Source organism: Peromyscus maniculatus, chromosome 7 (assembly GCF_049852395.1).
Source record: "Peromyscus maniculatus bairdii isolate BWxNUB_F1_BW_parent chromosome 7, HU_Pman_BW_mat_3.1, whole genome shotgun sequence".
NCBI classification, from domain to species: Eukaryota; Metazoa; Chordata; class Mammalia; order Rodentia; family Cricetidae; genus Peromyscus; species Peromyscus maniculatus.
This window is the reverse complement of record NC_134858.1, coordinates 18,732,693-18,804,781: the sequence shown is the minus strand read 5'-3', so window position 1 is coordinate 18,804,781 and position 72,089 is coordinate 18,732,693. Positions and strand designations below refer to the sequence as shown.

The window sequence follows — 72,089 nt, the reverse complement described above, 5'->3', positions numbered from 1 at the left end:
AAGAGTTGGCAAGGTCATCAAAGGTAAGATGAACATCACATTTTCTAAGATAGAAAGGCTACTTTCCTGATTCCTTTGCTTTTTAATAGATACTGTATTTGAATAAAATAAAAGATCATGTACACTACACATTAAGTTGTTTACTTAGGAAGTGAATGAAACACAATGTCACTGTCAGGTGTGTTTTAGGAGGCTTGTTTTTCTTGAACAGCTGTTCCTTTTTATATTTAAAGTTGTGTAATTTACACTCAAAAGGTAATAGATGGGGTTGTAGCAATGTCTCAGTTGTTAAGAGCACTTGCTGCTCTTCCGAAGGACCCAGGTTCGATTCCAAGCACTTACACCACGGTGGTTCACAACCACCTGTAACTCCATTCCCAGAGGATCTGACACCCTATGCCATTTGTCTGGCCTCCCTGGACTCCTGCACACGTGTGATGCACATACATATACTTGAGCACATATACAACAGATCAATGTTTTCAAAGGCAGCTGACTTGTGTTTATGAAGAGTGTGTATATCTGTGTCATCTCCACTTTCTCTTGCAGGGTTCTCTGTTTTAGACAGTGTAAGTAGGTTTTTGGAACTGTTGTGGCAGAAGTTTCTTATATCAATTATAGGAACATTGAAGTCGCCAGACCTGTAAAGCATGAAATTTAATGTATAGCTAATTGGGGCATGGAGGCACTTCTCAAGGGGAACTCTTTTTTTTTTTTTTTTTTAAGATTTATTTATTTATTATGTATACAGTGTTCTGTTTGCATGTATCCCTGAGGGCCAGAAGAGGGAGCCAGATCTCATTACAGATGGTTGTGAGCTACTATATGGGGGCCGGGAATTGAACTCAGGACCTCTGGAAGAACAGTCAGTGTTCTTAACCTCTGAGTCATCTCTCTAGCCCCTCAAAGGGGACTCTTGAGAGCAGGTTTTAAAAAGATTTCTCTGCCATGTGACAGTGTATCCTAAAAACCCTTAATAGAGTGATAGGAAAACCTGATTTGGGTTGAATCAGCAAAAGTGTGAAAGATATTTTTTCCCAAAGTATCCAAGGTCAGGTGTTTTCTGACAGCATCATATGACAGACTAATAATCTTTGTCTTGACTATTCTTCCCCATCCTAATTACAATTACCCTAAGTACTAGGAGAGGAAAGAAACCTGTGGAAATGGAACTCACCTTGTTCTGTACCTGAGTGTTTCTTTTCTCTAAATTGTAGGTGGAGCCAAAGAGGAAGCCATATCGTATGTATCATGGAGCCACTTTCTTAAGACACATTTTAGATAAGAAATTTACAAGTACTGCCTGTCTTTTCTCAGGTGCACTCTACAATTTCTACTACCTGCTCACAGTAACACTTAAGACTTTTAGGTAAAGAAAAAGAAACACACACACACACACACACACACACACACAGTGATAGCCCAAATAACAAATTGTAAGCATGTTTACTATGCATGCATTTAGTTGTGATCATTTTAGTTTGAGATTTTATGCACCAGGATGTGTCTATATTTGTATTTCTCCTAGGTAGAAATCTCAATTATTTAAACCCAATATCAATTTCTCCAATGAGAAAAAAATTAAAGTGCACATTTTCCCTATATTAGTTTAGAACTCATCACAGCCATGCATGCTGGCATTATTTCTTTGTGTTCTCTGTCATAGAAGAATCAACCAAGGCACAGAGGTAAGTGGTTGAGATGTGTGACTACACAGGCCAAGACCATCATTGTGTACATAAACTTAGGGTCCAATATCAGTGCTATGAGATGACACTTCCACTTACTACCCTGTCAAGATGCCATTAGTCACTGTAGAAGGTTTCCAGCCCCTAGCTGGACCTCAAACAAATCAAATCTCCAGAGACAGAAAATAACAGCAACAATCAAAACCCATGTCAGCATCCATGTGCCTGGGTGCAGACTTCCACAAGTGTGAAAGCCAGAGAAAGCCCACATGTTCTGGGAAAATAGCTCCCTTGGTAAAATGTCTACCTATGACATAGGAGGCCCTCAGTTTGATCTTTAGTTCCACATAAACCTGAGTGGTAGCACACAAATCTATAAGGAGCTCGTGATTATTCTCACTCTCTGACAGTTTCTGGTCCTCCTGGGCTGTACACTGAGGCTGTGTCTGACAACAACAACAACAACAACAAAATGGGAACAAAAAATGACAAGTGGGAAAAGAGCTGACCTTCCACCAGTGAGAGCATTGATTTTAACAGTCAAAGTCACAGCAAAGAAAAACAAATTGTATATGTTTGTTCTATTGAAATTCTAGAAATAACAGGTTTCAGTAAGAACTGGTGAAAGGCTTTAGCTCATTCTCAGGAGCTCAAAGCACCACACAATTTAGGGTCTATGTCTACTTAAAAAAAAAGAAGAAGAAGGAAGGAAGGAAGAGAAGCCTCCAATCAATATAGTCTCTTTCTTTTAAGTGACCATATTTAAAGATGAGTTAGACTCTGCTCTAAAAGTATTTGCTCTTACTGATGGTCAGTCTCCATGTTGACTGGTGAGAACATAGGGAGCCTATCCATTCAGTATATGTAAACAGTCAGGACTGAAGAGTGTGATTGTGATGTGTCTGTATGTTCAGGCATTTGCTAAGGAGGGCTTTAGTTCAGAGGAAGCAGGACTGTGTGTCCTGCCCCTGGGTAGCCAGTGAATGGAAACAAAATTTGTTTAGTAAAAATTGGACTTCATTGAGGAAAGAGTGAGTAGGGAAGGCACATACTGATCAGTGATAATGCAGCCCCCACCCTTCTCAGAGGTAGGCCTGGTCTGGCTGCAGAGACTGTTGCCAAGGGTAATTGTCAGGGAGAAAGTAGAATGCACACACTCAGTCCATTAAGTCACAGTGATCTAGGCATCTTGTCCTGTCAGTTTATGGTTTATTCGGGGTTGATCAGTTGAAAGATAGTGTTGTTTTCCTCCCCACCATCACGTGACAACTGTGTTGGCATGATCTGGCCTCTGAGTCATCGTGGTAGACAGAGAGAAGGGGTCCCATGTCCATGGACTTAGCTATTAGAAACTACAGGGAGGAGGCATCGTGAAGGCAGTGGCAGAGACAGGTACACATTTATACCTCTGAGGTCTCTGAATGACTTCTTTTGCAAACTCATGTTCTGTGTCAGGGATTCAAAAGTAGAACATTCATCTCTATTTTTTTTCTGTCGGGCAATTTGGTCACAATGACATAAAATTAAACACTCCAGTAGCCTGAGGTAAAATGTAGACAGTGTAGTTTTCTGTGGCTATGGTTCACTGAAGGTGACACTATATGTGCTCCATGGCCTGAAAAACATCATGCTGTGTAAAGAATGAAAAGTAAACATAACTGTCCATTGCCCCAAGGCCAGGCTAACACCCTCTTTGCAAGTAGCCACTCAATCGAGCTGGGGTATTGTTTGTATTTTACATTTAACAAATGTCGTGACATTTCTGTAGTCCAGCGCTTTTAACTAAGCCTTTATCGTTAATTATTTTCACACTCATGAGGTTTATGAAGGATTCTTAATTTTTGGTGTCCCAGTGCAAAGGGTAGAGAAGCAAGGAATTGTACAAATTTCACACTGCCTTTCTGTTGCTACTGTACCATATCCATAAGAGAACTTACCTCTCTTGACCATGTAATGCCTACATTAAGTGTACACTGACCTCCATGATATGAGGATACCCCCCCCCCGCCCCCCGTATCTGCCCTGAGGAGATTTCTCCCAGAGTCCTGGGGAAGATGCTCACAGAGGCTAGGATTCCAATCTGAGGGATATCAAATGAATCTACACAGATCTCTTTCAGTCCATTCATTTTATTCCTCTAAGTCAATTCTAACTACATAGCTTCTTTTCTGCTCTTATACTTAGCTCCTCTCTTTCTTGGTCCTCTGTACCTTTTTTTCTGCTGTTCTTTGTTCTTAGTTTTCTCTCTCATCCCTCTCTCTTGCCTGACTTCTCACATGTCTAACCGGAGACTCCTTACAATTCTAAGAAAAATTGTACAGCCCTCAAGGTCATAGCACACTCCTAAAATAGACAGTAAGGAGCAGAGCCATTACCATAGTAATGCAAGGTTCCAAGGTCTCAGGACCAGAGGGAAAGGGCGCAGTACCCAGTGCCACAAACTCTGAGACATAGCTGTTTATCAGCAGACTGCTGATGGTACTTTGAAAATTCAATAATTACTTTGTCATCAACAATAGTTGTAGATTATGCTGCCTTTTATTTATGAAAAGAATGAAGATTTCTTGCACTGTTCTTTTGATATGTGAAATATTAACCTCCCTAGTTCATCAGTAGACCCTGATACAAACACAGAATATAAAAACACACTTAAACTTCTACTGTGGTTCTCAGTGAATAATGTGAACAAACAAAAAGCTGAATTTGACCTTGAGTGAGACAGTATGGCTTCACCTACTACAGTCACCTAGGTATGAGTTACTCACTCTCTCTACTTTCTTCCTTCCAGATATGGATGAGGGCAAAGATGCCAATGTCTTGTGTAAAGAGAGCAGCCTTCAAAGTGATGATCTTGGCAGTGGTAGGTCCTATCTGGTCACATCCAATTCTCCACTGGTTTCTTCCAGATACAAACACTATAGGTGGTGACACACTGAAGATGACTTGGGTAGCAAGAACAGCCTTCAAAGCAATGGACTTGGTGGTAGGTCATTCCGGGTCTGACCCATCTCTCCACTGACTTCCTTCCAGATACTGATGAGCCTGACCAAACCGACTCTGAGAACGAGATGAACAGCAAGGAGAGCAGTTTTCTTGGTAGCAGTAGTGGTAGGTACTGGTATTCCTGGTCAGATCCAATGTGAGGTTCTAAGAGCAGTTGGGTTATTGCTTCTCCTTGGATATCTATGAGGGAATGTTAATTTGAAGGGTCTTCCAAGTGGGCTAGAAGCAATGATGAAACTATTATTTAATCATTATATTTAGTTGTTTTTCTCATGTTATGACCAAACACCTGACAAGCACTTTAATTGAGAAAGGGTTTATTATGGCTTATAGTTAAAAAGATGATTCCATTATTGTGGGGAAGCCATGGCAGCTGGCATGGAATGTGTCTTAGCCAGTGCAGGCAGCCAGTTGTTCACACTGCATCCACGTTCAGGAGGCAGCGAGTTAACAGAAGTGTGGCTGGGCTCCAAGGCCTAAAAGTTTTCCCAGAGACTCACTTCCTCCAGGGAATATTCACCTCCTGATGATGGAGCCAATCCCTTTTCAAGCAGCATCACCCACTGGGAACCAAATATTCAAACACATGACATTAAACACGGGGACATTAAACACTCAAATCAAAACACATAGTGTGGTGTAAGGTCATGTATGGACTGACCATCTCATGTCACATAATCTGGACTCTAGGTAGAAAGGCAGGGGCTCAGCTTCTTATTTCACTCTTTGTAACCATTCTTCAAGGAAGATAAGATACTCCAGGGATGAAGAAGTGACCATTTCATCTGGTCCATCATGTAGGTTATCCTCATCTAGGTAGTTAAAGATATTCCTTCCCTGCATTGTTGTCCTACTCCTGCTCTCATTAATTCTTTTCTGTGTTCTGCCCTCTGTCATACTGTTCTGGTTTGTTTTCTGTTGCTCTGATAAACACTTAACTGAGGGTAACTTGGGGAAGGTAGGTCATTCCGGGTCTGATCCATCTCTCTACTGACTTTCTTCCAGATACTGATGATCCTGACGGAACTGACTCTGAGAAAGAGATGAACAGCAAGAAGAGCAGTTTTCTTGGTTGTAGTAGTGGTAGGTACTGGCATTCCTGGTCAGATCCAATGGGAGGGTCTAGGATTAGTCACGTTATTCCTTCTCCTTGGATGACAGAAAATCAATTTAAGGGTCTTCCTAATAGGAAAAAGCAGTGGTAAGAGTCTATTAGTGAATCATCCTTTAGTTGCTCTTCTCAATGTTATGACTCAATATTTTATTTTTGTACTCCTTAGACAAAGAAATGACCATGTCATCTGGTCCAGAGTTTAATGTAGGTTGTTGTCATAATCTAGTGGTTAAACCAAAGATGCTTACTTCTCCGTGTCATTGTCCTACTGGTGCAGTCATTAATAAGTATTTTAATTATATTCTGTTCCTACATTTTGTCAAATGCACATATTATAATCTGTTTCCATTGGTATGACAAACATATTGACCAAAAGCAAGCTAGGGAGGAAAGGCTTGTTGTATCTATCAGATTATAGCCTACCATCAAGGGAAGCAAAGATGGTAACTCAAAGTAGCAACGTGGAGTCAGGAAGCTAATCTGAGACCATGAAGGAATGTTGCTTAATGATTTGCTCTCTCTAGTTTGCTCAGTTATTTTTTTTAGACAGTGCACCCCCACCTGCCTAAGGAGTAACACCACCCATAGTGGTCTGGGCCCTCCTATATCAATTAGAAGTCAAGAATATCCCCACAGTCATTCTTACAAGCCAATCTAATGGAAGCAACTCCCCAATTTCGATTCCCTCCTAGGTGTGTGAAGTTTACAAAGAAGATTAAACAGCACAAGTCACCTCTTGTCAACTTGACACATAAGCAGGCCATTGTTAGATTATAACATTTCCTGTTTTTCTCCAAGGTCTCATGTTTATATAATATAAAATAGTGTACAACGATAGAAGTCCCACAGTCTTCAAATAATGCCCACCATTTAAAAGTCCAAGTACTCTTTTAAAATCCAGTCTTTTAACTATAGGTTCCTGTCAAAAACCAAGTTTTATGTGCTCTTTTATTCAAAGAAGCAAAAAGAAAGCTATAGGGAAAGGAAAGAAAAACGAAACGAAAATAGTGCAAGAAGTGCAATGTCCGACACCCAGGAATCACTCATCATCTTCTGGACTCAAAGGCTTGCAGAGTTGTAGCTCTCAGACAGTCACCCACAGCATACAGGCCTGTCTTGGAGGCTCATGCCAGCTGCACTCCAAAAACACTGCCTTCCACATCCTGCCATCTCTAATATGCTGAGGTCTCCTAGTAACCGAGCGTGGACATCCACCTATGTCCTTGCCTAGCCTCTCTCTAGGGACTCTGGCCCTTCCACATGGTGGCAAGCCTCAGCTGCTTTCCGTGACCCCTCAGTCCTGTGGCTTTTCTGCCACCATAGCAAGTAGCACATAGGAGACTCCGACACATCACTAAGTTTGGGTGCCAGCTTGGGATGCGGCCTGGCCCCGCTCTGAGCCAGAGCTTCTGTGTGCGGATGTGAAGGAAATAGTTCTAAGAAGAGCTTGTGTCTGTGATGCTGGTCCCCTAGTCATCTGATTTCCCAGTCCTGGATACCCAGTAGCCATTGTCCCAGTAAAGGACAGAAGGTTTCACTTCACAGATTCTTAACCCAAACTTCTCACAAGCAGTTCCCAAGAGACGTGGCTGCCCTCTCCCCCTCCACAAGCCAAGACTCGCTTGTCTACCTTCCTTTCACCATTCTTGTTTTCCAAATTTCTACATGCAAGCTTATTCAGTTTTGAGCATTCAGTGGATCTTCTGTGTCAAAACACCACATTTCCATAATCCTCCCCCAAGCAACATGATCAGGTCCGTCACAGCAATAACCCATCTTTCTGGCACTGTTTTCTGTATTAGTTGTTTTATTGTTACTATAATAAAACACCAGAATCACAATGGAAGAAAACAACTTTGGCTTCCGTTGCAGTGATACGGTGGATTTTGGCCAAGGCATGGTGGAGAAGGTGATGTTGTCAGGCATGGAAGTGGTGCACACACATCCATACAGGCACTCATAGATAAACAAACAAACAAACAAACCCAACTTGTTTGATTCCCAGATTACATGAAGAGAGAAGAAATTCCACAAAGCTGTCCTCTGAACCCACACCAATGACGTGGTATACACACACACACACACACACACACACACACACACACACACACAATATTAGTACATAAAATTAATTTTGAAAATCATATGTGGTTAATGCATCTAGATAGATGCTGGCCTATGGGGTTAAAAGAGGTTTGACTGATATCTAGAGAGAAGTGCCAGTTGTCCTGACTTCAAAATGTTCTGAAGAAGTAAGAGAAAGCAGAAATCTATTTTTTTTTCTCTTTTGGTTTTTTTGAGACAGGGTTCTGTGTGGTCCTGACTGTCCTAGAACTGACTCTGTAGACCAGGCTGGTCTTGAACTTGGAGATCCATCTGCCTCTGGTTCCCAGGTGCTGGGATTAAAGGCATGGGCCTCTACACCTGGCTAGAAACTCATCATTTAACATTTATTTCAGTGTTTCCCCAATGAAACATTTTCAGGTTGCTTTAGATTCACATTATATAGAAGGGCAAAACTTACCTTTCTCATTTCTCAAGGTCTTGATTTTTTTCTCCCTAGTCAAGAGGATGTTCTCGCATCAACACAATTATGTTTATTAATTAACTATGTGCATTAAGCCTGAATGTTTAGATTGAATCCATAGAACTCTATCCACATCAATCCAAGATCCCCTGTGATACAGTAAGTGGTACCATGATCTCAGGTTTATTTTGTGTTCTCCTAGTGATGTCTGACAAGGACCAGATGAAGACCCCCCCAAAAGAGAAGATAAATCCATCACTAATTAAGGTAAAATATCTTTTCCCTTTTCTAAAACAAAAAGGTTGGATTTAGGATTCCTTTATATTTTCTTTTATCACATTGGGATGATAAAACTGATTACCTACACTATAGGTATTCAAGTATTTTCTAAGTAAAAGGAGGAAGTAGAACTAGATCAAGCAGTTTTGGTCAAGTTGTAAAAAAATGCCAGTGCCAGTTTCCACATGTATTTTTAGGGGACCTTTCTTCTGGCAAAAGTTTTTCTGTCTAGATTAAAACCTGAGTGATTTTCACTCAAAAGTTGGCACACATTTGTAGAAGTAACCGTCTTATTCAATAAGAAACACAGAACCAATGCAAAGAAGAAAGCCAAAGAGGTCAGAGCTAAGAGCTAAAAACCTTACCCTTTTTCTCGCGGTGGTCCTTCCTCTCCAAAAGAGACCTACTTCCTGTGTGTCTGTCTTTATAAAGACCTTCTGTTCTGCCTTCTCATTGGTTGTAAACCCAACCACATAACCACCTTGTCACTGCCTGTCTGTACAGACCTCCAGGTCTTCTATGGTTGGTACTGAGATTAAAGGCGTGTGTCTCCAATGCTGGATGTGTCCTTGAACACACAGAGATCCTCCTGGCTCTGCCTACTAAGTGCTGGGATTAAAGGCTTGAACTACCACCCGGCTTTTGCTATGGCTTGCTAATAGCTCTGACCCCCAGACAACTTTATTTATTAACATACAAATAAAATCACATTTCAGTACAAATAAAATATCACCACACACATTACCTGTGAAAAGTTTCTTTTCTAAGTGTCCTCTTACCTTTCTTCAGGGGACGTCTAAGGTTAAGGCAATTGGAATGTATTTTCCTAATTATTGATGTGGTAAAAGATTTTTAAGTCCATTATAAGGACATTAGGTGTTGAGATCTTTAAAGTGTGAAGTTAAAGTAAATAATCTGACACAGAGGCACCCTTAGTAGGGATTCATCTCACAGTACCAGATTGTCTTAATAGTTCTCTGCCATTTTTCAGTGTAGCTTCCAGGAAACATTTGTAGGGGACAAAGAGGTATGTTTGCCTGATCTGGGATAAATGATCAAGAGTATGAAAAATACTTATGTTTTTCACACATTACCCAGCCTCGGGTGTTTTGTAGCAGTATCACACAACAAATTAATACAGAATCTTTCACTTGGCCACTCTTCCCCAAGTCACTAGAAGAACCAAAGACAAACAGAACTCAGTATTACCTGAACCTAAGAGTGTTTTCTCTAAATTGCAGGTCGAGTCACGGAAGTGCCGATGCCGTATGTATTCTGGAATGACTTGTTTTAAAAGTCACACTGTAGATAAGAATTGCATATTTACTGCACCGCTATTTTCAGAGAGACCTGGTAGCCATGAGAATGGCAGGTTTAGTTTCAAACAACTACTGATATTCCAAGAGACACATCATGGTTATGTGTCTTTAGTTCTCTCTTATTTACCTTACTAACCTTGGGATTTTGTGTGTCTGACAATATCTTTATGTGTGCTTCCCCCCAAAATATCTTGATTTTCCAACAAATTTTCAATTTAAATGAAAAACTTAAAGAGTTGTTCTCACTTTTGCCACATCAATTAATGTAAAACTCATTACAGATACATATGATGAATTCATTTCTCAGCATAACCTTACTAAAGAGGAATGTACCAGGACAGGGAGGCACATGAGCAAGAGGGCAAGCTAGGGAATACAAGGACAAAATGTGTTCCCAGATATGAAGTATATAGGTCACATTCCCAGCTATAAACTCTGCCTCTGACCCTGTCAAGAAATGGGTAGAAATTATGGAGGAATCCTAGCTTTCCATTTCTAGAATAATTCCAACTGACAGAGAACTCTTAGCTGTCTCACTGGTCAAAACTGAAGACAGCATCTATGCATTGTGCTGGAGATACAAGTTTAAAAAATAAAGCCTAGGTAGGCTCAGATTGTTTAGCTTACAGAAAACTAGGCTATCATACAGAAAGTGTTGGGCTTGATCCTCAGCACTGCAAACCCTGGGAAGTTGGTAATTCTTGTAATTCTAGGACTGTAGAGTAAGGAGTATGGTGATCAATCTGAGGCATTCCCTGGCCAGCCCAGATTGTGACATGAGACCCTGTCTGAAAAATTAAAACAGCTACCACCACAACAAAACTCAAAAAGTTAAAGCTTATCTGCTTGTTGTCAAATTGATTTTGACAATGGGGGACTCTACATTGGAAAACATGGTGGACATGTGTCATAATTGGGTTTTACTTGAACATGGCTGATTCCAGGTGAATGCTTCAGCATTGTAGAAGGCATTAGTATAAGTCCAAAGAGCCACCCATCAGAACTGAAGCCTACTAAGTTATTAATACAGTCTCATTATTTTGACCATACTTCTATTCTGTTTTGTTTTTTGTTTTGTTTTGTTTTGTTTTTTTTCAAGACAGGGTTTCTCTGAGTAGTTTTGCTGCCTGTCCTGGATCTCACTCTGTAGACCAGGCTGGCCTTGAACTCAGAGATAACTGCCTGCTCTGCCTCCAAAGTGCTGGGATTAAAGGCATGCACCACCACCACCACCACCACCACCACCGCCCGGCAACCACACTTCTTTTCAAGATGAGGTACACTTATACTTGAAGGGAACTTCCCCTCACAGATGCTCTGTTTCCATGTTGGCCAAGAAATGTGAGCATAGGGAGCCATTACACTCAATGGATATATACAGTCATTATCGAACAATTTGATTTCATGTCAGGATTTCTAAATGCCTTGTGACTGAGAGTACCTCTCTAGGTTGAAGACATCTGCTACAGATTGTTTTTGTTAGGGGGAGATAGGACTGTGTATCTTGCTCGGGGATGGACTGTGAATAGTAGAGTTTGTAGTTTAGAAACTGGACACGGTTGAGGGAGCGTGAGCAGGGGAGGTGCGCACTTAGAGCTAGTGAAGGTTCTGCCCTTCTCTTCTCTGGACTTTTTCAGGCTCCACAGAGAGTGCCAAGGGCAGTCGTCACCTAGAAAGTGATGTGCGCAGACACATCCATTAAATCACCACGCCACCTAACTTCTTGTCCTGTTCACTGAGTTTGAATCTTATCCAGAGTATGTCAGTTGTAGGGAAGTGTTCCCCATCCCCACCACGACTGTAATGTAACATCAGTGTTAGAATGACTTGGAGTCTGAGTCATTATGTGGTGTCTGGTCAGCATGGTTGTCTCATCATTAGAAAGACAGTGTAGAAGAGATGGACACATTTGAACTAACCAAACTCTCTCATATCACTTCTTTTGGAGAAAAGAACTGAAAAGTAGAACTTCCTTCCCTGTTTTGAGGTTTTTCTGTCAGGGCAATTATGTCACAGTGGCATGAAGATAACCCCTTACCTGCTTCCCTACCTCAATGTGATACACAATCTTCATGGACTGTAAAACACCATGGGTAGGTAAAGAATGAAAAGAAATTGCTGTTGTCCACTGTTCTGGAGCTGTCTCTGGATCCACCCATTGCTGTCTTGGGATTGTTCTAGCATTCAGTAAACCCCACAGACCACTTCTCTAGACCTAGTACTATTCTGTAAGTCTTCATGTTTACTTACTGCTTTAGATTCATCAGGTTTAATGTAAGTGCTTAGGCAGTTGGAGTGTCATAGTGCCAAGAATTGGTGTCATAAGTAGCTGCATAAATTTCACTAGGTTTACATGGATCCTAAAGTGATTTGGATGCTGGCTGTCTCACACACTGAGTCACTTTGCTTCTCTGCTAATACTGGGCCATTCACATGAATTGAGACCTGACTGACCATGCCATTCTTGTGTTAAGTGGACACTTATGTTTGTGATCCTCCATTCAGAGTAACATTCTGAGTCATGCTTGGAAATCACTAATGAGGTCAAATGTTTATACACAGGACAGTTGTTAGTTTTCCCCGGGGGTGGGGGTCATTTGTTTATTTGTTAAATGCAATTGAGCTGACCTCTTTTTGTTGTGAATGCGTTGCAGTGAGATCTATGATGCAAAAGCTGGGGCTTAGGCACAGCAAGTCCTTCAGTGTGAGATCTGAAACAGCAAACGTGCATGTGAAGGAAAAGGCATGCGGCACCAGTGACGGTACTGTGGATATTCAGTAATGTGTTTGAGTTATTAATAGTCATTGGTGATGGTAATTGTACTAGATACTTTTCTGTTGCTACGATAATACACTATGACCAAAAGACACTTACAGAAGAAAGAGTTTATGTTGACTTAGGTTTCCAGAGGGGTAAATATCAATCATGGTGGGTGAAAGTCATGGCAGGCATACTGTCAGGAGCAGTAGGCTGAGAGATCACATTTTCAACAGCAAACAGGAAACAGCAAACTGGAAGTTGGGTGAGGCTAGAGATTCTCAAAGCCTGCCCACGGTGATGCATTTTCTCCAGCAATGCTCCACTTCCTAAACATGCTACAACTTTCCCAAACAGTATCAACCACCAGAGACCAAGGTTTCAATTACAGGAGCCTATGAGAAACATTTCTCAGCATACCACCATATTCCACTTCCTTGCCTCTGTAAGCTAATGACCGTATTATAATGCAAAATGCCTTTAGCTCAACTTGAAAAATCCCCAGAGGGTACAGCCCCAATTGATGATACATCTGCAACACACCTAAAGCTCAGGGGCCATTAAGAAAGAAGGCATAGAAAAGTTGTAAGAGCCAGAAGACCAGGAACTCTGCTTGAGGTTGTCTCCTAGAAATGGCAGGGAAGCTTCATCCATGCTACCTAACAGTATGGCTACCTAAACAAGACTGGAAGTACACCACCTATAGACATGCTAACATGGAAGTGGGGGATCTCATGGAGCCCCACTCACAGAAAAAGAAATATAGACAACTAAGGAATACTGAGAGCAGGAGATATAGTCTTCTTCAGAGACGAAGCCCCAGTTGCTTATTCAATAACAAGTGGTCAACCCTGAAATCATATACATACAAGTAACAACAGATGGATTGAATAAGTTGTATTTATATCTGTAGGCTGAGAAGTCACATGTTCAAAAACCTACAAATAGGAAGGAGAGAGAATGAACTGGAATTAGGATGAGGCTATGAGGCTTCAAACCCTACCTCCAGTAATACAATTCACTCAGCAAGGCTAGCTCCTAAAGGATCCACAATCTTCCCAACTGGTGCCCCAAACTAGGTACCAGATATCCAAATAGCTGAACCTAAACAGGATATTTCTGATTCAAACCACAGTCTACATCTCTTATTAAAAAGGTGGAAAATGCCTCATGTATTTTTAATGAGTGAAGTATTCAAAAGTAGAACTGCAATGATAGAACTTCAAAATGCATTTCAATGACTGTCGTGCTTCTCCCTGAATGATCTGAAGCAAAGGGAAGCAGAGCGGGTTCTCGGGTGAGGCAATGTGGCTTCACCCACTATCGACAGTAGTATGTAAATCACTCTCCACAGACATAGTTCCAAACATTGACATCATGGAGGATGGCAACACTGAAATTGAGTTGTCTCCTGAGAACAACATGTATCTCGAAGACCATGGTAGGTCCTGGCATTCTTGGCCAGATCCAATGAAAGGGTCTATCAACAGTCAGGTTGTTCCTTCTGCTTGGGAGGCAAAAGAGGAAAGTCAATTTAAGGACTTCCAGATGGGCAGAAACAACGATGAGATTCTATTAATGATTAGTGGCTTTTCTTATTTTCTGTGACCAAATAACTGAGAAAAGCATTTTAATGGAGGAAAGGTTTATTTGGGCTATTATGACAAGGTGGTCATTCTGGCAGGGAAAATGTCTCAGCAGGTGTATGGCGCTGGCTGGTCATATTGCATCTGTACATAAGTGCATACACATGTACTCAGGAAGCAGAGACTAAACAGAAGTTAGACAGAGGTCTTTCCCCAGGGGCTTGCTTTCTCCAGGGATGCTCCATCTCCTGAAGCCTCTCTTAGGCAGTACCATAAGGTGAGGATAGAGTGCTCAAACTCATCAGGCTGTGCAGGACATTCCCTAATCAAACCAGAACACACAGTATATGATTTAAGGCTTTATGTAGATTGACCATTTCATGTCACATAATCTGAACTCTAGGCAAAAATACAAGAACCTGCTTTCTTATTTTTTCCACTTTGTCATCTTCTCTCAGAGGACTACAATATGTTTCAGGAACAAAGAAATGACCATGACATCTGATCAAGAGTTTAACATAGTTTGTCATAATCCTGGCAATTGATTTGAAGTCTGCTTGCTTTCCTGTGTCTTTATCCTACCTCTTCTTTCATTAATAAGTATTTTAGTAACTTCCTGTGTACTTCTTTTTGCTGAGACTGCACAGCTGATGTAGGGAATGTGCTTGGATACTGGGGAAGTTAGACAAAATGAAAATATAAAACACAGACATCTGTGTACACTTAAGATTGTTATGCATGTCTAATGGCATAGAAAGCAAATGACCTCATTTGTTACGTAAAAGGACCATCTTTCATTCAGAATCATTAGTTCCTGGGTCTTTGCATTCTTCTAGACCAGTAAATGGCTAGCTTAGCTGACACAGTACTTGCTTTCAAGCACAAAGACTTTCCCATTGTGTGACCACATTTCTGAGGCAGATATAAGATGGTGGATTTCCCAAGTCTAAGAGTACTAGACATTTAAACAAACAATGTTAACCTACTAGTCTTTTCTGGCCAATTCATTGAAGATCTAATAACTGAAGTCATGCAATTGGAACATTTTAAAGAACAATACTGACCATACTTTAGAAATGGAATCTGAATATGCATCTAGGCCAACACAGGACAACATAGGCATTACTTTGAAAGTTTTAGCTGTCTCTGTGCAACAAATGTCTGTGTGAAATTAAAATAAATAATTTTAGGAAAAACAGGATCTATCTAGAACAATAGCTTGAGGATTTGTTATAGGGTTTTTGTGACTCTGTGGAGTATGTGAGGGTGCACTGTCTATGGCAGTACATTGTGCTGACAACTAGCCTTTCTCAGCATTTACACCAATAAGTTAGGTTTGCTAAGTTACTCAGGAGGAAAACAGACACGGACATTGTTTACTTCTTTAATGATGAAGCACAGAATTGAAGAGATGTGATGATGAATAGACTCAAGGTCATGATGTTCTTAGGTGAAAGTGCCAAGGTTGAAATCAGATATGTAGCCCCCTAGTATGAGGTTCCAAACTGTTACCATGAACTTATATTTAGGCTATGAGGACATTAACAACCGTACAAAAGAATCTATCTTCTATCTAAATTTCTTAATTGCGGAAGCAAGTAGAATTCCAGGGGACAGATGATCAGTGTTCTCTGCCTTAATGTGAGTTGGGTAGTCTGAACCTGGACATTCACCTCACAGAATGAATACAAAGGATGACCCAGTAAAGAAAAACTAGCAGGAGAAAAAAACAATCTATAATGGTTCTTTAAGTGTAATAATGTCAGTATCTTGCACTTATCAGTAAAGTATGATTATGTATCAGGGAGTGAAAAATTTAGTGTCATTACATCATGTTCCTGATACTGCATGAATTTTTCTTGAACAATGTGTACATTTTGAAGATTGAAATTCTATATGCTAGGGCTGACAATATGATTCAAAGGGTAAATGTATATTTCTTCCAGTGCTTAGTACCTGAGTGTCATTTCTCAGATCCATATGAAGGTAGAAAGAGAGAATCCACAATCTTGTCCTTTGACCCTTGGACAGATGTCACATAGTATGTATTCCTGTACATACACTTTGTATATGCATATACACAGGCAATGGCGAATAACCAATTTAAAAAGTAAGATCATAGTAAATGAATGAAGAGTCTGTCTATGTTGATCTGTAGCGGCTGAAAGAGGTTAGCAGAGATCTAGAAAGACTTGAAATGGTCATAAAGTGATAGAAATCTGTCATTTAACATAACATTTATTTAAGTGTAGCCTAATCCAAGATGGATTATTTCACAGTGTGTTAGATTCCCTTTACGTAGGAGAACAAAAAGTCTCTACTTCAGGTCTCTTAAGGTCTTGCCTTGTTTTCACTTTTCCTGGCAGGGAAAACTGTCGTGCAGCCCTTCAGCCATGTTTATTAATTCTGTGCACTGAGGCAAGGCATAGGGACTAAGTCCACATGTCACTGTCCCTAGCAACGTAAAAGCCCTTGACATATAACAGGTGGTACCATGAGCTGAACGTTATATCCTGTTCCCTAGATTTGTGTGAGGAGCATCCTCAGGCCTCAGAAGAAGGGTCAAAATCATCGTTGGTTGCGGTAAGATGGCCTTTCCATATCCTAACATAGAAAGGTTTCTTTCATGATACTTTATTTTTATGGGCATCAGATCTCAATAATAAAACTGTCCACACACTACAGGTATTAGAGTGTTTACATAGGAAAAGGACACAAGTCACCCATGATACGACACAGCACGAGAGGAAATTGTAAACCATGTCAGTTACCATAGTGGGTGTCAGGAGCTTTTCTTCTCACATAAGATTCCCCTTCAGACTAAAACATGTATAAGAAGCCAACAGGCATATTATATAGGAAAAGTTCCTGTTTCTTCTGTGAGTGTCTTCTTGTCTTTCTGCTGGGGTCTCCTAAGGTTAACACAGTTGGAATGTGTTTCTCCAAATATTGATGTGGCAAAAGATTCTGGTGTCCGCTAAGAGATATTGAGGCAGTGAGACCTTTAAGGTATGATGTTAGAGTAGATACTTGAGCAACAGAGACACTCCTTGGAGGGATTCATCTCACAGATTCTTATAATATTTCTCTGCCACCTTCCAAAGAAGCTTTGAGGAAACCCTCAGTAGAGAATCAAGGGGTGAGTTTGCCGGATGTGGACTAAACAGGCAAAGGTGTAAAATTCACTTATATTTTTCACACAGTAACTAGCTGCAGGTGTTTTGTAAGAGAATCACATAACAGACTAATATAGAATCTTCAAATGGGCTGTTCTTCTCAGTCCTGTTTACAAACTGTCCTAAGTCACAGGAAAAAAAAAAAAACAGAAATCTGTGCAAACATAACTCAGTATGATCTGATCTAAGAGTGTTTTCTCTGAATTGCAGGTCCAGTCAAGGAGGCACAGATACAGTATGTATCTTGGAATGACATTTTTGGACACACTGTAGATAAGAACTCTGCATATACTTGTTGTCTTTGTCTGGTTCACAACTTCTATTTAATTGTTTATGTACAAATCTTTTTTAAATTTTAAGAAATCATCCTATTCCCCTCTCCCATTTCTTTTCAGATCTTCCCCACCTCCCCACCTGACAACTCCATGCCTCCTCTCTCTTTAGAAAGCAAACAGGCAATGTGAAAAACAATAAAAGTAATTTAAAAAAAGGAAAAAGCACACATATACACACCACACACACATACACACACACACACACACACACACACACACACACACACACGCATTTAAACACAGAATCAGAAACTATAATATACTAGCAAAAGCTCAGTATAACAGAAAATGCCAAACAAAACAATGTAAGACACAGAAATCTAGAAAAACACCATTGAGTTTGTTTTGTGTTGGCCATCTCCTGTTGGGCATGGGGACTGCCCTGGATTGTGGTTGACACACCATTGGGGAAAAGTACTTTTTCCTTTGTGAGAGCTTGTCAGCTGCAGATAGCTTCTTGGTTAGGGATGGGAGCCCATGTCTACTTCCAACTCTCAGCTCTAGGAGCCTGTCTGGCTTAAACCTGTGAAGTCAAGCTGTCACAGGCTCTATGAGGTCATATTGGTTCCTCATTCTTTTCAAAGCAATCTAATGGCAACAAGATTGTAAATTTAGGTAAGATAACAACAGATATCCCAAGAGACCTATCATGGTCCTGTGTATGTGGTTCTCTAATTTACTCTTGTTGGGATTTCATGTATCAACAAACATCTTTATGTGTTTTCTCCCAAAAGATTTTCCAATTACACATGTCAATTTTGTCAATGAAGAGATCTGAGGCCATGCCTTTCCTACATTACTTGGTTCAGAGCTCACCATAGCCATATATGTTGAATTCATTTCTCAGCATACCCTACTGCTACAGGACAACCAACTAGGAGAGGGATGTGAGTGACCAAGCTAGATAGCTAGGGACTACAAGAGCCAACCATGTTCCCAGATATTTGGGATGAAAGTGACATTTTTAGAATTGGCTCAGATTTTCTCCCCATGGAGACATGAGCTGTCATTTTGCATGAATCCATTCAGCTTTCCAGCATATACCCAGAAAAAATCCTGCCTATAGAAAACACAAACAGTACCCTTTCTGTATCAGCGATCAGAAAACATAGGTAGCATCCATGGATCAGGTGACAGTCATTCACAACTGTGAAAGACAGAGAAAGCTATGGTGTACTTTGTTTGTGCTTTTGCTCTGTCATTGGAGTGGCAGGTCTTCATTTAGGAGTCTCTGGGTTTGATACTCAACAGTGCATAAAGTGTGATGTGGACACAACATAGGTTGGTTAATCTAGTACTCTAGAAGGGGGCTCATGGTTCTCATGAATTTAATCTCATCTCCAATCACTGGCCAGTCTAGGCCATAAGAAAATGCCTGAAAGACTCACTGAGAGGAGCTGACCATGTGAAGTAGTGGCAGAGGAATGCCATACAATTAAACAAGCGTTGTTCCCTTACTCCACTCCTTTGTGAGGAATGGTGACTTTTTGTAGTAGGGATTGAAAAGTAGAACATCTGTCCTGTTCTTTTTTTCTGTCATCTACTCAGGCACAGTGCCATTTGTAGCTAACTAGCACAGTGCCTTCAGGTCCAAAGTAGGAGATGTTGATTGTCTTCTTCTCTAGTGCCTTTCTGTGAAGGTAATACGAGATATGTGTGTGAACTTTAAAAAGCTGTGCTGTATAAATAATGAAGCAAGCATATGTTTATGTTCTTTCCAGAAGTCATCCAAACAGCCTCTCTGGTTGTAAGTATCACCATCCAGGTGGTGGTTCTGGAGAGACCAAGCACCATAGAGCACCTTTGTGGTACTAGTGCTTGTTACCAGTGTAGCTGAAGTTTTCCTGTGTTCCACCTGGTCCATGCTCAGGACAAACCTCTCTCAACTGCCAGTCCTGCAGCCACTTGGACCCAAGTAAACACACAGAGGGTTATATTAATTAAAACTCCTTGGCCATTAGCTCAGGCTTACCACTGACTAGCTCTAACATTTAAACTAATCAATAATTCTTATTTATGTTTAGCCACATGGCTTGGTACCGTTTCTCAGTTCTGCCTTCACATCTTGCTTCCTCTGTGTCTGGCTGGAGACTCCTGACTCAGCCTTCCTCTTCCCAGAATTCTCCTCTCTGCTCTTCCCGCCTATACTATACTTCCTGCCTAGCTACTGGCCAATCACCATTTTATTTATTAACCAATCATAGCCACACATTCACAGTATACAGAGCACTATCCACAGCAAACCAGAGCTCTTCCTTCATTTGCTTATTTAGATTCTTTAGGTGCAATGTAAGTTCTTAGGAAACTACAGTGTCAAGAGTCAAGAATGCAGAAGTGAGCAATTGCATTTTCAATGTGTTTACATGGCTATTGGAGGGATTTGGATGCTGGTCACTTCACACAGTCACACTGCCCTTCTGTTGATACTGTCTCACCCATGTGAATTGATACCCCACCTATACCGACCATGTCATATCTCCAATGAGTCAACACTGATTTCCAGGATTGTCCAAAGGTGATATTTTGAATCAGATGAGTGTACTCCCAAATCAGTAATGAGATGGAATGTTAAACATAAAACAGTTGTTAGTTCCTTATTTTTTTAAATGAATTCAGCAGAACTAAACATTCTTGTTTTGATTGCATTCAAGTTGTAGCCATATTGCGGAAGCTAGGCATTCGGTGCTCCGTTACCTCTACAATCAATGAAATGTCTGAAACAATGCTGCAAAAGACCTGTGGCACTAATGACGGTACAGTGGAAATTCAGTAATTAATTATAGTTATTATCAGTAGTTGTAGATTGTATAGTATCCCCACTATAAAGAGAATGAAGAATCATTGTAGTAGTTTTAAAGTGGAAATTAATTTCTCTAGTCCACCAGTAGAACTACCACCACAGAGCATAAAACCACATTGAAATGCCTATTTTGGTTCTGGTGGCATGATATGAACCAAAAGAAAGCAGAGATGGTTCTTGTGTGAGGCAGTGTGGCTTCACCTATGGCAGACACTGTGTGTGATTCACTCTCTCCCCTGGCTTTCTTTCAGTCATGGTTAATGATGATGATCACAGTGCTGAGAATGACTTGTGTGGTCAGACCCACCTGAAAAACAAAGACTCTTACCTGTAGGTCATGGACTCTGGGTCAGATGCAGTGTGAGGCCTTCTAAACAGACAGAAACCATGATGAGACTCTCATGGAATCATTCATTGGTTTTGTTTGGTTTTTTTTCCACCTTGATATGACCTAAGAAGATTCACTGAAGGAAGGAAGTGTCCATGTGACTTATTGAAGGGGGATCATTCTGTAATATTTGAGAGTACCTGGCAGCTGGCAGGGAAGGCTAGGTGGCCTCATTTGCAGGAGACCACTTTGGTATGTTGCATCCATACCAAGGAAACAGAATAAGCAGAGGTGGAACTGGACTCCAACACCTGGAGGTTGGCCCTAAATGACTCACTAACTCAGGATAGGCTCCACACCCCAAAGCTCCCAAACACTCCACATGCAGCACCACCTGCATACAATTCAATCCAGAACACACATAGCCATGTACATTGACCGTGTCCTGCCACTTAATATGAGTCTACTTAGGAAACTGAGAGGCTACAAGAACCCACTCTATTTTATTGCCCCTTTGTCATCCTTTTCCACAAAGGAAGACAGTAAATTCCAAGTACAAGGAAATGACTGTGTTGTGTGGTCCAGAAATGCATGTAGTTTGTTTTCATCTGTGTTAGCAAACCAAAGCCCATGTTCCTGCCGCCTTCTCTTTCCAATGCTTTCATTTATAATTATTTCCTTCATGCCATCACTTATGGAAAATATGCATATGAAAATAGGAACTGATTGTTGACAAGGTCAATCAGATGAACACATGTCATACAAACAAAAATCTTTGCAATCTTAAAAATTATTGTCTAGGGGCATGTGAATAAATAGAATGGAAGAACTTACTTGTTGTATAAAGATCAGCCTGTCTCTGAACAGTAAGTTTTCCCATGTCCCTTTCTATATCTTTTTGAGTGCAAAGGAGGTAACTCTTTTGATAAAGTGTTTGCTTTGTAAGCCTGAGGCTTCCATCAATTGGCCCACATCTAAAGGGAATCACCTTCATATGTAGGAGGCCTTAATGATGTAAGATGATGGCCTTTCTTTATCTTACAACACTTGAAATCTTAATATATAATGTTAATCCATCCTCTGTTCTGGGGTTCATTTCATTCAAGCAGGATCTATGGATCTTAGGCAACTGGAACACTCTGGGGAACAATGCTGGACTTACTTTAAGAACAGGCACTATTGCCAGTAGTGGAGGTATTTGTAAACCTTTCTCTAAGTCTTCCAAACCTGAGTCTGTGTGAAAGTAATATTAGTATCTTCAGGATCATCATAGTCAGACAGACATTCAGACAGAATGAATATACATCTCACAGGTAGTTTGTGGAGACTGCAAATGCAAATATTATACTTTGGTAGAAAGGGTAGAATTTCACCCCCCCCCAAAAAAAAGGGGTTGTCGCTATCCCTGTTTATATTCATCTTGATAGGGTGGGTTTTTCAGGCAATCAGGTGCCTGCCTCGCTAACATAACAATTTTGCATGCATTGGCACATCAACACACTGGGCTAGAGTTGGATGTTAGGGAGTGAAGAAAGGACAGACACACAGACACATGTACAGAAAGACGGGGTCAGAGTGTAGGGTTGAGGTGTAAGCTCTGATGCAGGGCACCTACTAACTCTAGCAACCTGAAATTTCGGTGTGTGTGTTAGGTACATCACAGGGGGAGTGGCTGGCTGCTTGCTGGCAGGAAGTCTCCACAGGCAAGCAGTCTCAGGCCTAACCTTCCAGACCAGGAAGATGCAGCTGCTGGTTTTTGTACACACTGATCAGGCACCAGTAAACACTTGCACTTGAACAAGAAGAAGGCTTTGGTGACTTCTAGCCTGGCCCACCTGGGAGAAAGGATTTGCCCATTTCCCCTGGGCTGTGCCCTTGTCAATAATACACACTTGCTCAGGACTTCACTCCCTCAGGGCTTCTTCTGTTCCTACAAACAGGCCAGAAGCTCAAGGGGGAAGCCCTCGTCTTTGTGAGGCATTACTTGTAACACTGATCTTAAAAGGTCATATAATAAAACATCCAGAGTCAGATAGTGGAGTGAAAGCTGAAAGATCAGAGAAGCAGAACAGCCAGCCCCTAGCTTACCTCTATGAAATCCTCAGCCTCAAGAGAGCAAGTTCCTGTTTCCTCACACCTTATGTACCTTTCTATGTTCTGCCATATTGCTTCCTGGGATTAAAGGCGTGTGTCACCACTGCCTGATTCTGTTTCTCTCATGTGTAGTCCAGTGTGACCTTGAACTCACAGAGATCCAGACAGATCTCTACCTCCTGAGTGATAGGATTAAGGGCGTGTGCCACCACAGCCTGATAGCTATGTCTGATTTAGTGGCTGCCTCTGTCCACTGATCACCAGGTAAACTTTATTAGGGTTCACAATATATCACCACATTAATAATGTAAGATGGTGCGTTTTCCAGGCCTAACAGTACAAGACATTGTCATAGGCAGTGCTATTCCTCCCAGAATTCTGAGCTCATGTTAATCAGAGAGTCTCTACTCACCATGGTTGTGCAATTGGAACGTTGTAGAGACCATTACTGACCTTCCTTAGGAGTGAACACTGACTATGCGCTTAGGCAAACATAGGAATTATTTTAAAACTTTTGATTCTGTCTGTACAACCCAGGAACAGCACAGATGTGTGTCCATTTTCAATTAAGATCTGCATTCCCTGTGCAGATTCAAAGAGACACAATGATGAGTGAATGAAAACACCCAGTACTATTATGTGAAAGGGGCAATGAGGGACTCCAACGTGTGGGTCCAGATTTGGAGGCTCCCCTCTGCTGTCATTAGCCAGATAAGAGGTTCTGTAGTCTGTGTAAATTTCTGGATTTCCAAAGCCTTTGTGAATGCATAGGATAAGGTAGAGTTTCAGGTAATGTGTTAAAGCATAGCCCAGGGTGGGCATTGCTGCGGGAATCCTTTTCTCATCACTGTGGTGATGTCAAAAGCACATAGAAAGAACCAATGCTGACACAGAGTGTTGAGGCTCACAATTTGGGGAAAGGGAAAACCACACCCTATAACTACCAGATCTCTCCTCACTCTATCATAAGGCCATTTAGAGCTCTTATCTACTAAGACCCCAGTCAACATTAAGTTATTTTATTTACTTATTGATTGATTGTATATATAGCATTCTGTGTGCAAGTATGCCTGCAGGCCAGAAGAGGCCACCAGATCTCATTATAGATGGCTGTGAGTCACCATGTGGTTGCTGGGAATTGATCTCAGAACCTCTGTAAGAGCAGCTTGTGCTCTTAACCTCTGAGCCATCTCTCCAGCCCCCAACACTAAGTTACTAATCTGGTTTCACTCATTCTATTGACCATAAATATTTCAGGGGATCTAGACTGTGTCTCCACAAAATACTTGCCCTTACTGATGGTCGGTCTCCATGTTGGCTGGTAAGGGAGAACATGGGGAACATGTGTACTCAGTGGATCCACACAGCCAGCATTGACAAGTCATCATTTCTAAGATGCCTTTTGTTCCCCAAGGCATATCTATGTGATTAGGCATTAGGTAAAGGGGGGCTTTGGTTAAGGGAATGTGGGACTATCTTGCTCTTGGGTACAGTATGAACAGAAAATTTTGTAGAGCAGAAACTGGACTCTGAGAAAGGAGCAAGCAAGGTTAAGTACATACTTTGAGCTAGAAAAGCCATTGCCCTCGTCTTAGGCATGTTTAGTCGAGGCAATACAGACAGCACTGAGGGCAGTAGTTATGAAGAAAGTGGTATCTACAGATGCAGTCCATTAACTCGGCAAAGCATCCAGATTTGTCCCAGCCTGTCAGTCAAGATTGAGGGCTTATGTGGGGTTTGTTGACTGAAGGGAATCTTTTCTCCAGTCATCACGTGACAAGTGTTTCAGAGTAACTTGGAGTCAGACTCCTGGTGAGGGCCTTCTCCTAGTGTGGTTGTCTGATCATTATAAATTTGTACTGAGAGAAGCCTGACATTGTAGTGATAAATTACTAGTCATTTGAACTAACCTGGTTCCTCATATTGCTTCTTCTAAAGGAAATGGTCTTTTATTTATTTATTTATTTATTTATTTATTTATTTATTTTTTCTTGAGTCAGGGTTGCAAAAGTAGAATAGCGATCCTTGTTTCAGTTTCTTTGTTCTGTCAGATAATTCAGTCTGTAATCTTTTTTTTTTTTTTTTTTGAATTTTCGAGAAAGGGTTTCTATGCATAGCTTTGTGCCTTTCCTGGAGCTCACTTGGTAGCCCAGGCTGTCCTTGAACTCACAGAGATCTGCCTGGCTCTGCCTCCCTAGGGCTGGGATTAAAGGCTGTGCCACCACCGCCCGGCTCGGTCTGTAATCTTAAAGTGATTATTACAGTGTCCTCAGACAATAACAAGAAGTAGAGATGGTCCCTTACCAGTGCCTCCATTTGTTGGTGATCTTATATATTTAACACGGATTGTAAAACATCATGTTATGTGAGGAATGAAAAGTGGTGAAGAAAATAAAAAGGAAATTTAATATTTCAAAAGAAAGAAAGAAAGAGAAGAAAGAAAGAGAGAAAGAAAGAAAGAAAGAAAGAAAGAGAAAAAGAAAGAAAGAGAAAAAGAAAGAAAGAGAAAAAGAGAGAAATAGAAAGAAAAGGAAAAAGAAAAAGAAAAAGAAAGAAAAAGGAATGAAAGAAAAAGAAAAGAAGCGACCATTTCCCCTGACCTGGCAGTGTACATACACTATCTCTGAATCTGACTGTGGCCTCTTGCTGATTTTTCTGGCCTTTGGCAAACCCCACAGAGCTCCCTTTTTAGTGCTAGTGATTTTCTTTGGGGCTTGACATTCATTTACTTTTTTAGATTCGTTAGGCTTAATGGGAGTCCTTAGGAAGTTGTACTGTCAGTTTCAAGAACAGAGAAGTGAGGAACTGCACAGATTTCACTGTGTTTACATACTCAGTCAAATGCTCTTCTGTCAATCCTGTCTCATCTACCTGGATTGAGATCTTCCATACACTGACCATGTTGGATGTGCTTTAAATGTTCACTGATGTCCTTGATCTTACAGAAGTGACATTCTGAATTAAAACAATGTGCTTACAAATCAGCAATGAGATCAAATGTTTATCATAGAACAAAGACTAATTTTCTTTTTATTTTATGATTCACCAACCTATTTTTGCTGTGATGCATTCTAGTTTCTGCTACACAGAAAAAAATGGGTTTCAGAAGTACCAAGGTTCCTGAACAGAGTGACATACCTCAAAAAAAGACCTTGCAAAAAGTCGAAAAGTCCTGTAGCACTTATGACGGTACTGTGGAAATTCAAGTGTGTGTTTTAGATTTAAGCAATTTGAATGTATTTGACCTGCCATGTATGTTGGTACACGTGTTGCCTAGTACCAGTGGAGGCCAGAGAGGGCATTGGATCACCAAGAATTGGAATTACACATGGTAGTGAACCACTGTGTTGGTACTGGGAATCAAACCCTAGTCCTCGGGAAGAGCAGTGTTCTTAACCACTGAGCCATCTCTCAAGTCCCTAGTTTGTTATTAACAGTAGCTACAAATAAGATGGTATCTCCTCTGTAAAAAGAATGAACATATTTTGCAGTATTTTTAATATGTGAAGTGTTACTTTATCTCATGAGTAGAATGTCTATTGTGGTTCTCAGTGAGTGATGTGAACCAAAGAAATGCTGAGTTTGTTCTTGTGTAAGGTAGCAAGGCTTCACCTACTACAGTCACTGAGGTATGAGTCATTCACTCACTCTCTCCACTTTCTTCCTTCCAGACATGGATGATGATGAGGAGGACAACAATGAAGATGATTTTGGTAAGGAGAACAACCTTCAAAGTGATGCTCTTGGTAGTAGTAGGTAATGGTATTCCTGGCCACATCCACCTCTCCACTGACTTCCATGTATCAATGATAGTGATGAGGATGACTCTGAGGATGACTTGGGTAAGGAGAACAGCCTTCAAAGCAATGATGTTGGTGGTGGTAGGTCATTCCTGGTCAGATCCATCTCTCTACTGACTTTCATCCAGATTTCAATGGAATGGATGAGGACAACATTGATAATGACTTGGGTAGAAAGACCAACCTGCAAATGCTGAACCTGTTAGTGGTAGGTAAAGGCATTCCTGGTCATATCCAGTGAACAATCTAGCAGCGATCAAGTTATTCCTTGTACTTGGAAGGCAGGGGAAGAAAGTCCACTCAAGGGTCCTTCAGTGGACAGAAGTATCAGCCAGGGTCTGTTCCCGAATCACCGTGTTTCAGTTTCTTTTCTCATTGCTATGATGAAATAAATGACATGGAACAGGTTGATGGAGGAAGGGTTTATTGTGGCTTATTGTTAAAGTGGATCACTGCATCATGTTGGTGGAGACATGGAAGCTGGCAGGGAACTCAAAGGCTTGCAGAGTTGTAGCTCTCAGACAGTCACCCACAGCATACAGGCCTGTCTTGGAGGCTCATGCCAGCTCCACTCCAAAAACACTGCCTTCCACATCCTGCCATCTCTAATATGCTGAGGTCTGCTAGCAACCGAGCGTGGACATCCACCTATGTCCTTGCCTAGCCTCTCTCTAGGGACTCTGGCCCTTCCACATGGTGGCAAGCCTCAGCTTCTTTCCATGACCCCTCAGTCCTGTAGCTTTTCTGCCACCATAGCAAGTAGCACATAGGAGACTCCGACACATCACCAAGTTTGGGTGCCAGCTTGGGATGCGGCCTGGCCCCGCTCTGAGCCAGAGCTTCTGTGTGCGGATGTGAAGGAAATAGTTCTAAGAAGAGCTTGTGTCTGTGATGCTGGTCCCCTAGTCATCTGATTTCCCAGTCCTGGATACCCAGTAGCCATTGTCCCGGTAAAGGACAGAAGGTTTCACTTCACAGATTCTTAACCCAAACTTCTCACAAGCAGTTCCCAAGAGACGTGGCTGCCCTCTCCCCTCCACAAGCCAAGACTTGCTTGTCTACCTACCTCTCACCATTCTTGTTTTCCAAAATTCTACATGCAAGCTTATTCAGTTTTGAGCATTCAGTGGATCTTCTGTGTCAAAACACCACATTTCCATAATCCTCCCCCAAGCAACATGATCAGGTCCGTCACAGCAATAACCCATCTTTCTGACACTGTTTTCTGTATTAGTTGTTTTGTTGTTACTATAATAAAACACCAGAATCATAATGGAAGAAAACAACTTTGGCTTCCGTTGCAGTGATACAGTGGATATTGGCCAAGGCATGGTGGAGAAGGTGATGTTTTCAGGCATGGAAGTGGTGCACATACATCCATACAGGCACTCATAGCTGAACAAACAAACAAACAAACCCAACGTGTTTGATTCCCAGATTACATGAAGAGAGAAGAAATTCCACAAAGCTGTCCTCTGAACCCACACCCATGACATGGTACACACACACACACACACACACACACACACACACACACACACGCAGTATTAGTACATAAAATTATTTTGGATGCTGGCCATTCTGCACACTCAGTCAAATGCTCTTCTGTCAATACTGTCTCATCTACCTGGATTGAGATCTTCCATACACTGACCATGTTGGATGTGCTTTAAATGTTCACTGATGTCCTTGATCTTACAGAAGTGACATTCTGAATTAAAACAATGTGCTTACAAATCAGCAATGAGATCAAATGTTTATCATAGAACAAAGACTAATTTTCCTTTTATTTTATGATTCACCAAACCTATTTTTGCTGTGATGCATTCTAGTTTCTGCTACACAGAAAAAAATGGGTTTCAGAAGTACCAAGGTTCCTGAACAGAGTGACATACCTCAAAAAAAGACCTTGCAAAAAGTCGAAAAGTCCTGTAGCACTTATGACGGTACTGTGGAAATTCAATAGTTTGTGCTTTCGATTTAAGCAATTTGAAGGTATTTGACCTGCCATGTATGTTGGTACACATGTTACCTAGTACCAGTGGAGGCCAGAGAGGGCATTGGATCACCAAGAATTGGAATTACACATGGTAGTGAACCACTGTGTTGGTACTGGGAATCAAACCCTTGTCCTTTGGAAGAGCAGTGCTCTTAACCACTGAGCCATCTCTCAAGTCCCTAGTTTGTTATTAACAGTAGCTACAAATAAGATGGTATCTCCTCTGTAAAAAGAATGAACATATTTTGCAGTATTTTTAATATGTGAAGTGTTACTTTATCTCATGAGTAGAATGTCTATTGTGGTTCTCAGTGAGTGATGTGAACCAAAGAAATGCTGAGTTTGTTCTTGTGTAAGGTAGCAAGGCTTCACCTACTACAGTCGCTGAGGTATGAGTCATTCACTCACTCTCTCCACTTTCTTCCTTCCAGACATCGATGATGATGAGGAGGACAACAATGAAGATGATTTTGGTAAGGAGAACAACCTTCAAAGTGATGCTCTTGGTAGTAGTAGGTAATGGTATTCCTGGCCACATCCACCTCTCCACTGACTTCCATGTATCAATGATAGTGATGAGGATGACTCTGAGGATGACTTGGGTAAGGAGAACAGCCTTCAAAGCAATGATGTTGGTGGTGGTAGGTCATTCCTGGTCAGATCCATCTCTCTACTGACTTTCATCCAGATTTCAATGGAATGGATGAGGACAACATTGATAATGACTTGGGTAGAAAGACCAACCTGCAAATGCTGAACCTGTTAGTGGTAGGTAAAGGCATTCCTGGTCAGATCCAGTGAACAATCTAGCAGCGATCAAGTTATTCCTTCTGCTTGGAAGGCAGGGGAAGAAAGTCCACTCAAGGGTCCTTCAGTGGACAGAAGTATCAGCCAGGGTCTGTTCCCGAATCACCGTGTTTCAGTTTCTTTTCTCATTGCTATGATGAAATAAGTGACATGGAACAGGTTGATGGAGGAAGGGTTTATTGTGGCTTATTGTTAAAGTGGATCACTGCATCATGTTGGTGGAGACATGGAAGCTGGCAGGGAACTCAAAGGCTTGCAGAGTTGTAGCTCTCAGACAGTCACCCACAGCATACAGGCCTGTCTTGGAGGCTCATGCCAGCTCCACTCCAAAAACACTGCCTTCCACATCCTGCCATCTCTAATATGCTGAGGTCTCCTAGCAACCAAGCGTGGACATCCACCTATGTCCTTGCCTAGCCTCTCTCTAGGGACTCTGGCCCTTCCACATGGTGGCAAGCCTCAGCTTCTTTCCATGACCCCTCAGTCCTGTAGCTTTTCTGCCACCATAGCAAGTAGCACATAGGAGACTCCGACACATCACCAAGTTTGGGTGCCAGCTTGGGATGCGGCCTGGCCCCGCTCTGAGCCAGAGCTTCTGTGTGCGGATGTGAAGGAAATAGTTCTAAGAAGAGCTTGTGTCTGTGATGCTGGTCCCCTAGTCATCTGATTTCCCAGTCCTGGATACCCAGTAGCCATTGTCCCAGTAAAGGACAGAAGGTTTCACTTCACAGATTCTTAACCCAAACTTCTCACAAGCAGTTCCCAAGAGACGTGGCTGCCCTCTCCCCCTCCACAAGCCAAGACTCGCTTGTCTACCTTCCTTTCATCATTCTTGTTTTCCAAATTTCTACATGCAAGCTTATTCAGTTTTGAGCATTCAGTGGATCTTCTGTGTCAAAACACCACATTTCCATAATCCTCCCCCAAGCAACATGATCAGGTCCGTCACAGCAATAACCCATCTTTCTGGCACTGTTTTCTGTATTAGTTGTTTTGTTGTTACTATAATAAAACACCAGAATCACAATGGAAGAAAACAACTTTGGCTTCCGTTGCAGTGATACGGTGGATATTGGCCAAGGCATGGTGGAGAAGGTGATGTTTTCAGGCATGGAAGTGGTGCACATACATCCATACAGGCACTCATAGCTGAACAAACAAACAAACAAACCCAACGTGTTTGATTCCCAGATTACATGAAGAGAGAAGAAATTCCACAAAGCTGTCCTCTGAACCCACACCCATGACATGGTACACGCACACACACACACACACACACACACACACACACACACACACACACACACGCAGTATTAGTACATAAAATTATTTTGGATGCTGGCCATTCTGCACACTCAGTCAAATGCTCTTCTGTCAATACTGTCTCATCTACCTGGATTGAGATCTTCCATACACTGACCATGTTGGATGTGCTTTAAATGTTCACTGATGTCCTTGATCTTACAGAAGTGACATTCTGAATTAAAACAATGTGCTTACAAATCAGCAATGAGATCAAATGTTTATCATAGAACAAAGACTAATTTTCCTTTTATTTTATGATTCACCAAACCTATTTTTGCTGTGATGCATTCTAGTTTCTGCTACACAGAAAAAAATGGGTTTCAGAAGTACCAAGGTTCCTGAACAGAGTGACATACCTCAAAAAAAGACCTTGCAAAAAGTCGAAAAGTCCTGTAGCACTTATGACGGTACTGTGGAAATTCAATAGTTTGTGCTTTCGATTTAAGCAATTTGAAGGTATTTGACCTGCCATGTATGTTGGTACACATGTTACCTAGTACCAGTGGAGGCCAGAGAGGGCATTGGATCACCAAGAATTGGAATTACACATGGTAGTGAACCACTGTGTTGGTACTGGGAATCAAACCCTTGTCCTTTGGAAGAGCAGTGCTCTTAACCACTGAGCCATCTCTCAAGTCCCTAGTTTGTTATTAACAGTAGCTACAAATAAGATGGTATCTCCTCTGTAAAAAGAATGAACATATTTTGCAGTATTTTTAATATGTGAAGTGTTACTTTATCTCATGAGTAGAATGTCTATTGTGGTTCTCAGTGAGTGATGTGAACCAAAGAAATGCTGAGTTTGTTCTTGTGTAAGGTAGCAAGGCTTCACCTACTACAGTCACTGAGGTATGAGTCATTCACTCACTCTCTCCACTTTCTTCCTTCCAGACATCGATGATGATGAGGAGGACAACAATGAAGATGATTTTGGTAAGGAGAACAACCTTCAAAGTGATGCTCTTGGTAGTAGTAGGTAATGGTATTCCTGGCCACATCCACCTCTCCACTGACTTCCATGTATCAATGATAGTGATGAGGATGACTCTGAGGATGACTTGGGTAAGGAGAACAGCCTTCAAAGCAATGATGTTGGTGGTGGTAGGTCATTCCTGGTCAGATCCATCTCTCTACTGACTTTCATCCAGATTTCAATGGAATGGATGAGGACAACATTGATAATGACTTGGGTAGAAAGACCAACCTGCAAATGCTGAACCTGTTAGTGGTAGGTAAAGGCATTCCTGGTCAGATCCAGTGAACAATCTAGCAGCGATCAAGTTATTCCTTCTGCTTGGAAGGCAGGGGAAGAAAGTCCACTCAAGGGTCCTTCAGTGGACAGAAGTATCAGCCAGGGTCTGTTCCCGAATCACCGTGTTTCAGTTTCTTTTCTCATTGCTATGATGAAATAAGTGACATGGAACAGGTTGATGGAGGAAGGGTTTATTGTGGCTTATTGTTAAAGTGGATCACTGCATCATGTTGGTGGAGACATGGAAGCTGGCAGGGAACTCAAAGGCTTGCAGAGTTGTAGCTCTCAGACAGTCACCCACAGCATACAGGCCTGTCTTGGAGGCTCATGCCAGCTCCACTCCAAAAACACTGCCTTCCACATCCTGCCATCTCTAATATGCTGAGGTCTCCTAGCAACCGAGCCTGGACATCCACCAATGTCCTTGCCTAGCCTCTCTCTAGGGACTCTGGCCCTTCCACATGGTGGCAAGCCTCAGCTTCTTTCCATGACCCCTCAGTCCTGTAGCTTTTCTGCCACCATAGCAAGTAGCACATAGGAGACTCCGACACATCACCAAGTTTGGGTGCCAGCTTGGGATGCGGCCTGGCCCCGCTCTGAGCCAGAGCTTCTGTGTGCGGATGTGAAGGAAATAGTTCTCAGAAGAGCTTGTGTCTGTGATGCTGGTCCCCTAGTCATCTGATTTCCCAGTCCTGGATACCCAGTAGCCATTGTCCCAGTAAAGGACAGAAGGTTTCCCTTCACAGATTCTTAACCCAAACTTCTCACAAGCAGTTCCCAAGAGACGTGGCTGCCCTCTCCCCCTCCACAAGACTCGCTTGTCTACCTTCCTTTCATCATTCTTGTTTTCCAAATTTCTACATGCAAGCTTATTCAGTTTTGAGCATTCAGTGGATCTTCTGTGTCAAAACACCACATTTCCATAATCCTCCCCCAAGCAACATGATCAGGTCCGTCACAGCAATAACCCATCTTTCTGGCACTGTTTTCTGTATTAGTTGTTTTGTTGTTACTATAATAAAACACCAGAATCACAATGGAAGAAAACAACTTTGGCTTCCGTTGCAGTGATACGGTGGATTTTGGCCAAGGCATGGTTGAGTTGGTGATGTTGTCAGGCATGGAAGTGGTGCACATACATCCATACAGGCACTCATAGATAAACAAACAAACAAACAAACAAACAAACCCAACGTGTTTGATTCCCAGATTACATGAAGAGAGAAGAAATTCCACAAAGCTGTCCTCTGAACCCACACCCATGACATGGTACACACACACACACACACACACACACACACACAATATTAGTACATAAAATTAATTTTGAAAATCATATGTGGTTAATGCATCTAGATAGATGCTTGCCTATGGGGTTAAAAGAGGTTTGACTGATATCTAGAAAGAAGTGCCAGTTGTCCTGACTTCAAAATGTTCTGAAGAAGTAAGAGAAAGCAGAAATCTATTTTTTTTTCTCTTTAGTTTTTTTGAGACAGGGTTCTGTGTGGTCCTGACTGTCCTAGAACTGACTCTGTAGACCAGGCTGGTCTTGAACTTGGAGATCCATCTGCCTCTGGTTCCCAGGTGCTGGGATTAAAGGCATGGGCCTCTACACCTGGCTAGAAACCCATCATTTAACATTTATTTCAGTGTTTCCCCAATGAAACATTTTCAGGTTGCTTTAGATTCACATTATATAGAAGGGCAAAACTTACCTTTCTCATTTCTCAAGGTCTTGATTTTTTCTCCCTAGTCAAGAGGATGTTCTCGCATCAACACAATTATGTTTATTAATTAACTATGTGCATTAAGCCTGAATGTTTAGATTGAATCCATAGAACTCTGTCCACATCAATCCAAGATCCCCTGTGATACAGTAAGTGGTACCATGATCTCAGGTTTATTTTGTGTTCTCCTAGGGATGTCTGACAAGGACCAGATGAAGACCCCCCCAAAAGAGAAGATAAATCCATCACTAATTAAGGTAAAATATCTTTTCCCTTTTCTAAAACAAAAAGGTTGGATTTAGGATTCCTTTATATTTTCTTTTATCACATTGGGATGATAAAACTGATTACCTACACTATAGGTATTCAAGTATTTTCTAAGTAAAAGGAGGAAGTAGAACTAGATCAAGCAGTTTTTGGTCAAGTTGTAAAAAAATGCCAGTGCCAGTTTCCACATGTATTTTTAGGGGACCTTTCTTCTGGCAAAAGTTTTTCTGTCTAGATTAAAACCTGAGTGATTTTCACTCAAAAGTTGGCACACATTTGTAGAAGTAACCGTCTTATTCAATAAGAAACACAGAACCAATGCAAAGAAGAAAGCCAAAGAGGTCAGAGCTAAGAGCTAAAAACCTTACCCTTTTTCTCGCGGTGGTCCTTCCTCTCCAAAAGAGACCTACTTCCTGTGTGTCTGTCTTTATAAAGACCTTCTGTTCTGCCTTCTCATTGGTTGTAAACCCAACCACATAACCACCTTGTCACTGCCTGTCTGTACAGACCTCCAGGTCTTCTATGGTTGGTACTGAGATTAAAGGCGTGTGTCTCCAATGCTGGATGTGTCCTTGAACACACAGAGATCCTCCTGGCTCTGCCTACTAAGTGCTGGGATTAAAGGCTTGAACTACCACCCGGCTTTTGCTATGGCTTGCTAATAGCTCTGACCCCCAGACAACTTTATTTATTAACATACAAATAAAATCACATTTCAGTACAAATAAAATATCACCACACACATTACCTGTGAAAAGTTTCTTTTCTAAGTGTCCTCTTACCTTTCTTCAGGGGACGTCTAAGGTTAAGGCAATTGGAATGTATTTTCCTAATTATTGATGTGGTAAAAGATTTTTAAGTCCATTATAAGGACATTAGGTGTTGAGATCTTTAAAGTGTGAAGTTAAAGTAAATAATCTGACACAGAGGCACCCCTTAGTAGGGATTCATCTCACAGTACCAGATTGTCTTAATAGTTCTCTGCCATTTTTCAGTGTAGCTTCCAGGAAACATTTGTAGGGGACAAAGAGGTATGTTTGCCTGATCTGGGATAAATGATCAAGAGTATGAAAAATACTTATGTTTTTCACACATCACCCAGCCTCGGGTGTTTTGTAGCAGTATCACACAACAAATTAATACAGAATCTTTCACTTGGCCACTCTTCCCCAAGTCACTAGAAGAACCAAAGACAAACAGAACTCAGTATTACCTGAACCTAAGAGTGTTTTCTCTAAATTGCAGGTCGAGTCACGGAAGTGCCGATGCCGTATGTATTCTGGAATGACTTGTTTTAAAAGTCACACTGTAGATAAGAATTGCATATTTACTGCACCGCTATTTTCAGAGAGACCTGGTAGCCATGAGAATGGCAGGTTTAGTTTCAAACAACTACTGATATTCCAAGAGACACATCATGGTTATGTGTCTTTAGTTCTCTCTTATTTACCTTACTAACCTTGGGATTTTGTGTGTCTGACAATATCTTTATGTGTGCTTCCCCCCAAAATATCTTGATTTTCCAACAAATTTTCAATTTAAATGAAAAACTTAAAGAGTTGTTCTCACTTTTGCCACATCAATTAATGTAAAACTCATTACAGATACATATGATGAATTCATTTCTCAGCATAACCTTACTAAAGAGGAATGTACCAGGACAGGGAGGCACATGAGCAAGAGGGCAAGCTAGGGAATACAAGGACAAAATGTGTTCCCAGATATGAAGTATATAGGTCACATTCCCAGCTATAAACTCTGCCTCTGACCCTGTCAAGAAATGGGTAGAAATTATGGAGGAATCCTAGCTTTCCATTTCTAGAATAATTCCAACTGACAGAGAACTCTTAGCTGTCTCACTGGTCAAAACTGCAGATAGCCTCTATGCATTGTGCTGGAGATACAAGTTTAAAAAATAAAGCCTAGGTAGGCTCAGATTGTTTAGCTTACAGAAAACTAGGCTATCATACAGAAAGTGTTGGGCTTGATCCTCAGCACTGCAAACCCTGGGAAGTTGGTAATTCTTGTAATTCTAGGACTGTAGAGTAAGGAGTATGGTGATCAATCTGAGGCATTCCCTGGCCAGCCCAGATTGTGACATGAGACCCTGTCTGAAAAATTAAAACAGCTACCACCACAACAAAACTCAAAAAAGTTAAAGCTTATCTGCTTGTTGTCAAATTGATTTTGACAATGGGGGACTCTACATTGGAAAACATGGTGGACATGTGTCATAATTGGGTTTTACTTGAACATGGCTGATTCCAGGTGAATGCTTCAGCATTGTAGAAGGCATTAGTATAAGTCCAAAGAGCCACCCATCAGAACTGAAGCCTACTAAGTTATTAATACAGTCTCATTATTTTGACCATACTTCTATTCTGTTTTGTTTTTTGTTTTGTTTTGTTTTGTTTTTTTTTTCAAGACAGGGTTTCTCTGAGTAGTTTTGCTGCCTGTCCTGGATCTCACTCTGTAGACCAGGCTGGCCTTGAACTCAGAGATATCTGCCTGCTCTGCCTCCAAAGTGCTGGGATTAAAGGCATGCACCACCACCACCACCACCACCACCACCGCCCGGCAACCACACTTCTTTTCAAGATGAGGTACACTTATACTTGAAGGGAACTTCCCCTCACAGATGCTCTGTTTCCATGTTGGCCAAGAAATGTGAGCATAGGGAGCCATTACACTCAATGGATATATACAGTCATTATCGAACAATTTGATTTCATGTCAGGATTTCTAAATGCCTTGTGACTGAGAGTACCTCTCTAGGTTGAAGACATCTGCTACAGATTGTTTTTGTTAACGGCAGATAGGACTGTGTATCTTGCTCGGGGATGGACTGTGAATAGTAGAGTTTGTAGTTTAGAAACTGGACACGGTTGAGGAAGCGTGAGCAGGGGAGGTGCGCACTTAGAGCTAGTGAAGGTTCTGCCCTTCTCTTCTCTGGACTTTTTCAGGCTCCACAGAGAGTGCCAAGGGCAGTCGTCACCTAGAAAGTGATGTGCGCAGACACATCCATTAAATCACCACGCCACCTAACTTCTTGTCCTGTTCACTGAGTTTGAATCTTATCCAGAGTATGTCAGTTGTAGGGAAGTGTTCCCCATCCCCACCACGACTGTAATGTAACATCAGTGTTAGAATGACTTGGAGTCTGAGTCATTATGTGGTGTCTGGTCAGCATGGTTGTCTCATCATTAGAAAGACAGTGTAGAAGAGATGGACACATTTGAACTAACCAAACTCTCTCATATCACTTCTTTTGGAGAAAAGAACTGAAAAGTAGAACTTCCTTCCCTGTTTTGAGGTTTTTCTGTCAGGGCAATTATGTCACAGTGGCATGAAGATAACCCCTTACCTGCTTCCCTACCTCAATGTGATACACAATCTTCATGGACTGTAAAACACCATGGGTAGGTAAAGAATGAAAAGAAATTGCTGTTGTCCACTGTTCTGGAGCTGTCTCTGGATCCACCCATTGCTGTCTTGGGATTGTTCTAGCATTCAGTAAACCCCACAGACCACTTCTCTAGACCTAGTACTATTCTGTAAGTCTTCATGTTTACTTACTGCTTTAGATTCATCAGGTTTAATGTAAGTGCTTAGGCAGTTGGAGTGTCATAGTGCCAAGAATTGGTGTCATAAGTAGCTGCATAAATTTCACTAGGTTTACATGGATCCTAAAGTGATTTGGATGCTGGCTGTCTCACACACTGAGTCACTTTGCTTCTCTGCTAATACTGGGCCATTCACATGAATTGAGACCTGACTGACCATGCCATTCTTGTGTTAAGTGGACACTTATGTTTGTGATCCTCCATTCAGAGTAACATTCTGAGTCATGCTTGGAAATCACTAATGAGGTCAAATGTTTATACACAGGACAGTTGTTAGTTTTCCCCGGGGGTGGGGGTCATTTGTTTATTTGTTAAATGCAATTGAGCTGACCTCTTTTTGTTGTGAATGCGTTGCAGTGAGATCTATGATGCAAAAGCTGGGGCTTAGGCACAGCAAGTCCTTCAGTGTGAGATCTGAAACAGCAAACGTGCATGTGACGGAAAAGGCATGCGGCACCAGTGACGGTACTGTGGATATTCAGTAATGTGTTTGAGTTATTAATAGTCATTGGTGATGGTAATTGTACTAGATACTTTTCTGTTGCTACGATAATACACTATGACCAAAAGACACTTACAGAAGAAAGAGTTTATGTTGACTTAGGTTTCCAGAGGGGTAAATATCAATCATGGTGGGTGAAAGTCATGGCAGGCATACTGTCAGGAGCAGTAGGCTGAGAGATCACATTTTCAACAGCAAACAGGAAACAGCAAACTGGAAGTTGGGTGAGGCTAGAGATTCTCAAAGCCTGCCCACGGTGATGCATTTTCTCCAGCAATGCTCCACTTCCTAAACATGCTACAACTTTCCCAAACAGTATCAACCACCAGAGACCAAGGTTTCAATTACAGGAGCCTATGAGAAACATTTCTCAGCATACCACCATATTCCACTTCCTTGCCTCTGTAAGCTAATGACCGTATTATAATGCAAAATGCCTTTAGCTCAACTTGAAAAATCCCCAGAGGGTACAGCCCCAATTGATGATACATCTGCAACACACCTAAAGCTCAGGGGCCATTAAGAAAGAAGGCATAGAAAAGTTGTAAGAGCCAGAAGACCAGGAACTCTGCTTGAGGTTGTCTCCTAGAAATGGCAGGGAAGCTTCATCCATGCTACCTAACAGTATGGCTACCTAAACAAGACTGGAAGTACACCACCAATAGACATGCTAACATGGAAGTGGGGGATCTCATGGAGCCCCACTCACAGAAAAAGAAATATAGACAACTAAGGAATACTGAGAGCAGGAGATATAGTCTTCTTCAGAGACGAAGCCCCAGTTGCTTATTCAATAACAAGTGGTCAACCCTGAAATCATATACATACAAGTAACAACAGATGGATTGAATAAGTTGTATTTATATCTGTAGGCTGAGAAGTCACATGTTCAAAAACCTACAAATAGGAAGGAGAGAGAATGAACTGGAATTAGGGTGAGGCTATGAGGCTTCAAACCCTACCTCCAGTAATACAATTCACTCAGCAAGGCTAGCTCCTAAAGGATCCACAATCTTCCCAACTGGTGCCCCAAACTGGGTACCAGATATCCAAATAGCTGAACCTAAACAGGATATTTCTGATTCAAACCACAGTCTACATCTCTTATTTAAAAGGTGGAAAATGCCTCATGTATTTTTAATGAGTGAAGTATTCAAAAGTAGAACTGCAATGATAGAACTTCAAAATGCATTTCAATGACTGTCGTGCTTCTCCCTGAATGATCTGAAGCAAAGGGAAGCAGAGCGGGTTCTCGGGTGAGGCAATGTGGCTTCACCCACTATCGACAGTAGTATGTAAATCACTCTCCACAGACATAGTTCCAAACATTGACATCATGGAGGATGGCAACACTGAAATTGAGTTGTCTCCTGAGAACAACATGTATCTCGAAGACCATGGTAGGTCCTGGCATTCTTGGCCAGATCCAATGAAAGGGTCTATCAACAGTCAGGTTGTTCCTTCTGCTTGGGAGGCAAAAGAGGAAAGTCAATTTAAGGACTTCCAGATGGGCAGAAACAACGATGAGATTCTATTAATGATTAGTGGCTTTTCTTATTTTCTATGACCAAATAACTGAGAAAAGCATTTTAATGGAGGAAAGGTTTATTTGGGCTATTATGACAAGGTGGTCATTCTGGCAGGGAAAATGTCTCAGCAGGTGTATGGCGCTGGCTGGTCACATTGCATCTGTACATAAGTGCATACACATGTACTCAGGAAGCAGAGACTAAACAGAAGTTAGACAGAGGTCTTTCCCCAGGGGCTTGCTTTCTCCAGGGATGCTCCATCTCCTGAAGCCTTTCTTAGGCAGTACCATAAGGTGAGGATAGAGTGCTCAAACTCATCAGGCTATGCAGGACATTCCCTAATCAAACCAGAACACACAGTATATGATTTAAGGCTTTATGTAGATTGACCATTTCATGTCACATAATCTGAACTCTAGGCAAAAGTACAAGAACCTGCTTTCTTATTTTTTCCACTTTGTCATCTTCTCTCAGAGGACTACAATATGTTTCAGGAACAAAGAAATGACCATGACATCTGATCAAGAGTTTAACATAGTTTGTCATAATCCTGGCAATTGATTTGAAGTCTGCTTGCTTTCCTGTGTCTTTATCCTACCTCTTCTTTCATTAATAAGTATTTTAGTAACTTCCTGTGTACTTCTTTTTGCTGAGACTGCACAGCTGATGTAGGGAATGTGCTTGGATACTGGGGAAGTTAGACAAAATGAAAATATAAAACACAGACATCTGTGTACACTTAAGATTGTTATGCATGTCTAATGGCATAGAAAGCAAATGACCTCATTTGTTACGTAAAAGGACCATCTTTCATTCAGAATCATTAGTTCCTGGGTCTTTGCATTCTTCTAGACCAGTAAATGGCTAGCTTAGCTGACACAGTACTTGCTTTCATGCACAAAGACTTTCCCATTGTGTGACCACATTTCTGAGGCAGATATAAGATGGTGGATTTCCCAAGTCTAAGAGTACTAGACATTTAAACAAACAATGTTAACCTACTAGTCTTTTCTGGCCAATTCATTGAAAATCTAATAACTGAAGTCATGCAATTGGAACATTTTAAAGAACAATACTGACCATACTTTAGAAATGGAATCTGAATATGCATCTAGGCCAACACAGGACAACATAGGCATTACTTTGAAAGTTTTAGCTGTCTCTGTGCAACAAATGTCTGTGTGAAATTAAAATAAATACTTTTAGGAAAAACAGGATCTATCTAGAACAATAGCTTGAGGATTTGTTATAGGGTTTTTGTGACTCTGTGGAGTATGTGAGGGTGCACTGTCTATGGCAGTACATTGTGCTGACAACTAGCCTTTCTCAGCATTTACACCAATAAGTTAGGTTCACTAAGTTACTCAGGAGGAAAACAGACATGGACATGGTTTACTTCTTTAATGATGATGCACAGGAATTGAAGAGATGTGATGATGAATAGACTCAAGGTCATGATGTTCTTAGGTGAAAGTGCCAAGGTTGAAATCAGATATGTAGCCCCCTAGTATGAGGTTCCAAACTGTTACCATGAACTTATATTTAGGCTATGAGGACATTAACAACCATACAAAAGAATCTATCTTCTATCTAAATTTCTTAATTGCGGAAGCAAGTAGAATTCCAGGGGACAGATGATCAGTGTTCTCTGCCTTAATGTGAGTTGGGTAGTCTGAACCTGGACATTCACCTCACAGAATGAATACAAAGGATGATCCAGTAAAGAAAAACTAGCAGGAGAAAAAAACAATCTATAATGGTTCTTTAAGTGTAATAATGTCAGTATCTTGCACTTATCAGTAAAGTATGATTATGTATCAGGGAGTGAAAAATTTAGTGTCATTACATCATGTTCCTGATACTGCATGAATTTTTCTTGAACAATGTGTACATTTTGAAGATTAAAATTCTATATGCTAGGGCTGACAATATGATTCAAAGGGTAAATGTATATTTCTTCCAGTGCTTAGTACCTGAGTGTCATTTCTCAGATCCATATGACGGTAGAAAGGGAGAATCCACAATCTTGTCCTTTGACCCTTGGACAGATGTCACATAGTATGTATTCCTGTACATACACTTTGTATATGCATATACACAGGCAATGGCGAATAAGCAATTTAAAAAATAAGATCATACTAAATGAATGAAGAGTCTGTCTATGTTGATCTGTAGCGGCTGAAAGAGGTTAGCAGAGATCTAGAAAGACTTGAAATGGTCATAAAGTGATAGCAATCTGTCATTTAACATAACATTTATTTAAGTGTAGCCTAATCCAAGATGGATTATTTCACAGTGTGTTAGATTCCCTTTACGTAGGAGAACAAAAAGTCTCTACTTCAGGTCTCTTGAGGTCTTGCCTTGTTTTCACTTTTCCTGGCAGGGAAAACTGTCGTGCAGCCCTTCAGCCATGTTTATTAATTCTGTGCACTGAGGCAAGGCATAGGGACTAAGTCCACATGTCACTGTCCCTAGCAACGTAAAAGCCCTTGACATATAACAGGTGGTACCATGAGCTGAACGTTATATCCTGTTCCCCTAGATTTGTGTGAGGAGCATCCTCAGGCCTCAGAAGAAGGGTCAAAACCATCTTTGGTTGCGGTAAGATGGCCTTTCCATATCCTAACATAGAAAGGTTTCTTTCATGATACTTTATTTTTATGGGCATCAGATCTCAATAATAAAACTGTCCACACACTATAGGTATTAGAGTGTTTACATAGGAAAAGGACACAAGTCACCCATGATACGACACAGCACGAGAGGAAATTGTAAACCATGTCAGTTACCATAGTGGGTGTCAGGAGCTTTTCTTCTAACATAAGATTCCCCTTCAGACCAGGAACTTATGCAGGGACACTTGGCTTAGTCTGGGAGGAAGGGACTGGACCTCCCTGGACTGAGTCTACCAAGTTGATCACAGTCCTCGGGGGAGGACTTGTCCTGGAGGAGGTGGGAATGGAGGGTGGGCTGGGGGTAAGGGGAGGGCGTGGGAGGGGGGAGAATAGGGGAACCCATGGCTGATATGTAGAACTGAATGGTATTGTAAAATAAAAAATATATATCACAAAAAAAAAAAAAAAGATTCCCTTTCAGACTAAAACATGTATAAGAAGCCAACAGGCATATTATATAGGAAAAGTTCCTGTTTCTTCTGTGAGTGTCTTCTTGTCTTTCTGCTGGGGTCTCCTAAGGTTAACACAGTTGGAATGTGTTTCTCCAAATATTGATGTGGCAAAAGATTCTGGTGTCCGCTAAGAGATATTGAGGCAGTGAGACCTTTAAGGTATGATGTTAGAGTAGATACTTGAGCAACAGAGACACTCCTTGGAGGGATTCATCTCACAGATTCTTATAATATTTCTCTGCCACCTTCCAAAGAAGCTTTGAGGAAACCCTCAGTAGAGAATCAAGGGGTGAGTTTGCCGGATGTGGACTAAACAGGCAAAGGTGTAAAATTCACTTATATTTTTCACACAGTAACTAGCTGCAGGTGTTTTGTAAGAGAATCACATAACAGACTAATATAGAATCTTCAAATGGGCTGTTCTTCTCAGTCCTGTTTACAAACTGTCCTAAGTCACAGGAAAAAAAAAAAAACAGAAATCTGTGCAAACATAACTCAGTATGATCTGATCTAAGAGTGTTTTCTCTGAATTGCAGGTCCAGTCAAGGAGGCACAGATACAGTATGTATCTTGGAATGACATTTTTGGACACACTGTAGATAAGAACTCTGCATATACTTGTTGTCTTTGTCTGGTTCACAACTTCTATTTACTTGTTTATGTACAAATCTTTTTTAAATTTTAAGAAATCATCCTATTCCCCTCTCCCATTTCTTTTCAGATCTTCCCCACCTCCCCACCTGACAACTCCATGCCTCCTCTCTCTTTAGAAAGCAAACAGGCAATGTGAAAAACAATAAAAGTAATTTAAAAAAAGGAAAAAGCACACATATACACACCACACACACATACACACACACACACACATACACACACACACACACACCCGCATTTAAACACAGAATCAGAAACTATAATATACTAGCAAAAGCTCAGTAAAACAGAAAATGCCAAACAAAACAATGTAAGACACAGAAATCTAGAAAAACACCATTGAGTTTGTTTTGTGTTGGCCATCTCCTGTTGGGCATGGGGACTGCCCTGGATTGTGGTTGACACACCACTGGGGAAAAGTACTTTTTCCTTTGTGAGAGCTTGTCAGCTGCAGATAGCTTCTTGGTTAGGGATGGGAGCCCATGTCTACTTCCAACTCTGAGCTCTAGGAGCCTGTCTGGCTTAAACCTGTGAAGTCAAGCTGTCACAGGCTCTATGAGGTCATATTGGTTCCTCATTCTTTTCAAAGCAATCTAATGGCAACAAGATTGTAAATTTAGGTAAGATAACAACAGATATCCCAAGAGACCTATCATGGTCCTGTGTATGTGGTTCTCTCATTTACTCTTGTTGGGATTTCATGTATCAACAAACATCTTTATGTGTTTTCTCCCAAAAGATTTTCCAATTACACATGTCAATTTTGTCAATGAAGAGATCTGAGGCCATGCCTTTCCTACATTACTTGGTTCAGAGCTCACCATAGCCATATATGCTGGATTCATTTCTCAGCATACCCTGCTGCTACAGGAGAGGGATGTGAGTGACCAAGCTAGATAGCTAGGGACTACAAGAGCCAACCATGTTCCCAGGTATTTGGGATGAAAGTGACATTTTTAGAATTGGCTCAGATTTTCTCCCCATGGAGACATGAGCTGTCATTTTGCATGAATCCATTCAGCTTTCCAGCATATACCCAGAAAAAATCCTGCCTATAGAAAACACAAACAGTACCCTTTCTGTATCAGCGATCAGAAAACATAGGTAGCATCCATGGATCAGGTGACAGTCATTCACAACTGTGAAAGACAGAGAAAGCTATGGTGTACTGGGTTTGTGCTTTTGCTCTGTCATTGGAGTAGCAGGTCTTCATTTAGGAGTCTCTGGGTTTGATACTCAACAGTGCATAAAGTGTGATGTGGACACAACATAGGTTGGTTAATCTAGTACTCTAGAAGGGGGCTCATGGTTCTCATGAATTTAATCTCATCTCCAATCACTGGCCAGTCTAGGCCATAAGAAAATGCCTGAAAGACTCACTGAGAGGAGCTGATCATGTGAAGTAGTGGCAGAGGAATGCCATACAATTAAACAAGCGTTGTTCCCTTACTCCACTCCTTTGTGAGGAATGGTGACTTTTTGTAGTAGGGATTGAAAAGTAGAACATCTGTTCTGTTCTTTTTTTTTCTGTCATCTACTCAGGCACAGTGCCATTAGTAGCTAACTAGCACAGTGCCTTCAGGTCCAAAGTAGGAGATGTTGATTGTCTTCTTCTCTAGTGCCTTTCTGTGAAGGTAATACGAGATATGTATGTGAACTTTAAAAAGCTGTGCTGTATAAATAATGAAGCAAGCATATGTTTATGTTCTTTCCAGAAGTCATCCAAACAGCCTCTCTGGTTGTAAGTATCAACATCCAGGTGGTGGTTCTGGAGAGACCAAGCACCATAGAGCACCTTTGTGGTACTAGTGCTTGTTACCAGTGTAGCTGAAGTTTTCCTGTGTCCCACCTGGTCCATGCTCAGGACAAACCTCTCTCAACTGCCAGTCCTGCAGCCACTTGGACCCAAGTAAACACACAGAGGCTTATATTAATTAAAACTCCTTGGCCATTAGCTCAGGCTTACCACTGACTAGCTCTAACATTTAAACTAATCAATAATTCTTATTTATGTTTAGCCACATGGCTTGGTACCGTTTCTCAGTTCTGCCTTCACATCTTGCTTCCTCTTTGTCTGGCTGGAGACTCCTGACTCAGCCTTCCTCTTCCCAGAATTCTCCTCTCTGCTCTTCCCGCCTATACTATACTTCCTGCCTAGCTACTGGCCAATCACCATTTTATTTATTAACCAATCATAGCCACACATTCACAGTATACAGAGCACTATCCACAGCAAACCAGAGCTCTTCCTTCACTTGCTTATTTAGATTCTTTAGGTGCAATGTAAGTTCTTAGGAAACTACAGTGTCAAGAGTCAAGAATGCAGAAGTGAGCAATTGCATTTTCAATGTGTTTACATGGCTATTGGAGGGATTTGGATGCTGGTCACTTCACACAGTCACACTGCCCTTCTGTTGATACTGTCTCACCCATGTGAATTGATACCCCACCTATACCGACCATGTCATATCTCCAATGAGTCAACACTGATTTCCAGGATTGTCCAAAGGTGATATTTTGAATCAGATGAGTGTACTCCCAAATCAGTAATGAGATGGAATGTTAAACATAAAACAGTTGTTAGTTCCTTATTTTTTTAAATGAATTCAGCAGAACTAAACATTCTTGTTTTGATTGCATTCAAGTTGTAGCCATATTGCGGAAGCTAGGCATTCGGTGCTCCGTTACCTCTACAATCAATGAAAGGTCTGAAACAATGCTGCAAAAGACCTGTGGCACTAATGACGGTACAGTGGAAATTCAGTAATTAATTATAGTTATTATCAGTAGTTGTAGATTGTATAGTATCCCCACTATAAAGAGAATGAAGAATCATTGTAGTAGTTTTAAAGTGGAAATTAATTTCTCTAGTCCACCAGTAGAACTACCACCACAGAGCATAAAACCACATTGAAATGCCTATTTTGGTTCTGGTGGCATGATATGAACCAAAGGAAAGCAGAGATGGTTCTTGTGTGAGGCAGTGTGGCTTCACCTATGGCAGACACTGTGTGTGATTCACTCTCTCCCCTGGCTTTCTTTCAGTCATGGCTAATGATGATGATCACAGTGCTGAGAATGACTTGTGTAGTCAGACCCACCTGAAAAACAAAGACTCTTACCTGTAGGTCATGGACTCTGGGTCAGATGCAGTGTGAGGCCTTCTAAACAGACAGAAACCATGAAGAGACTCTCATGGAATCATTCATTGGTTTTGTTTGTTTTTTTTTTCCACCTTGATATGACCTAAGAAGATTCACTGAAGGAAGGAAGTGTCCATGTGACTTATTGAAGGGGGATCATTCTGTAATGTTTGAGAGTACCTGGCAGCTGGCAGGGAAGGCTAGGTGGCCTCATTTGCAGGAGACCACTTTGGTATGTTGCATCCATACCAAGGAAACAGAATAAGCAGAGGTGGAACTGGACTCCAACACCTGGAGGTTGGCCCTAAATGACTCACTAACTCAGGATAGGCTCCACACCCCAAAGCTCCCAAACACTCCACATGCAGCACCACCTGCATACAATTCAATCCAGAACACACATAGCCATGTACATTGACCGTGTCCTGCCACTTAATATGAGTCTACTTAGGAAACTGAGAGGCTACAAGAACCCACTCTATTTTATTGCCCCTTTCTCATCCTTTTCCACAAAGGAAGACAGTAAAATCCAAGTACAAAGAAATGACTGTGTTGTGTGGTCCAGAAATGCATGTAGTTTGTTTTCATCTGTGTTAGCAAACCATAGCCCATGTTCCTGCCGCCTTCTCTTCCCAATGCTTTCATTTATAATTATTCCCTTCATGCCATCACTTATGGAAAATATGCATATGAAAATAGGAACTGATTGTTGACAAGGTCAATCAGATGAACACATGTCATACAAACAAAAATCTTTGCAATCTTAAAAATTATTGTCTAGGGGCATGTGAATAAATAGAATGGAAGAACTTACTTGTTGTATAAAGATCAGCCTGTCTCTGAACAGTAAGTTTTCCCATGTCCCTTTCTATATCTTTTTGAGGGCCAAGGAGGTAACTCTTTTGATAAAGTGTTTGCTTTGTAAGCCTGAGGCTTCCATCAATTGGCCCACATCTAAAGGGAATCACCTTCATATGTACGAGGCCTTAATGATGTAAGATGATGGCCTTTCTTTATCTTACAACACTTGAAATCTTAATATATAATGTTAATCCATCCTCTGTTCTGGGGTTCATTTCATTCAAGCAGGATCTATGGATCTTAGGCAACTGGAACACTCTGGGGAACAATGCTGGACTTACTTTAAGAACAGGCACTATTGCCAGTAGTGGAGGTATTTGTAAACCTTTCTCTAAGTCTTCCAAACCTGAGTCTGTGTGAAAGTAATATTAGTATCTTCAGGATTATCATAGTCAGACAGACATTCAGACAGAATGAATATACATCTCACAGGTAGTTTGTGGAGACTGCAAATGCAAATATTATACTTTGGTAGAAAGGGTAGAATTTCACCACCACCACCACCCCCAAAAAAAGGCGTTGTCGCTATCCCTGTTTATATTCATCTTGATAGGGTGGGTTTTTCAGGCAATCAGGTGCCTGCCTCGCTAACATAACAATTTTCCATGCATTGGCAGATCAACACACTGGGCTAGAGTTGGGTGTTAGGGAGTGAAGAAAGGACAGACACACAGACACATGTACAGAAAGAAGGGGTCAGAGTGTAGGGTTGAGGTGTAAGCTCTGATGCAGGGCATCTACTAACTCTAGCAACCTGAAATTTCGGTGTGTGTGTTAGGTACATCACAGGGGGAGTGACTGGCTGCTTGCTGGCAGGAAGTCTCCACAGGCAAGCAGTCTCAGGCCTAACCTTCCAGACCAGGAAGATGCAGCTGCTGGTTTTTGTACACACTGATCAGGCACCAGTAAACACTTGCACTTGAACAAGAAGAAGGCTTTGCCGACTTCCAGCCTGGCCCACCTGGGAGAAAGGCTTTGCCCATTTCCCCTGGGCTGTGCCCTTGTCAATAATACACACTTGCTCAGGACTTCACTCCCTCAGGGCTTCTTCTGTTCCTACAAACAAGCCAGTGGCTCAAGGGGGAAGCCCTCGTCTTTGTGAGGCATTACTTGTAACACTGATCTTAAAAGGTCGTATAATAAAACATCCAGAGTCAGATAGTGGAGTGAAAGCTGAAAGATCAGAGAAGCAGAACAGCCAGCCCCTAGCTTACCTCTATGAAATCCTCAGCCTCAAGAGAGCAAGTTCCTGTTTCCTCACACCTTATGTACCTTTCTATGTCCTGCCATATTGCTTCCTGGGATTAAAGGCGTGTGTCACCACTGCCTGATTCTGTTTCTCTCATGTGTAGCCCAGCGTGGCCTTGAACTCACAGAGATCCAGACAGATCTCTGCCTCCTGAGTGATAGGATTAAGGGCGTGTGCCACCACAGCCTGATAGCTATGTCTGATTTAGTGGCTGCCTCTGTCCACTGATCACCAGGTAAACTTTATTAGGGTTCACAATATATCACCACATTAATAATGTAAGATGGTGCGTTTTCCAGGCCTAACAGTACAAGACATTGTCATAGACAGTGCTATTCCTCCCAGAGTTCTCAGCTCATGTCATTCAGAGAGTCTCTACTCACCATGCTTGTGCAATTGGAACGTTGTAGAGACCATTACTGACCTTCCTTAGGAGTGAACACTGACTATGCGCTTAGGCAAACATAGGAATTATTTTAAAACTTTTGATTCTGTCTGTTCAACCAAGTCCTGTGTGAGAGGACACTGCTGTCATGTTAGGCAGGATATATGCAAGAACAATCGCTTTAGAGACCGTGACGTAGGCCTTCTGTGGGACCGTGTAAGGACTGTGGCAGAGCATCCTGCCAATAACTAGCTTTCCTCAGCATGTCTGTCCTGTGTCTTGTGTTCATTAGGTCACTCAGGAACAGCACAGATGTGTGTCCATTTTCAATTAAGATCTGCATTCCCTGTGCAGATTCAAAGAGACACAATGATGAGTGAATGAAAACACCCAGTGCTGTTATGTGAAAGGGACAATGAGGGACTCCAACGTGTGGGTCCAGATTTGGAGGCTACCCTCTGCTGTCATTACCAGATAAGAGGTTCAGTAGTCTGTGTAAATTTCTGGATTTCCAAAGCCTTTGTGAATGCATAGGATAAGGTAGAGTTTAAGGTAATATGTTAAAGCATAGCCCAGGGTGGGCATTGCTGCGGGAATCCTTTTCTCATCACTGTGGTGATGTCAAAATCCCATAGAAAGAACCAATGCTGACACAGTGTTGAGGCTCACAATTTGGGAAAAGGGAAAACCACACCCTATAACTACCAGATCTCTCCTCACTCTATCGTAAGGCCATTTAGAGCTCTTATCTACTAAGACCCCAGTCAACATTAAGTTATTTTATTTACTTATTGATTGATTGATTGTATATATAGTATTCTGTGTGCAAGTATGCCTGCAGGCCAGAAGAGGGCACCAGATCTCATTATAGATGGCTGTGAGTCACCATGTGGTTGCTGGGAATTGATCTCAGAACCTCTGTAAGAGCAGCTTGTGCTCTTAACCTCTGAGCCATCTCTCCAGCCCCCAACACTAAGTTACTAATCTGGTTTCACTCATTCTATTGACCATAAATATTTCAGGGGATCTAGACTGTGTCTCCACAAAATACTTGCCCTTACTGATGGTCGGTCTCCATGTTGGCTGGTAAGGGAGAACATGGGGAACATGTGTACTCAGTGGATCCACACAGCCAGCATTGACAAGTCATCATTTCTAAGATGCCTTTTGTTCCCCAAGGCATATCTATGTGATTAGGCATTAGGTAAAGGGGGCTTTGGTTAAGGGAATGTGGGACTATCTTGCTCTTGGGTACAGTATGAACAGAAAATTTTGTAGAGCAGAAACTGGACTCTGAGAAAGGAGCAAGCAAGGTTAAGTACATACTTTGAGCTAGAAAAGCCATTGCCCTCGTCTTAGGCATGTTTAGTCCAGGCAATACAGACAGCACTGAGGGCAGTAGTTATGAAGAAAGTGGTATCTACAGATGCAGTCCATTAACTCGGCAAAGCATCCAGATTTGTCCCAGCCTGTCAGTCAAGATTGAGGGCTTATGCGGGGTTTGTTGACTGAAGGGAATCTTTTCTCTCAGTCATCACGTGACAAGTGTTTCAAAGTAACTTGGAGTCAGACTCCTGGTGAGGGCCTTCTCCTAGTGTGGTTGTCTGATCATTATAAATTTGTACTGAGAGAAGCCTGACATTGTAGTGATAAATTACTAGTCATTTGAACTAACCTGGTTCCTCATATTGCTTCTTCTAAAGGAAATGGTCTTTTTATTTATTTATTTATTTATTTATTTATTTTTTCTTGAGTCAGGGTTGGAAAAGTAGAATAGCGATCCTTGTTTCAGTTTCTTTTTTCTGTCAGATAATTCATTCTGTAATCTTTTTTTTTTTTTTTTTTTTTTTTTTTTTTTTTTTTTGGTTTTTCGAGACAGGGTTTCTTTGCATAGCTTTGTACCTTTCCTGGAGATCACTTGGTAGCCCAGGCTGTCCTCGAACTAACAGAGATCTGCCTGGCTCTGCCTCCCTAGGGCTGAGATTAAAGGCGTGTGCCACCACCGACCGGCTTGGTCTGTAATCTTAAAGTGATTATTACAGTGTCCTCAGACAATAACAAGAAGTAGAGATGGTCCCTTACCAGTGCCTCCGTTTGTTGGTGATCTTATATATTTTACACGGATTGTAAAACATCATGTTATGTGAGGAATGAAAAGTGGTGAAGAAAATAAAAAGGAAATTTAATATTTCAAAAGAAAGAAAGAAAGAGAAAGAGAAAGAAAAAGAAAAGGAAAAAGATAAAGAAAGAGAAAGAAAGCGGAAAGAGAGAAAAAGAAAAGAAGCAACCATTTCCCCTGACCTGGCAGTGTACATACACTATCTCTGAATCTGACTGTGTCCTCTTGCTGATTTTTCTGGCCTTTGGCAAACCCCACAGAGCTCCCTTTTTAGTGCTAGTGATTTTCTTTGGGGCTTGACATTCATTTACTTTTTTAGATTCGTTAGGCTTAATGGGAGTCCTTAGGAAGTTGTACTGTCAGTTTCAAGAACAGAGAAGTGAGGAACTGCACAGATTTCACTGTGTTTACATACTCAGTCAAATGCTCTTCTGTCAATCCTGTCTCATCTACCTGGATTGAGATCTTCCATACACTGACCATGTTGGATGTGCTTTAAATGTTCACTGATGTCCTTGATCTTACAGAAGTGACATTCTGAATTAAAACAATGTGCTTACAAATCAGCAATGAGATCAAATGTTTATCATAGAACAAAGACTAATTTTCTTTTTATTTTATGATTCACCAACCTATTTTTGCTGTGATGCATTCTAGTTTCTGCTACACAGAAAAAAATGGGTTTCAGAAGTACCAAGGTTCCTGAACAGAGTGACATACCTCAAAAAAAGACCTTGCAAAAAGTCGAAAAGTCCTGTAGTACTTATGACGGTACTGTGGAAATTCAAGTGTGTGTTTTAGATTTAAGCAATTTGAAGGTATTTGACCTGCCATGTATGTTGGTACACGTGTTGCCTAGTACCAGTGGAGGCCAGAGAGGGCATTGGATCACCAAGAATTGGAATTACACATGGTAGCGAACCACTGTGTTGGTACTGGGAATCAAACCCTAGTCCTCGGGAAGAGCAGTGTTCTTAACCACTGAGCCATCTCTCAAGTCCCTAGTTTGTTATTAACAGTAGCTACAAATAAGATGGTATCTCCTCTGTAAAAAGAATGAACATATTTTGCAGTATTTTTAATATGTGAAGTGTTACTTTATCTCATGAGTAGAATGTCTATTGTGGTTCTCAGTGAGTGATGTGAACCAAAGAAATGCTGAGTTTGTTCTTGTGTAAGGTAGCAAGGCTTCACCTACTACAGTCACTGAGGTATGAGTCATTCACTCACTCTCTCCACTTTCTTCCTTCCAGACATCGATGATAAGGAGGAGGACGAAAATGAACATGACTTTGGTAAGGAGAACAACCTTCAAAGTGATGCTCTTGGTAGTAGTAGGTAATGGTATTCCTGGCCACATCCACCTCTCCACTGACTTCCATGTATCAATGATAGTGATGAGGATGACTCTGAGGATGACGTGGGTAAGGAGAACAGCCTTCAAAGCAATGATGTTGGTGGTGGTAGGTCATTCCTGGTCAGATCCATCTCTCTACTGACTTTCATCCAGATTTCAATGGAATGGATGAGGACAACATTGATAATGACTTGGGTAGAAAGACCAACCTGCAATATGCTGAACTTGTTAGTGGTAGGTAAAGGCATTCCTGGTCAGATCCAATGAACAATCTAGCAGCAATCAAGTTATTCCTTGTGCTTGGAAGGCAGGGGAAGAAAGTCCACTCAAGGGTCCTTCAGTGGACAGAAGTATCAGCCAGGGTCTGTTCCTGAATCATCGTATTTCATCTCCTTTTCTCATTGCTGTGATGAAATCAGTGACATGAAACAGGTTGATGGAGGAAGGGTTTATTGTGGCTTATTGTCAAGTGGATCACTGCATCATGTTGGTTGAGACAGGGAAGCTGGCAGGGAACTCAAAGGCTTGCAGAGTTGTAGCTCTCAGACAGTCACCCACAGCATACAGGCCTGTCTTGGAGGCTCATGCCAGCTCCACTCCAAAAACACTGCCTTCCACATCCTGCCATCTCTAATATGCTGAGGTCTCCTAGCAACCGAGCGTGGACATCCACCTATGTCCTTGCCTAGCCTCTCTCTAGGGACTCTGGCCCTTCCACATGGTGGCAAGCCTCAGCTTCTTTCCATGACCCCTCAGTCCTGTAGCTTTTCTGCCACCATAGCAAGTAGCACATAGGAGACTCCGACACATCACCAAGTTTGGGTGCCAGCTTGGGATGCGGCCTGGCCCCGCTCTGAGCCAGAGCTTCTGTGTGCGGATGTGAAGGAAATAGTTCTAAGAAGAGCTTGTGTCTGTGATGCTGGTCCCCTAGTCATCTGATTTCCCAGTCCTGGATACCCAGTAGCCATTGTCCCAGTAAATGACAGAAGGTTTCACTTCACAGATTCTTAACCCAAACTTCTCACAAGCAGTTCCCAAGAGACGTGGCTGCCCTCTCCCCCTCCACAAGCCAAGACTCGCTTGTCTACCTTCCTTTCACCATTCTTGTTTTCCAAATTTCTACATGTAAGCTTATTCAGTTTTGAGCATTCAGTGGATCTTCTGTGTCAAAACACCACATTTCCATAATCCTCCCCCAAGCAACATGATCAGGTCCGTCACAGCAATAACCCATCTTTCTGGCACTGTTTTCTGTATTAGTTGTTTTGTTGTTACTATAATAAAACACCAGAATCACAATGGAAGAAAACAACTTTGGCTTCCGTTGCAGTGATACGGTGGATTTTGGCCAAGGCATGGTTGAGTTGGTGATGTTGTCAGGCATGGAAGTGGTGCACATACATCCATACAGGCACTCATAGATAAAAAAACAAACAAACAAACCCAACGTGTTTGATTCCCAGATTACATGAAGAGAGAAGAAATTCCACAAAGCTGTCCTCTGAACCCACACCCATGACATGGTACACACACACACACACACACACACACACACAATATTAGTACATAAAATTAATTTTGAAAATCATATGTGGTTAATGCATCTAGATAGATGCTTGCCTATGGGGTTAAAAGAGGTTTGACTGATATCTAGAAAGAAGTGCCAGTTGTCCTGACTTCAAAATGTTCTGAAGAAGTAAGAGAAAGCAGAAATCTATTTTTTTTTCTCTTTTGTTTTTTTTTGAGACAGGGTTCTGTGTGGTCCTGACTGTCCTAGAACTGACTCTGTAGACCAGGCTGGTCTTGAACTTGGAGATCCATCTGCCTCTGGTTCCCAGGTGCTGGGATTAAAGGCATGGGCCTCTACACCTGGCTAGAAACCCATCATTTAACATTTATTTCAGTGTTTCCCCAATGAAACATTTTCAGGTTGCTTTAGATTCACATTATATAGAAGGGCAAAACTTACCTTTCTCATTTCTCAAGGTCTTGATTTTTTCTCCCTAGTCAAGAGGATGTTCTCGCATCAACACAATTATGTTTATTAATTAACTATGTGCATTAAGCCTGAATGTTTAGATTGAATCCATAGAACTCTGTCCACATCAATCCAAGATCCCCTGTGATACAGTAAGTGGTACCATGATCTCAGGTTTATTTTGTGTTCTCCTAGGGATGTCTGACAAGGACCAGATGAAGACCCCCCCAAAAGAGAAGATAAATCCATCACTAATTAAGGTAAAATATCTTTTCCCTTTTCTAAAACAAAAAGGTTGGATTTAGGATTCCTTTATATTTTCTTTTATCACATTGGGATGATAAAACTGATTACCTACACTATAGGTATTCAAGTATTTTCTAAGTAAAAGGAGGAAGTAGAACTAGATCAAGCAGTTTTTGGTCAAGTTGTAAAAAAATGCCAGTGCCAGTTTCCACATGTATTTTTAGGGGACCTTTCTTCTGGCAAAAGTTTTTCTGTCTAGATTAAAACCTGAGTGATTTTCACTCAAAAGTTGGCACACATTTGTAGAAGTAACCGTCTTATTCAATAAGAAACACAGAACCAATGCAAAGAAGAAAGCCAAAGAGGTCAGAGCTAAGAGCTAAAAACCTTACCCTTTTTCTCGCGGTGGTCCTTCCTCTCCAAAAGAGACCTACTTCCTGTGTGTCTGTCTTTATAAAGACCTTCTGTTCTGCCTTCTCATTGGTTGTAAACCCAACCACATAACCACCTTGTCACTGCCTGTCTGTACAGACCTCCAGGTCTTCTATGGTTGGTACTGAGATTAAAGGCGTGTGTCTCCAATGCTGGATGTGTCCTTGAACACACAGAGATCCTCCTGGCTCTGCCTACTAAGTGCTGGGATTAAAGGCTTGAACTACCACCCGGCTTTTGCTATGGCTTGCTAATAGCTCTGACCCCCAGACAACTTTATTTATTAACATACAAATAAAATCACATTTCAGTACAAATAAAATATCACCACACACATTACCTGTGAAAAGTTTCTTTTCTAAGTGTCCTCTTACCTTTCTTCAGGGGACGTCTAAGGTTAAGGCAATTGGAATGTATTTTCCTAATTATTGATGTGGTAAAAGATTTTTAAGTCCATTATAAGGACATTAGGTGTTGAGATCTTTAAAGTGTGAAGTTAAAGTAAATAATCTGACACAGAGGCACCCCTTAGTAGGGATTCATCTCACAGTACCAGATTGTCTTAATAGTTCTCTGCCATTTTTCAGTGTAGCTTCCAGGAAACATTTGTAGGGGACAAAGAGGTATGTTTGCCTGATCTGGGATAAATGATCAAGAGTATGAAAAATACTTATGTTTTTCACACATCACCCAGCCTCGGGTGTTTTGTAGCAGTATCACACAACAAATTAATACAGAATCTTTCACTTGGCCACTCTTCCCCAAGTCACTAGAAGAACCAAAGACAAACAGAACTCAGTATTACCTGAACCTAAGAGTGTTTTCTCTAAATTGCAGGTCGAGTCACGGAAGTGCCGATGCCGTATGTATTCTGGAATGACTTGTTTTAAAAGTCACACTGTAGATAAGAATTGCATATTTACTGCACCGCTATTTTCAGAGAGACCTGGTAGCCATGAGAATGGCAGGTTTAGTTTCAAACAACTACTGATATTCCAAGAGACACATCATGGTTATGTGTCTTTAGTTCTCTCTTATTTACCTTACTAACCTTGGGATTTTGTGTGTCTGACAATATCTTTATGTGTGCTTCCCCCCAAAATATCTTGATTTTCCAACAAATTTTCAATTTAAATGAAAAACTTAAAGAGTTGTTCTCACTTTTGCCACATCAATTAATGTAAAACTCATTACAGATACATATGATGAATTCATTTCTCAGCATAACCTTACTAAAGAGGAATGTACCAGGACAGGGAGGCACATGAGCAAGAGGGCAAGCTAGGGAATACAAGGACAAAATGTGTTCCCAGATATGAAGTATATAGGTCACATTCCCAGCTATAAACTCTGCCTCTGACCCTGTCAAGAAATGGGTAGAAATTATGGAGGAATCCTAGCTTTCCATTTCTAGAATAATTCCAACTGACAGAGAACTCTTAGCTGTCTCACTGGTCAAAACTGCAGATAGCCTCTATGCATTGTGCTGGAGATACAAGTTTAAAAAATAAAGCCTAGGTAGGCTCAGATTGTTTAGCTTACAGAAAACTAGGCTATCATACAGAAAGTGTTGGGCTTGATCCTCAGCACTGCAAACCCTGGGAAGTTGGTAATTCTTGTAATTCTAGGACTGTAGAGTAAGGAGTATGGTGATCAATCTGAGGCATTCCCTGGCCAGCCCAGATTGTGACATGAGACCCTGTCTGAAAAATTAAAACAGCTACCACCACAACAAAACTCAAAAAAGTTAAAGCTTATCTGCTTGTTGTCAAATTGATTTTGACAATGGGGGACTCTACATTGGAAAACATGGTGGACATGTGTCATAATTGGGTTTTACTTGAACATGGCTGATTCCAGGTGAATGCTTCAGCATTGTAGAAGGCATTAGTATAAGTCCAAAGAGCCACCCATCAGAACTGAAGCCTACTAAGTTATTAATACAGTCTCATTATTTTGACCATACTTCTATTCTGTTTTGTTTTTTGTTTTGTTTTGTTTTGTTTTTTTTTCAAGACAGGGTTTCTCTGAGTAGTTTTGCTGCCTGTCCTGGATCTCACTCTGTAGACCAGGCTGGCCTTGAACTCAGAGATATCTGCCTGCTCTGCCTCCAAAGTGCTGGGATTAAAGGCATGCACCACCACCACCACCACCACCACCACCGCCCGGCAACCACACTTCTTTTCAAGATGAGGTACACTTATACTTGAAGGGAACTTCCCCTCACAGATGCTCTGTTTCCATGTTGGCCAAGAAATGTGAGCATAGGGAGCCATTACACTCAATGGATATATACAGTCATTATCGAACAATTTGATTTCATGTCAGGATTTCTAAATGCCTTGTGACTGAGAGTACCTCTCTAGGTTGAAGACATCTGCTACAGATTGTTTTTGTTAACGGCAGATAGGACTGTGTATCTTGCTCGGGGATGGACTGTGAATAGTAGAGTTTGTAGTTTAGAAACTGGACACGGTTGAGGAAGCGTGAGCAGGGGAGGTGCGCACTTAGAGCTAGTGAAGGTTCTGCCCTTCTCTTCTCTGGACTTTTTCAGGCTCCACAGAGAGTGCCAAGGGCAGTCGTCACCTAGAAAGTGATGTGCGCAGACACATCCATTAAATCACCACGCCACCTAACTTCTTGTCCTGTTCACTGAGTTTGAATCTTATCCAGAGTATGTCAGTTGTAGGGAAGTGTTCCCCATCCCCACCACGACTGTAATGTAACATCAGTGTTAGAATGACTTGGAGTCTGAGTCATTATGTGGTGTCTGGTCAGCATGGTTGTCTCATCATTAGAAAGACAGTGTAGAAGAGATGGACACATTTGAACTAACCAAACTCTCTCATATCACTTCTTTTGGAGAAAAGAACTGAAAAGTAGAACTTCCTTCCCTGTTTTGAGGTTTTTCTGTCAGGGCAATTATGTCACAGTGGCATGAAGATAACCCCTTACCTGCTTCCCTACCTCAATGTGATACACAATCTTCATGGACTGTAAAACACCATGGGTAGGTAAAGAATGAAAAGAAATTGCTGTTGTCCACTGTTCTGGAGCTGTCTCTGGATCCACCCATTGCTGTCTTGGGATTGTTCTAGCATTCAGTAAACCCCACAGACCACTTCTCTAGACCTAGTACTATTCTGTAAGTCTTCATGTTTACTTACTGCTTTAGATTCATCAGGTTTAATGTAAGTGCTTAGGCAGTTGGAGTGTCATAGTGCCAAGAATTGGTGTCATAAGTAGCTGCATAAATTTCACTAGGTTTACATGGATCCTAAAGTGATTTGGATGCTGGCTGTCTCACACACTGAGTCACTTTGCTTCTCTGCTAATACTGGGCCATTCACATGAATTGAGACCTGACTGACCATGCCATTCTTGTGTTAAGTGGACACTTATGTTTGTGATCCTCCATTCAGAGTAACATTCTGAGTCATGCTTGGAAATCACTAATGAGGTCAAATGTTTATACACAGGACAGTTGTTAGTTTTCCCCGGGGGTGGGGGTCATTTGTTTATTTGTTAAATGCAATTGAGCTGACCTCTTTTTGTTGTGAATGCGTTGCAGTGAGATCTATGATGCAAAAGCTGGGGCTTAGGCACAGCAAGTCCTTCAGTGTGAGATCTGAAACAGCAAACGTGCATGTGACGGAAAAGGCATGCGGCACCAGTGACGGTACTGTGGATATTCAGTAATGTGTTTGAGTTATTAATAGTCATTGGTGATGGTAATTGTACTAGATACTTTTCTGTTGCTACGATAATACACTATGACCAAAAGACACTTACAGAAGAAAGAGTTTATGTTGACTTAGGTTTCCAGAGGGGTAAATATCAATCATGGTGGGTGAAAGTCATGGCAGGCATACTGTCAGGAGCAGTAGGCTGAGAGATCACATTTTCAACAGCAAACAGGAAACAGCAAACTGGAAGTTGGGTGAGGCTAGAGATTCTCAAAGCCTGCCCACGGTGATGCATTTTCTCCAGCAATGCTCCACTTCCTAAACATGCTACAACTTTCCCAAACAGTATCAACCACCAGAGACCAAGGTTTCAATTACAGGAGCCTATGAGAAACATTTCTCAGCATACCACCATATTCCACTTCCTTGCCTCTGTAAGCTAATGACCGTATTATAATGCAAAATGCCTTTAGCTCAACTTGAAAAATCCCCAGAGGGTACAGCCCCAATTGATGATACATCTGCAACACACCTAAAGCTCAGGGGCCATTAAGAAAGAAGGCATAGAAAAGTTGTAAGAGCCAGAAGACCAGGAACTCTGCTTGAGGTTGTCTCCTAGAAATGGCAGGGAAGCTTCATCCATGCTACCTAACAGTATGGCTACCTAAACAAGACTGGAAGTACACCACCAATAGACATGCTAACATGGAAGTGGGGGATCTCATGGAGCCCCACTCACAGAAAAAGAAATATAGACAACTAAGGAATACTGAGAGCAGGAGATATAGTCTTCTTCAGAGACGAAGCCCCAGTTGCTTATTCAATAACAAGTGGTCAACCCTGAAATCATATACATACAAGTAACAACAGATGGATTGAATAAGTTGTATTTATATCTGTAGGCTGAGAAGTCACATGTTCAAAAACCTACAAATAGGAAGGAGAGAGAATGAACTGGAATTAGGGTGAGGCTATGAGGCTTCAAACCCTACCTCCAGTAATACAATTCACTCAGCAAGGCTAGCTCCTAAAGGATCCACAATCTTCCCAACTGGTGCCCCAAACTGGGTACCAGATATCCAAATAGCTGAACCTAAACAGGATATTTCTGATTCAAACCACAGTCTACATCTCTTATTTAAAAGGTGGAAAATGCCTCATGTATTTTTAATGAGTGAAGTATTCAAAAGTAGAACTGCAATGATAGAACTTCAAAATGCATTTCAATGACTGTCGTGCTTCTCCCTGAATGATCTGAAGCAAAGGGAAGCAGAGCAGGTTCTCGGGTGAGGCAATGTGGCTTCACCCACTATCGACAGTAGTATGTAAATCACTCTCCACAGACATAGTTCCAAACATTGACATCATGGAGGATGGCAACACTGAAATTGAGTTGTCTCCTGAGAACAACATGTATCTCGAAGACCATGGTAGGTCCTGGCATTCTTGGCCAGATCCAATGAAAGGGTCTATCAACAGTCAGGTTGTTCCTTCTGCTTGGGAGGCAAAAGAGGAAAGTCAATTTAAGGACTTCCAGATGGGCAGAAACAACGATGAGATTCTATTAATGATTAGTGGCTTTTCTTATTTTCTGTGACCAAATAACTGAGAAAAGCATTTTAATGGAGGAAAGGTTTATTTGGGCTATTATGACAAGGTGGTCATTCTGGCAGGGAAAATGTCTCAGCAGGTGTATGGCGCTGGCTGGTCACATTGCATCTGTACATAAGTGCATACACATGTACTCAGGAAGCAGAGACTAAACAGAAGTTAGACAGAGGTCTTTCCCCAGGGGCTTGCTTTCTCCAGGGATGCTCCATCTCCTGAAGCCTCTCTTAGGCAGTACCATAAGGTGAGGATAGAGTGCTCAAACTCATCAGGCTGTGCAGGACATTCCCTAATCAAACCAGAACACACAGTATATGATTTAAGGCTTTATGTAGATTGACCATTTCATGTCACATAATCTGAACTCTAGGCAAAAATACAAGAACCTGCTTTCTTATTTTTTCCACTTTGTCATCTTCTCTCAGAGGACTACAATATGTTTCAGGAACAAAGAAATGACCATGACATCTGATCAAGAGTTTAACATAGTTTGTCATAATCCTGGCAATTGATTTGAAGTCTGCTTGCTTTCCTGTGTCTTTATCCTACCTCTTCTTTCATTAATAAGTATTTTAGTAACTTCCTGTGTACTTCTTTTTGCTGAGACTGCACAGCTGATGTAGGGAATGTGCTTGGATACTGGGGAAGTTAGACAAAATGAAAATATAAAACACAGATATCTGTGTACACTTAAGATTGTTATGCATGTCTAATGGCATAGAAAGCAAATGACCTCATTTGTTACGTAAAAGGACCATCTTTTGGTCTTTGCATATTTCTAGACCAGTAAATGGCTAGCTTAGCTGACACAGTACTTGCTTTCAAGCACAAAGACTTTCCCATTATGTGACCACATTTCTGAGGCAGATATAAGATGGTGGATTTCCCAAGTCTAGGAGTACTAGACATTTAAACAAACAATGTTAACCTACTAGTCTTTTCTGGCCAATTCATTCAAGATCTAATAACTGAAGTCATGCAATTGGAACATTTTAAAGAACAATACTGACCATACTTTAGAAATGGAATCTGAATATGCATCCAGGCCAACACAGGACAACATAGGCATTACTTTGAAAGTTTTAGCTGTCTCTGTGCAACAAATGTCTGTGTGAAATTAAAATGAATACTTTTAGGAAAAACAGGATCTATCTAGAACAATAGCTTTAGGATTTGTTATAGGGTTTTTGTGACTCTGTGGAGTATGTGAGGGTGCACTGTCTATGGCAGTACATTGTGCTGACAACTAGCCTTTCTCAGCATTTACACCAATAAGTTAGGTTCACTAAGTTGCTCAGGAGGAAAACAGACACAGACATTGTTTACTTCTTTAATGATGATGCACAGGAATTGAAGAGATGTGATGATGAATAGACTCAAGGTCATGATGTTCTTAGGTGAAAGTGCCAAGGTTGAAATCAGATATGTAGCCCCCTAGTATGAGGTTCCAAACTGTTACCATGAACTTATATTTAGGCTATGAGGACATGAACAACCATACAAAAGAATCTATCTTCTATCTAAATTTCTTAATTGCGGAAGCAAGTAGAATTCCAGGGGACAGATGATCAGTGTTCTCTGCCTTAATGTGAGTTGGGTAGTCTGAACTTGGACATTCACGTCACAGAATGAATACAAAGGATGACCCAGTAAAGAAAAACTAGCAGGAGAAAAAAACAATCTATAATGGTTCTTAAGTGTAATAATGTCAGTATCTTGCACTTATCAGTAAAGTATGATTATGTATCAAGGAGTGAAAAATTTAGTGTCATTACATCATGTTCCTGATACTGCATGAATTTTTCGTGAACAATGTATACATTTTGAAGATTAAAATTCTATATGCTAAGGCTGACAATATGATTCAAAGGGTAAATGTATATTTCTTCCAGTGCTTAGTACCTGAGTGTCATTTCTCAGATCCATATGAAGGTAGAAAGAGAGAATCCACAATCTTGTCCTTTGACCCTTGGACAGATGTCACATAGTATGTATTCCTGTACATACACTTTGTATATGCATATACACAGGCAATGGCGAATAACCAATTTAAAAAATAAGCTCATACTAAATGAATGAAGAGTCTGTCTATGTTGATCTGTAGTGGCTGAAAGAGGTTAGCAGAGATCTAGAAAGACTTGAAATGGTCATAAAGTGATAGCAATCTGTCATTTAACATAACATTTATTTAAGTGTAACCTAATCCAAGATGGATTATTTCACAGTGTGTTAGATTCCCTTTACTTAGGAGAACAAAAAGTCTCTACTTCAGGTCTCTTGAGGTCTTGCCTTGTTTTCACTTTTCCTGGCAGGGAAAACTGTCTTGCAGCCCTTCAGCCATGTTTATTAATTCTGTGCACTGAGGCAAGGCATAGGGACTAAGTCCACATGTCACTGTCCCTAGCAACGTAAAAGCCCTTGACATATAACAGGTGGTACCATGAGCTGAACGTTATATCCTGTTCCCCTAGATTTGTGTGAGGAGCATCCTCAGGCCTCAGAAGAAGGGTCAAAACCATCGTTGGTTGCGGTAAGATGGCCTTTCCATATCCTAACATAGAAAGGTTTCTTTCATGATACTTTATTTTTATGGGCATCAGATCTCAATAAAAAAAACTGTTCACACACTATAGGTATTAGAGTGTTTACATAGGAAAAGGACACATGTCACCCATGATACGACACAGCATGAGAGGAAATTGTAAACCATGTCAGTTACCACAGTGGGTGTCAGGAGCTTTTCTTCTCACATAAGATTCCCCTTCAGACTAAAACATGTATAAGAAGCCAACAGGCATATTATATAGGAAAAGTTCCTGTTTCTTCTGTGAGTGTCTTCTTGTCTTTCTGCTGGGGTCTCCTAAGGTTAACACAGTTGGAATGTGTTTCCCCAAATATTGATGTGGCAAAAGATTCTGGTGTCCGTTAAGAGATATTGAGGCAGTGAGACCTTTAAAGCATGATGTTAGAGTAGATACTTGAGCAACAGAGACACTCCTTGGAGGGATTCATCTCACAGATTCTTATAATATTTCTCTGCCACCTTTCAAAGAAGCTTTGAGGAAACCCTCAGTAGAGAATAAAGGGGTGAGTTTGCCAGATGTGGACTAAACAGGCAAAGGTGTAAAATTCACTTATATTTTTCACACAGTAACTAGCTGCAGGTGTTTTGTAAGAGAATCAGATAACAGACTAATATAGAATCCTTAAATTGGTTGTTCTTCTCAGTCCTGTTTACAAACTGTCCTAAGTCACAGGAAAAAAACAGAAATCTGTGCAAACATAACTCAGTATGATCTGATCTAAGAGTGTTTTCTCTGAATTGCAGGTCCAGTCAAGGAGGCACAGATACAGTATGTATCTTGGAATGACATTTTTGGACACACTGTAGATAAGAACTCTGCATATACTTGTTGTCTTGGTCTCGTTCACAACTGCTATTTACTTGTTTATGTACAAATCTTTTTTAAATTTTAAGAAATCATCATATTCCCCTCTCCCATTTCTTTTCACATCTTCCCCACCTCCCCACCCAACAACTCTATGCCTCCTCTCTCTTTAGAAAGCAAACAGGCAAGGTGAAAAACAATAAAAGTAATTTAAAAAAAGGAAAAAGCACACACATACACACACACACACACACACACACACACACATACCCGCATATAAACACAGAATCAGAAACTATACTATACAAGCAAAAGCTCAGTAAGACAGAAAATGCCAAACAAAACAATGTAAGACACAGAAATCTAGAAAAACACCATTGAGTTTGTCTTGTGTTGGCCATCTCCTGTTGGGCATGGGGACTGCCCTGGAGTGTGGTTGACACACCATTGGGGAAAAGTACTTTTTCCTTTGTGAGAGCTTGTCAGCTGCAGATAGCTTCTTGGTTAGGGATAGGAGCCCATGTCTACTTCCAACTCTGAGCTCTAGGAGCCTGTCTGGCTTAAACCTGTGAAGTCAAGCTGTCACAGGCTCTATGAGGTCATATTGGTTCCTCATTCTTTTCAAAGCAATCTAATGGCAACAAGATTGTAAATTTAGGTAAGATAACAGCAGCTATCCCAAGGGACCTATCATGGTCCTGTGTATGTGGTTCTCTCATTTACTCTTGTTGGGATTTCATGTATCAACAAACATCTTTATGTGTTTTCTCCCAAAAGATTTTCCAATTACACATGTCAATTTTGTCAATGAAGAGATCTGAGGCCATGCCTTTCCTACATTACTTGGTTCAGAGCTCACTATAGCCATATATGCTGGATTCATTTCTCAGCATACCCTGCTGCTACAGGACAACCAACTAGGAGAGGGATGTGAGTGACCAAGCTAGATAGCTAAGGACTACAAGAGCCAACCATGTTCCCAGATATTTGGGATGAAAGTGACATTTTTAGAATTAGCTCAGATTTTCTCCCCATAGAGACATGAGCTGTCATTTTGCATGAATCCATTCAGCTTCCCAGCATATACCCAGAAAAAATCCTGCCTATAGAGAACACAAACAGTACCCTTTCTGTATCAGCGATCAGAAAACATAGGTAGCATCCATGGATCAGGTGACAGTCATTCACAACTGTGAAAGACAGAGAAAGCTATAGTGTACTGGGTTTGTGCTTTTGCTCTGTCATTGGAGTAGCAGGTCTTCATTTAGGAGTCTCTGGGTTTGATACTCAACAGTGCATAAAGTGTGATGTGGACACAACATAGGTTGGTTAATCTAGTACTCTAGAAGGGGGCTCATGGTTCTCATGAATTTAATCTCATCTCCAATCACTGGCCAGTCTAGGCCATAAGAAAATGCCTGAAAGACTCACTGAGAGGAGCTGACCATGTGAAGTAGTGGCAGAGGAATGCCATACAATTAAACAAGCGTTGTTCCCTTACTCCACTCCTTTGTGAGGAATGGTGACTTTTTGTAGTAGGGATTGAAAAGTAGAACATCTGTCCTGTTCTTTTTTTCTGTCATCTACTCAGGCACAGTGCCATTAGTAGCTAACTAGCACAGTGCCTTCAGGTCCAAAGTAGGAGATGTTGATTGTCTTCTTCTCTAGTGCCTTTCTGTGAAGGTAATACGAGATATGTGTGTGAACTTTAAAAAGCTGTGCTGTATAAATAATGAAGCAAGCATATGTTTATGTTCTTTCCAGAAGTCATCCAAACAGCCTCTCTGGTTGTAAGTATCACCATCCAGGTGGTGGTTCTGGAGAGACCAAGCACCATAGAGCACCTTTGTGGTACTAGTGCTTGTTACCAGTGTAGCTGAAGTTTTCCTGTGTTCCACATGGTCCATGCTCAGGACAAACCTCTCTCAACTGCCAGTCCTGCAGCCACTTGGACCCAAGTAAACACACAGAGGCTTATATTAATTAAAACTCCTTGGCCATTAGCTCAGGCTTACCACTGACTAGCTCTAACATTTAAACTAATCAATAATTCTTATTTATGTTTAGCCACATGGCTTGGTACCATTTTTCAGTTCTGCCTTCACATCTTGCTTCCTCTGTGTCTGGCTGGAGACTCCTGACTCAGCCTTCCTCTTCCCAGAATTCTCCTCTCTGCTCTTCCCGCCTATACTATACTTCCTGCCTAGCTACTGGCCAATCACCATTTTATTTATTAACCAATCATAGCCACACATTCACAGTATACAGAGCACTATCCACAGCAAACCAGAGCTCTTCCTTCATTTGCTTATTTAGATTCTTTAGGTGCAATGTAAGTTCTTAGGAAACTACAGTGTCAAGAGTCAAGAATGCAGAAGTGAGCAATTGCATTTTCAATGTGTTTACATGGCTATTGGAGGGATTTGGATGCTGGTCACTTCACACAGTCACACTGCCCTTCTGTTGATACTGTCTCACCCATGTGAATTGATACCCCACCTATACCGACCATGTCATATCTCCAATGAGTCAACACTGATTTCCAGGATTGTCCAAAGGTGATATTTTGAATCAGATGAGTGTACTCCCAAATCAGTAATGAGATGGAATGTTAAACATAAAACAGTTGTTAGTTCCTTATTTTTTTAAATGAATTCAGCAGAACTAAACATTCTTGTTTTGATTGCATTCAAGTTGTAGCCATATTGCGGAAGCTAGGCATTCGGTGCTCCGTTACCTCTACAATCAATGAAAGGTCTGAAACAATGCTGCAAAAGACCTGTGGCACTAATGACGGTACAGTGGAAATTCAGTAATTAATTATAGTTATTATCAGTAGTTGTAGATTGTATAGTATCCCCACTATAAAGAGAATGAAGAATCATTGTAGTAGTTTTAAAGTGGAAATTAATTTCTCTAGTCCACCAGTAGAACTACCACCACAGAGCATAAAACCACATTGAAATGCCTATTATGGTTCTGGTGGCATGATATGAACCAAAGGAAAGCAGAGATGGTTCTTGTGTGAGGCAGTGTGGCTTCACCTATGGCAGACACTGTGTGTGATTCACTCTCTCCCCTGGCTTTCTTTCAGTCATGGCTAATGATGATGATCACAGTGCTGAGAATGACTTGTGTAGTCAGACCCACCTGAAAAACAAAGACTCTTACCTGTAGGTCATGGACTCTGGGTCAGATGCAGTGTGAGGCCTTCTAAACAGACAGAAACCATGATGAGACTCTCATGGAATCATTCATTGATTTTGTTTGGTTTTTTTCCATCCTTGATATGACCTAAGAAGATTCACTGAAGGAAGGAAGTGTCCATGTGACTTATTGAAGGGGGATCATTCTGTAATGTTTGAGAGTACCTGGCAGCTGGCAGGGAAGGCTAGGTGGCCTCATTTGCAGGAGACCACTTTGGTATGTTGCATCCATACCAAGGAAACAGAATAAGCAGAGGTGGAACTGGACTCCAACACCTGGAGGTTGGCCCTAAATGACTCACTAACTCAGGATAGGCTCCACACCCCAAAGCTCCCAAACACTCCACATGCAGCACCACCTGCATACAATTCAATCCAGAACACACATAGCCATGTACATTGACCGTGTCCTGCCACTTAATATGAGTCTACTTAGGAAACTGAGAGGCTACAAGAACCCACTCTATTTTATTGCCCCTTTGCCATTCTTTTTCACAGAGGAAGACAGTAAATTCCAAGTACAAAGAAATGACTGTGTTGTGTGGTCCAGAAATGCATGTAGTTTGTTTTCATCTGTGTTAGCAAACCATAGCCCATGTTCCTGCCGCCTTCTCTTCCCAATGCTTTCATTTATAATTATTCCCTTCATGCCATCACTTATGGAAAATATGCATATGAAAATAGGAACTGATTGTTGACAAGGTCAATCAGATGAACACATGTCATACAAACAAAAATCTTTGCAATCTTAAAAATTATTGTCTAGGGGCATGTGAATAAATAGAATGGAAGAACTTACTTGTTGTATAAAGATCAGCCTGTCTCTGAACAGTAAGTTTTCCCATGTCCCTTTCTATATCTTTTTGAGTGCAAAGGAGGTAACTCTTTTGATAAAGTGTTTGCTTTGTAAGCCTGAGGCTTCCATCAATTGGCCCACATCTAAAGGGAATCACCTTCATATGTACGAGGCCTTAATGATGTAAGATGATGGCCTTTCTTTATCTTACAACACTTGAAATCTTAATATATAATGTTAATCCATCCTCTGTTCTGGGGTTCATTTCATTCAAGCAGGATCTATGGATCTTAGGCAACTGGAACACTCTGGGGAACAATGCTGGACTTACTTTAAGAACAGGCACTATTGCCAGTAGTGGAGGTATTTGTAAACCTTTCTCTAAGTCTTCCAAACCTGAGTCTGTGTGAAAGTAATATTAGTATCTTCAGGATCATCATAGTCAGACAGACATTCAGACAGAATGAATATACATCTCACAGATAGTTTGTGGAGACTGCAAATGCAAATATTATACTTTGGTAGAAAGGGTAGAATTTCACCACCACCACCACCCCCAAAAAAAGGCGTTGTCGCTATCCCTGTTTATATTCATCTTGATAGGGTGGGTTTTTCAGGCAATCAGGTGCCTGCCTCGCTAACATAACAATTTTGCCATGCATTGGCACATCAACACACTGGGCTAGAGTTGGATGTTAGGGAGTGAAGAAAGGACAGACACACAGACAGAGGTCAGAGTGTAGGGTTGAGGTGTAAGCTCTGATGCAGGGCATCTACTAACTCTAGCAACCTGAAAGTTCGGTGTGTGTGTTAGGTACATCACAGGGGGAGTGACTGGCTGCTTGCTGGCAGGAAGTCTCCACAGGCAAGCAGTCTCAGGCCTAACCTTCCAGACCAGGAAGATGCAGCTGCTGGTTTTTGTACACACTGATCAGGCACCAGTAAACACTTGCACTTGAACAAGAAGAAGGCTTTGGTGACTTCTAGCCTGGCCCACCTGGGAGAAAGGCTTTGCCCATTTCCCCTGGGCTGTGCCCTTGTCAATAATACACACTTGCTCAGGACTTCACTCCCTCAGGGCTTCTTCTGTTCCTACAAACAAGCCAGTGGCTCAAGGGGGAAGCCCTCGTCTTTGTGAGGCATTACTTGTAACACTGATCTTAAAAGGTCGTATAATAAAACATCCAGAGTCAGATAGTGGAGTGAAAGCTGAAAGATCAGAGAAGCAGAACAGCCAGCCCCTAGCTTACCTCTATGAAATCCTCAGCCTCAAGAGAGCAAGTTCCTGTTTCCTCACACCTTATGTACCTTTCTATGTCCTGCCATATTGCTTCCTGGGATTAAAGGCGTGTGTCACCACTGCCTGATTCTGTTTCTCTCATGTGTAGTCCAGTGTGACCTTGAACTCACAGAGATCCAGACAGATCTCTGCCTCCTGAGTGATAGGATTAAGGGCGTGTGCCACCACAGCCTGATAGCTATGTCTGATTTAGTGGCTGCCTCTGTCCACTGATCACCAGGTAAACTTTATTAGGGTTCACAGTATATCACCACATTAATAATGTAAGATGGTGCGTTTTCCAGGCCTAACAGTACAAGACTTTGTCATAGACAGTGCTATTCCTCCCAGAATTCTGAGCTCATGTCATTCAGAGAGTCTATATTCACCATGGTTGTGCAATTGGAACGTTGTAGAGACCATTACTGACCTTCCTTAGGAGTGAACACTGACTATGCGCTTAGGCAAACAGGAATTATTTTAAAACTTTTGATTCTGTCTGTTCAACCCAGCCCTGTATGAGAGGACACTGCTGTCATGTTAGGCAGGATATATGCAAGAACAATCGCTTTAGAGACCGTGACGTAGGCCTTCTGTGGGACCGTGTAAGGACTGTGGCAGAGCATCCTGCCAATAACTAACTTTCCTCAGCATTTCTGTCCCATGTCTTGTGTTCATTAGGTCACTCAGGAACAGCACAGATGTGTGTCCATTTTCAATTAAGATCTGCATTCCCTGTGCAGATTCAAAGAGACACAATGATGAGTGAATGAAAACACCCAGTGCTATTATGTGAAAGGGGCAATGAGGGACTCCAACGTGTGGGTCCAGATTTAGAGGCTCCCCTCTGCTGTCATTACCAGATAAGAGGTTCTGTAGTCTGTGTAAATTTCTGGATTTCCAAAGCCTTTGTGAATGCATAAGATAAGGTAGAGTTTCAGGTAATGTGTTAAAGCATAGCCCAGGGTGGGCATTGCTGTGGGAATCCTTTTCTCATCACTGTGGTGATGTCAAAATCCCATAGAAAGAACCAATGCTGACACAGAGTGTTGAGGCTCACAATTTGGGGAAAGGGAAAACCACACCCTATAACTACCAGATCTCCCCTCACCCTATCATAAGGCCATTTAGAGCTCTTATCTACTAAGACCCCAGTCAACATTAAGTTATTTTATTTACTTATTGATTGATTGTATATATAGCATTCTGTGTGCAAGTATGCCTGCATGCCAGAAGAGGCCACCAGATCTCATTATAGATGGCTGTGAGTCACCATGTGGTTGCTGGGAATTGATCTCAGAACCTCTGTAAGAGCAGCTTGTGCTCTTAACCTCTGAGCCATCTCTCCAGCCCCCAACACTAAGTTACTAATCTGGTTTCACTCATTCTATTGACCATAAATATTTCAGGGGATCTAGACTGTGTCTCCACAAAATACTTGCCCTTACTGATGGTCGGTCTCCATGTTGGCTGGTAAGGGAGAACATGGGGAACATGTGTACTCAGTGGATCCACACAGCCAGCATTGACAAGTCATCATTTCTAAGATGCCTTTTGTTCCCCAAGGCATATCTATGTGATTAGGCATTAGGTAAAGGGGGGCTTTGGTTAAGGGAATATGGGACTATCTTGCTCTTGGGTACAGAATGAACAGAAAATTTTGTAGAGCAGAAACTGGACTCTGAGAAAGGAGCAAGCAAGGTTAAGTACATACTTTGAGCTAGAAAAGCCATTGCCCTCGTCTCAGGCATGTTTAGTCGAGGCAATACAGACAGCACTGAGGGCAGTAGTTATGAAGAAAGTGGTATCTACAGATGCAGTCCATTAACTCGGCAAAGCATCCAGATTTGTCCCAGCCTGTCAGTCAAGATTGAGGGCTTATGTGGGGTTTGTTGACTGAAGGGAATCTTTTCTCCAGTCATCACGTGACAAGTGTTTCAAAGTAACTTGGAGTCAGACTCCTGGTGAGGGCCTTCTCCTAGTGTGGTTGTCTGATCTTTATAAATTTGTACTGAGAGAAGCCTGACATTGTAGTGATAAATTACTAGTCATTTGAACTAACCTGGTTCCTCATATTGCTTCTTCTAAAGGAAATGGTCTTTTATTTATTTATTTATTTATTTATTTATTTATTATTTTTTTTTTCTTGAGTCAGGGTTGCAAAAGTAGAATAGCGATCCTTGTTTCAGTTTCTTTGTTCTGTCAGATAATTCAGTCTGTAATCTTTTTTTTTTTTTTTTGAATTTTCGAGAAAGGGTTTCTATGCATAGCTTTGTGCCTTTCCTGGAGCTCACTTGGTAGCCCAGGCTGTCCTTGAACTCACAGAGATCTGCCTGGCTCTGCCTCCCTAGGGCTGGGATTAAAGGCTGTGCCACCACCGCCCGGTCGGTCTGTAATCTTAAAGTGATTATTACAGTGTCCTCAGACAATAACAAGAAGTAGAGATGGTCCCTTACCAGTGCCTCCATTTGTTGGTGATCTTATATATTTAACACGGATTGTAAAACATCATGTTATGTGAGGAATGAAAAGTGGTGAAGAAAATAAAAAGGAAATTTAATATTTCAAAAGAAAGAAAGAGAAAAAGAAAGAAAGAGAGAAAGAAAGAAAGAAAGAAAGAAAGAAAGAAAGAAAGAAAGAAAGAAAGAAAGAAAGAAAGAAAGAAAGAAAGAGAAGAAAGAAAGAAAGAAATAGAAAGAAAAGGAAAAAGAAAAAGAAAAAGAAAGAAAGAGGAATGAAAGAAAAAGAAAAGAAGC

The 72,089-nt window shown here is 41.3% G+C and overlaps 1 protein-coding gene and 1 long non-coding RNA gene across 2 annotated transcripts; both read left to right on the top strand.

The window, feature by feature from the left end:
• The first annotated feature begins 861 nt into the window (after nucleotides 1-861).
• LOC143274203 (uncharacterized) lies at nucleotides 862-5,938 on the top strand. Its single transcript, XR_013052649.1, has 4 exons — nucleotides 862-1,242; nucleotides 4,477-4,548; nucleotides 4,719-4,796; nucleotides 5,697-5,938. It is a non-coding gene; the product is annotated as an uncharacterized LOC143274203 (long non-coding RNA).
• A 33,687-nt stretch (nucleotides 5,939-39,625) lies between these two features.
• Nucleotides 39,626-64,898, top strand: LOC143274171 (uncharacterized). Its single transcript, XM_076575607.1, has 6 exons — nucleotides 39,626-39,689; nucleotides 52,610-52,651; nucleotides 54,887-54,951; nucleotides 56,207-56,231; nucleotides 58,941-59,048; nucleotides 63,135-64,898. Exons 1-6 carry the CDS (start codon nucleotides 39,626-39,628, stop codon nucleotides 63,221-63,223), a joined length of 393 nt encoding a protein of 130 aa, XP_076431722.1. The 3' UTR covers nucleotides 63,224-64,898.
• Nucleotides 64,899-72,089: the final 7,191 nt, after the last annotated feature.

What these genes read in the sequence shown, in the direction of transcription:
- LOC143274171 (XM_076575607.1), top strand. Translation starts at nt 39,626, where the DNA reads ATGGAGGATGGCAACACTGAAATTGAGTTGTCTCCTGAGAACAACATG. An exon ending in CGAAAATGAACATGACTTTG is followed by an intron (nt 52,652 to 54,886) that starts GTAAGGAGAACA and finishes GTGTTCTCCTAG; the next exon opens with GGATGTCTGACAAGGACCAG. An exon ending in GTCACGGAAGTGCCGATGCC is followed by an intron (nt 56,232 to 58,940) that starts GTATGTATTCTG and finishes AATGCGTTGCAG; the next exon opens with TGAGATCTATGATGCAAAAG.